This window comes from Lemur catta, chromosome 5 (genome assembly GCF_020740605.2).
Source record: "Lemur catta isolate mLemCat1 chromosome 5, mLemCat1.pri, whole genome shotgun sequence".
Taxonomy (NCBI): domain Eukaryota; kingdom Metazoa; phylum Chordata; class Mammalia; order Primates; family Lemuridae; genus Lemur; species Lemur catta.
In genome coordinates this window covers 27,367,124-27,437,706 of record NC_059132.1, presented here as the reverse complement: position 1 = coordinate 27,437,706, position 70,583 = coordinate 27,367,124, and the positions used below count along the sequence as shown (strand labels likewise).

General features: G+C 46.5%; 3 protein-coding genes and 2 long non-coding RNA genes across 6 annotated transcripts in view; 3 read left to right on the top strand and 2 right to left on the bottom strand.

Moving 5' to 3' along the window:
* Positions 1 to 1,519, bottom strand: part of LOC123638040 — a 2,030-nt gene extending 511 nt beyond the window's left edge. The window contains exons 1-2 of the long non-coding RNA XR_006735151.1: positions 1,493 to 1,519; positions 45 to 190 (exon numbers count right to left, since the gene is read on the bottom strand). This is a non-coding gene — a long non-coding RNA (uncharacterized LOC123638040). The remainder of the gene's footprint in view (positions 1 to 44; positions 191 to 1,492) is intronic.
* The window catches only part of GALNT10 (polypeptide N-acetylgalactosaminyltransferase 10), a 181,689-nt gene extending 173,555 nt beyond the window's left edge, over positions 1 to 8,134 (top strand). For both annotated transcript variants that reach the window (XM_045551311.1, XM_045551312.1), the window contains 3 exons: positions 90 to 206; positions 3,124 to 3,273; positions 4,099 to 8,134. In XM_045551311.1, the coding sequence (XP_045407267.1) occupies positions 90 to 206; positions 3,124 to 3,273; positions 4,099 to 4,257 (426 nt within the window). In that variant the 3' untranslated portion in view covers positions 4,258 to 8,134. The remainder of the gene's footprint in view (positions 1 to 89; positions 207 to 3,123; positions 3,274 to 4,098) is intronic.
* A 12,015-nt stretch (positions 8,135 to 20,149) lies between these two features.
* Positions 20,150 to 34,079, top strand: SAP30L (SAP30 like). The gene is made up of 4 exons (XM_045551310.1): positions 20,150 to 20,994; positions 24,901 to 25,023; positions 27,268 to 27,366; positions 28,914 to 34,079. Exons 1-4 carry the CDS (start codon positions 20,797 to 20,799, stop codon positions 29,040 to 29,042), a joined length of 549 nt encoding a protein of 182 aa, XP_045407266.1. The 5' UTR covers positions 20,150 to 20,796; the 3' UTR covers positions 29,043 to 34,079.
* A 695-nt stretch (positions 34,080 to 34,774) lies between these two features.
* Positions 34,775 to 39,957, top strand: LOC123638037. Its single transcript, XR_006735149.1, has 3 exons — positions 34,775 to 34,791; positions 35,658 to 35,747; positions 39,943 to 39,957. It is a non-coding gene; the product is annotated as an uncharacterized LOC123638037 (long non-coding RNA).
* Positions 39,958 to 46,208: 6,251 nt separating this feature from the next.
* Positions 46,209 to 49,609, bottom strand: HAND1 (heart and neural crest derivatives expressed 1). Its single transcript, XM_045551309.1, has 2 exons — positions 48,812 to 49,609; positions 46,209 to 47,184 (listed from the first exon to the last, which is right to left on the bottom strand). Exons 1-2 carry the CDS (start codon positions 49,352 to 49,354, stop codon positions 47,080 to 47,082), a joined length of 648 nt encoding a protein of 215 aa, XP_045407265.1. The 5' UTR covers positions 49,355 to 49,609; the 3' UTR covers positions 46,209 to 47,079.
* Between the last annotated feature and the right edge of the window lie 20,974 nt (positions 49,610 to 70,583).

The window sequence follows — 70,583 nt, the reverse complement described above, 5'->3', positions numbered from 1 at the left end:
GCCTTCGTTCCTCCCTCCCACCCTGCCAGGGGCCCAGTGGGTACCTCGAGATGCCTCACTGGTCCACTCCTTCTCTCTCTCCCTCCCAGATCCGCAACGTGGGCACCGGGCTGTGTGCAGACACGAAGCATGGGGCCCTGGGCTCCCCCCTGAGGCTGGAGAGCTGCGTCCGGGGCCGCGGGGAGGCTGCCTGGAACAACATGCAGGTAAGGGCCGCCCCTTAGGGACTGGCAGCAGGGTATCCAGGCCATCTGCAGCTTGGAGCGCTGGCAAAATCCAACATCCATTCCTGGCAAACCGGGCATAGAAGGGAACTTCCTCAACTAGATAAAGGGCATCTGTGAAAAACCCATAGCTAACATCATGCTTAATGGTAAAGGTCTGAATGCCTTCTCCCTAAGGTCAGCAATAGGACAGCGAAGTCTGAGCTCATCGTTTCTATTCGACACTGTACCAGAGGTTCTACCCTATTTAACAAGAGGAGAAGAAGAAATAAAAGTCATCCGTAGGAAAGGAAGAAGGAAAACTGTCCTTATTTGTAAACTACATGAGCATCTATGTAGAAAATTTAATTAAGTCTACAGAGAAGCTATTAGAACTAATAACTGAGTTGGGCAAAGTTACAAGATACAAAAAACAATTGTATTTCTGTATACTAATAATGAAGAATCAGAAATTAAAATTAAAAACAAGTATTTACTATAACAAAAAATATGAAATACTCAGATATATATAACAAAAGATGTGAAAGTCCTGTACACTGGAAACTACAAAACATTTTAATACAAGTTAAAGAGAAGATCCAAATAAATGAAGATATATACCATGTTCATAGGTTGGAAGACTCAATGTTGATATCAAGTCTTTCCAAACCAATATTTAAATTCAATGCTATTCTAATATCCTACCAGACTTTTTTGTAGAAATTGAAAAACTGATTCTAGCATTCGTGTGGAACTGCACAGGAACTAGAATAGCCAAAACAACTTTCAAAGAAGTACAAAGTTAAAGAACTAACACTGCCTGATTTCGAGATATATTATAAAGCAGCAGTCATCAAGACAGTGTGGTATTGACATAAAGAAAGATCAATGGAACAAAATAGAGAGTCCAGAAATAGACCCACATGTATAAGAACAAATGATTTTTGACAGAGGTATAAAGGAAGCTCAGTGGAGAAAAGAAAGTCTTTTCAACAAATAGTGCTGGAACAATTGGATCTCCATACGCCAAAAAAAAAATTCAATACATACCTTATACCATGTACAAAAATTAACTCAAAATGGATCATAAACCTAAACCTGAAACCTAAAATTAAAAAGCTTTTAGGCAGGTGCAATGGCTTACTCTTATAATCCTAGCACTTTGGGAGGCCAAGGCAGAGGATCACTTGAGCCCAGGAGTTTGAGGCTGCAGTGAGACCAGCTTGAGCAAGAGCAAGACCCCCTCTCTCCACAAAGTAGAAAAGTTAGCTGGGCATGCTGGCACTCACCTGTAGTCCCAGCTACTCAGGAGGCTGAGGCAGGAGGATCACTCAAGCCCAGGAGTTTGAGGTTGCAGTGAGCTATGATTATGCCACTGCACTGGGCAACAAAGTGAGACCCTGTCTCAAAAAAAAAAAAACCTTTTAGAAGAAAACATAGGCAAAGACATTTGTGACCTTGGATTAAACAATGATTTCTTAGATAAAACACCAAAAACCCAATCCATGAAAGAAAAATATTGATGAATTGGACTTCTTCAAAATGAAAAACTTCTGTTCTTTAAAAGATACTGTTGAGAAAATAAAAAGATAAGCCACAGACTGGGAGAAGCATATGTCTGATAAAGGATTTGTATCTAGACTATATTAAAACTCTCAAAACTCAATAATTTAAAAAAAATTTTTACGGGCAAAAGGTTTGTATAGATACTTTACCAAAGAAGGTATATATATTGATGGCAAATAAACATTCAAAATGCTTAACTTCGTGAGTTATTAGACAAATGGAAATTACAATTACAATGAAATAACCACCACACACTTGTTAAAAAGACTGACCAGACCAAAGACTGGCCAGATGTGGTGAACTGGAACTACACACTGCTGGTGGAAATGGAAATGGTGCAGCCACTTTGGAAAACAGTTCGGCAGTTGCGTAGTAAGGTAACCATGGATCTTTTATATGAGCCAGCCGTTCCACTCCTAGATATTTATCCAAGAGAAAAGAAAACATAGGTCCATACAAAGACTTGTCCACAAATGTCCGTAGCAGCTTTATTTGTAATAGCCCCAAACTAGAAACAACCCAAATGTCTAAGAGCAGGTAAATGGAGTCCCAATTCAGCAATAACAAGTGAACTCTTGGTAAATGCTGTTATAACATGGGTGAATCGCAACAAAATTATGTTGAGTGAAAGAAACCAGACAAAAGAGAATACTGCTGTATGATTCCTTTTATGTACAATTCTAGAAAATTGCAAATAATCTCTGGCAACAGAACGCAGATCAGTGGTAGCCTTGGGGTAGGGGGAAGAGGAGGAAGAGATTACAAAGGATCATGGAGATACTTTGGGGATGATGGGTATGTTCATTACCTTGATTGATGGTGTCACAGGTGTAAACATGCGCCAAAATGTATCAAATTGTACACTTTAAATGTGTGCAATTCATTATACACCAATTATTCTTCGGTAAAGCTGCTAGGAAGGAAAAAAAAAAGTTTTATCAACCAAATGCGACATGTAGACCCAGTTAGGATTCTGATTCAAACAGACAAACTGTGAAGAGAAATGGATAAGGCATTCCAAGAACACTTGAACTCTGGACATTTGATGACACGGGGAACTTTGTGGTAACTTCTAATTGTTATAGTGACACTGAAGTATTGATACCTGATATGATATGATATCTGGGATTTGCTTCAAAATAATGTCGGGGCGGGGATAGTGGTGGGGGTAGAGCTATTAAAAGATTGGCCATGAGTTGGTAACTTTTGAAGCCAAGTAATTAGAATAGGCAGCACAGTCAATACAGTTTTTTTTGGACCTCTGTGTTTAAAATTTTCCATAATTTAAAAAAAAAATGGAGGAAAAATGGGGGACAGCTTCCCTGTCCCTGTCATGATGTCTCTGTGTGCACAGGTATTCACCTTCACCTGGAGGGAGGACATCCGGCCTGGAGACCCCCAGCACACCAAGAAGTTCTGCTTTGACGCCGTCTCCCACACCAGCCCGGTCACACTCTACGACTGCCACAGCATGAAGGGCAACCAGCTATGGAAATACCGCAAGGTAAGATGGGACACATGGCGGGGGCAGGGAAACCCACTTGACTTTTGTTTTTTAAAGCGATGCGGTGCCTCACCCCCATTCCGACAGAGCCCACCCGCCCATGCATTTGCTCCACAGACGTGCGGTGCCCGATTTTCCCGTCATTCAAGGGAAGTCAGAAATCCAGACTTTCATGTGAAATCTCCAAATCTTTATTTTATTTTATTTTTTTTTTTTTGAGACAGAGTCTCACTTTGTTGCCTGGGCTAGAGTGCCGTGGCGTCAGCCTAGCTCACAGCAACCTCAAACTCCTGGGCTCAAGCAATCCTCCTGCCTCAGCCTCCCGAGTAGTTGGGACTACAGGCATGCGCCACCATGCCCGGCTAATTTTTTTCTATATTTTTAGTTGGCCCACTAATTTCTATTTTTTAGTAGAGACGGGGGTCTCCCTCTTGCTCAGGCTGGTCTCGAACTCCTGACCTCGAGCAATCCTCCCGCCTCGGCCTCCCAGAGTGCTAGGAATACAGCTGTGAGCCACCGCGCCTGGCCTGAAATCTCCAAATCTTAAATGTTGGCAACTGAGTCCATTTAAAAAGAAAAGAGCACACACACACACACCATAAAGACCAAGGAGATGTGACTCTAGGCGGGGAGTGTCTGGGTCCCAGGCCTGGGAGTGGCATGCGTCACTCCTGCCCACGTGCCAGCGGGCAGCCCCAGTCACACGGCAACATGGTTGGACAGTGTCTGGACAGTCCGGTGGCTGGACAGTCACTTCCTCGCTGCTGCCATGCTGCTGTTGTCTGACTGGTCCTGTCCCCAGTGACCACCTCCCTGTTTTTACAGGACAAGACCCTGTACCACCCCGTCAGTGGCAGCTGCGTGGACTGCAGTGAAAGCGACCACAGGGTCTTCATGAACGCCTGCAACCCCTCCTCTCGCACCCAGCAGTGGCTATTCGAACACACCAACTCAACAGTCCTGGAAAAATTCAATAGAAACTGAGCCTCCTGTCCCCTTCGCAGGCCCAGCGGGTCCCGTCTGGCACTCACTGCTGTTTCCTCTCCCGAGGGGGGCAAGGCCTGTGTGGGCAGCTTGTGTAAGAGGTGCCAGCCACATGGTGCAGGGTGAGCTGGAGCAAGGGGTCCGCCTGGTCCTCGAGCCCCCGAGTTGTGGGGATGGCGTGGCGAGCAGGCCCCACAAGAGGCCCCGCAGAGAGCAGAGCCTGCTTTAATCCCTGCTGGCAGCATGGGAAATCGGCAGGGCCTTTTCAACTTTGTCACCACGTCCCCTGGAGCATTATGCAGGAGACTAGCAAGGTAGCCATAGGCCACCCAAACATGAGTCCTGCAAGGTTGCCCAGCCGTCAGGTCACTCTGCTATGTGACGGTGCTTTAGAAAGAAAGGCAAAATTTGCCTCTTTGGGGCAGCTCTTAGCACCAATGCCACCCATCTGCAGCGGAAGGGAAAGAAGTCCCCTCAGGCCTTTAGTTTCTGTTGTCTTGGGGGTGACCGCAGTCACTGCCCAGCTTCTGTTCTCAGTCGCTGCCCCGGATGATTCAGTCAAAGGCAGTACCCGGGGCCCTCAGAGTGTTCGGTACGGAATGCTGCCAGCTGCCGGGTCAGAGAGGGATCCCTCTGACGTTCCTTTGCAGCCATGGGCATCCGGGATAGCTCTCCCTGCTCTCTGGGGATCTGAAATGCCCGTTTTAGTGCTCTCCAGGCACAAGGACGGCCCAGCCACCAGCTTTTCAGGGCTGTGTTTCAGATGGCCTCGAGTCCGTGGAAAAGCCCAAGTAGAAGACCTCCAAACTAGAAATGCCTGCTGAACTTCCCTCATCCATGCTTCCACTTCCCTCTCTCGCTCCCAAGCAATTACCTGCCTCGAGAGAAGGGAGGGGCCACGAGGTGCTGGCCCCACAGCGCCTGGAGGCCTCCAGGATCAACCCTGGGCAAGACGCCTGGCCTCTGACCTCATTGTGATTCTATTTCTCGCCCAGAACTCCAGCATTCTTGAAGGACTCTATAATTCAATCGTGAACTAGAATGCTACATAGGATTCTGGTATTCCTGCATCTGATATGGATTTCTAGAATGCTGTGATTAAAGCAGCCAGCCAGGTATGATACAGCCAAGGCAGCCCCCCGCCCCCAGCCTAGAGACAATCCGTGAAATCCAGAGTTGGTGGTGGTGTTGGGGGTGCGGGGAGCCCTGTGTCCGTCAGCTCATGCCAGAGGCTTTGGTACGGTGTGCTCCTCAGCAAAGACCTGAAGCCAGGGAACCTTCCCCCATCATCACAGCCGCAGTCCCGTTTGCCATAGAGAAAAGAACCTGACGTGCCATGGCCAGACACACACCCAGCTTCACGCCAGCCCTTCGTGTTTACCTTCTGCGTTGTTAATTACCCGGCAGGCTCCCAGAGGGCTTCCAGACTAACAGGAAGCATTTCTGTCACCAACCCGCCACCCACGGATTCAGAAATGGAAATCACATTCCACAACCTATGGCTCCCACCAGCTAGCCTAGGAAATACTTGAACTCAGCATTCCAATTAAAGTCGGGTCTCTTGATTGTGTCATTTACCAATTAAATAACTGAGACATACGTCTGGGAAGAGAGCCACAAATCTGCCTTTGAGATGCTGGCGGATCTCAAGGCCATCAATTATCGGGGGGGAGGAGGGAGGGATAAACACTCCCAGCCATCGCCACCCGGAGCGAACGTGCGCAGCTGGCAAAGGATCGCTTCCTCTTCTGCCCCAGCACAAGCCCTGCTCTGGCCACCTGTCCATGAGAGGGGCGGCCCCTGCGCTTGCAAAGCTTGCTTGCTAATCCCTGTTGTCCTTTTCCAAACGAGTGCTATATCTTTAGAAGTGGCCCTCTATAGAAAGGAGCCAAAAGATGAGGCCCCTTCTAGAATCTAGGATAACAAGAGTGTTGGCAGTTTGGGGAGTTAAAATTAAGATTTATCATCGGAGAGCAATGCAGCATCATTAAAATAAAAACTGTGCCTTTTAAAAAGAAAAAATGCAAATGTACAGCAAATCCCTAAACTTGAACCATTTCCTAGTGCCTTGCTAGACAAAGGGGCAGGGTTGGGGGGAGGGGAACATTTTTGGTGGTGTGTGCGGTTCCTATGGGTTGAGTGTGTGTTTCTTAATGTCTGATTTCAAGCAGGAGATGGTGGGCCTCTAGGCAAGACCTGAGACTGAGATGCCTCCGCGAGGCCAGAGTTGCTCCAGTCAGTGCAAGTCATGCTCCGAATTAAAAAGGCAGCTGGGCACCTAGTTTAGCCCGTGGCCTAGAAGGGCCTCTGCAGCCCCTGAGAGAAAGCCTTGCATTACCTCACTGGGCCCTGTTGGGGGCCCATGCCTGTGGTCCCCATCCCAACCCCCACACAGAGTGCTTGTCCTGGGATTCAGTGGGGCAGAGCACTGGCTGGGCTTCCAAATTGTCCCACTCTAGGTGGGTGGCCGTGTTCTTGGCATGGCCGGGATTCCTGCGGAAAGCAGGAGCAGCAGCAAGCCGTCCTCAGCCTTCCCTTTCCCACCCTCTGGCTCTCCTTGCCAGTCTGGTTTCACACCCTGAACAGGGACAACATGTCCCGTGAGCACCGTGTCCTGGGGACAGCACTTCCTCGGCTCAGTTTCACTGACCAACTGCCTAATTGCTCTTACTAAGCCACTCATTGTTTTGGCCTCGTTTCTTGAAAAGCACCTGTCTCCAGGATTCAGGTTTCGGCTCACATCCTCAGCGGATACTCAGTAAAACTGAGCCAGGAGCCTATGGGGATGCCGACAGCCAGGTGATGGGTCTTTATTCGAGGATGAGGTCACAAAAAAGGGTGTTGCTAGAAAGGATCATGACCCTGTGGCCCACCAGCAGCCTTTTAGAAGGGGACTGCAGAAACATTTCGGAGAGCAAAGAGTGTCTTTGCTGTAAGTTCGAGGCCCTTGGACGTGGCTAAATTTGCAGGCACGTGTGTGCAAAGCCATTCCATTTTCTGCTTCCAGTTGGAGCCTTCAACTTTACAAACAGTCCAGGAACTGTTGATTCTTCCCTTTAGGAAACAGATAGCTCAGAGGCAGAGGACGGTACATCTGCAAAGGGGATCTGATTGGGGGGGAGGGTGACATTAGGTCCAGGGGAGAAAGCAGTTTTTGTTGAAGATGTAGCATATGGATTTCCAAAGTCTATAGTACAGTCACTTTTCAAAACTCCAACCTATTGAATTTCTTTTTTTCCTTAAGAAATAGGTGATGTCTTTGAAAAAAGCTCCATATTTCTTTCTGAGCAGCTCCATTTTTCTAGTCTCTGGATTCTCAAAAGAGTGAGTGGCAAAGCACTTTACAGTAGTAACTGAGAAATCCAGATTCCTTGCTTCAACGATGCCTAGTTTGTACAGATTGGGTAATATTTTATAATTCCTAGGAGGCGATGCATTTTTAATGTTTTCTGAAGATTTGTAAGTGTGGGTAAGGGTCAAGTTCTGTCCTGGAAGTCTTTATTGCTTTCAACTAATAGAAAGAGCCAAGTAAGATTTTTAGTTCAAACTTGATCTTGAGCCAAGACCCACTGCCACCTCTGGGGCTGGACCTACATGCCAAGTGACAAGGCCGTCTTAACATCTGCTTCCAAAATGGCTTGATTCAGCTGTGCCAGACAACAGAGTCAGGCCCCTGCTCTGTTACTGGCTGGAAGACTGGGATCCCACAGGGGTTGCAGGCAGGGAATATTTGGGAAGTCAGACTGGGACTCTATAGCGAAAGCTCAAGACCACCAACCTCTTCTCCTGCCTGGAAAAGTGAGCCTTTGTGAAGAACTGACTTGCCTTGTACAATTGTGATTGTGATTGTTGAGTAAACCTCCAGAATTTCTCTAAAGTAGTCTCTGGCTTATTCCTTCTCATGTGTCATTCTCCTTCCTGTAATTCCCCACATATTCATAGAGCACCCACTCAGCACCCAGGCACTCTGCTGGGTACTAAACAAATTCCCAACAACCATCTTTCTAGATGGGAGAGACCTGAGACAACTTAGATGCTTTCAGATGCAAATAGGGCTATGATGGATATAAAATAATTATATTTCAGAGAGTGGGGTGGGGTCAACACTGGCCAGGAATGCATCTCTCTGAGAGCTGAAAGACATGAGGGAGTGTGAACTAAGAGGTGATTTCAGGGAAGAGTTCCAGGAAGAGTAACAGCTAGTGCAAAGGCCCTGTGGTAGGAAGGAGTCTGATGGAGAGGCAGGAGGTGAGCTCAAAGGGTTAGGGTGGGGCAGCTTGCAAAGGCTCTTAAAGAGGAATGGAGGAGTTTAGGCAGGCAGTGACCATATGAAATGAGTGGAATTCATTTCTGATGCTCACCCATCAGCCACAAGTACTTGCTTGCCAAAGCATTTTGATGCTGTTGGGTATCGGGTTTGTGTAATACCATGTTGTGGAAAGAGCACTGACTGGCTGAGCTTTGAAAAGAAAAAAAAGTCCTCAGTGAAATCTGTGCAAATGCTGCCTCCAGGTAAGCCTCAATCTTCCACGGTAAAATGGCAAGTTTTTGGATGACACTTCCAGCACCACCCATGCATGGTCCTATGGTTGAGCCTTGGTCAGGAGGCTGCAGGTGACCATTAGCAAAAGCTGCCCCCTGCTGCTGTCACTGAGGGCCCACCAGAGGGTGCTGTGGACCATGGCCCGGAGAAGGCTGAATCTGGGACATGTGGTAGGTTTGAGCCCTAGAATGAGAAAGTCTTAAAAGTCCTCAGTGCCTCAGAATAATGTTCCATATTCTTAATTTTGCATATAAAACTGAGGCCCAGAGAAGCCCCTGACCCAAAGTGACACAGTGGTCAGTGACACAGTGCAGGTGTTTAGTATCCCTACTCCCACACTATTCTCACAATATCAGTGTGTCACCTTACAGCTTTGTAGACATGTGGGGAGAGGAGATTCCATTTTTAAAGCCCTTTGTACCTGTTGTCCCCCAGACTCTCATAAGTATTCCACGAAGTAGGCAAGATAAAAATATTAGCTATTCATTCAGTAAAAATGTATCAAGCACCTACTATATTGCGGGCACTCTGCTAGAAATTAAAACATTGTGCAAGGATGAGCCAAAAGCCACACTCTCTGCCCTCATGGCACTTACGATCTAGTTGGAAAAGCACATTAATCAAATGATCATTAAAATGAGTGTATAGTTAGGATTGTGGTAAATTCTACAAAGGACGAGTGCATGTGAAATTATGTTATGAGAGCTTGCAGGGGGGTAATGGGGCAAGCTGAATCAGCCAAGGCCTTGGCATGAAATAGCCCACTCACTGGGTAACAGAAGAGAGTTTAATGAAGGAACTATTTAGGAAGATTTAAGGAACCAAGAGATGATGAAGCACCTAAGGACTAGCAAAATGGGAAGCTATTACCACTCCTAGGCCTGAGGAGGCAAGAAGCAATGTTGTTACTGGAATCCAGAGAAAGCTATCTATAGTCAGGGAGCAGGGCTTCCCAACAGGAGCTGCAGCTGCAGGTAGAAAACTGCAGTCACTGCCAAAACAAGGAGGAGATGGGAAGAATGCATACGCTGTGCTCTCTCCTTTTCTACCCTCCGGTCATCTGCCACTCACTGCCTCCCATTGGCTGAACAATAAACCCAGTAATTCAAATCTACACGAACAAATAAAAAGCACTGATCAAAAAAGGAAAAATTAAAAAAAATCCCACTCCAGCATCTGAAAAAATAAAAACAAAAAGCACTGATCAAAATAACTACATAGGTAAACATAGAAGATAGCATTCATGGGGTGTTTGTTTGTTGGTAACTCTTTTTTTCTCCTCACTGATATAAAAGAAAACTGCATAAATCAATAATTATAAATCTGTTGATGGGTACACAATGTATGAGGGTGTAATTTACATGACAATAACAAGACAAAGAAGGAGGGAGGAATAGAGCTATCTATATAGGAGCAAGGTTGCTGTATACTACTGAAATTAAGTTGGCATTAATCTGAACTAGAATTTTTAAATTAAGATGTTAATTGTAATCCCCAGGGCAATGACTAAGAAAACAAATCAAAAATATATACTTTAAAGAGAGAGAAAGAAGAGAATCAAAATGGTACACTAGAAAATATCTATTTAACATTAAAAAAAAACAGTAATGGAGGAACTGAGAAACAGAAAAAAAAAATAAGACATAAAAAACAAATAGCAAACTGGCAGAAGTCTTTCCTTATCAGTAATTACACAAAATGTAAATGGATTCAACTCTCCATATAAAAGGCATAGATTGGCAGAATAGATTTTAAAATGATCCAACTATAAACTGTCTACAAAAAGGTTTAGATTTAAAGATGCATATAAACTGGAAATTAAAGTGTATAAAGACATGCCATATAAACAGTAATCAAAAAAGAGCTGGAGTGGTTATAATAATATCAGACAAAATAGACTTTAAGATAAAATTTTTTGCTAGAGGTAAAGGACATTTTATAATGATAAAGGATTGATCCATCAAGCAAATATAACCACTATAAATATATATGCACCTAACAATAGAGCCCCAAAACACATGAAGCAAAAACTGACAGAACTAAAGGAAGAAATAAACAACAATTATTCAATAATAGCAGTTGGAGTCTTCAACACCCCACTTTCAATAATGGATAGAACAAGTAGACAGAAGATCAACAGGAAATAGAAAACTTGAACAACACTATAAACCAAATAGAACTAACAGACATCTATAGAACACCTCACCCATCAACAGCAGGATACAATAACACAAAGGAGAAGGAAAGAAACACAGCAACAGCACAGTTTAAGTGTACATGAAACATTTTCCAGGATAGATCATATATGAAGCAGTAAAACAAGACTCAATAAATCTTAAAGGAATGAAATAATACAAAATATGTTCTTTAATAACAATAAAATGAAATTAGAAATCAATAGCAGGAAAATTTTTGGAAAACTCACAAATATATGGAAATTAAATGCTACTAATGATCAGTGAGTCAAAAAAGAAATCACGGAGAAATTAGAAAACACTTTAAGGCACAAAAAATGAAAACCAACATATCAAAATTTATGGGATGCAGCAAAAGCAGTGCTCAGAGGGAAATTTATAGCTGTAAATGTCTACATTAAAAAAGAAGAAAGATTTAAGTCAATAAAATTCAACCTCCTACCTTAAGAATAGAAAAAGAAGAGCAAACTAGACCCAAAGCAAACAGAAGGAAGGCAATAATAAAGATTAGAGTAGAAATCAATTAAAGAGGTCAGAAAAAAATCAGTGAAACCAAGAGTTTGTTCTTTGAAAAGATCTACAAAACGGACAAACTTTCAGCTAGACTGTGACCAAGAAAAAATAAATTGTATTTTTATACACTGGCAATGAACAATCCAAAAATGAAATGAAGAAAATTCATTTATAACATCAAAAAGAATAAAATATTTAGAAATAAATTTAGCCAAATATGTGCAAGACTGAAAACTACAAAACATTGTTAAAAGAAGTTAAAGAGGACCTAAATAAATAACATTTTTCCATGGATTGGAAGACAATATTAAGATGACAATACGTGCCAAACTGATCTACAGATTCAATGCAATCTCTATCAAAATTCCAACCCCCCTTTTTGCAGAAACGGACAAGCTGATCCTAGAATTCATAGGGAAATGCAAATGATCCAGAATAGCCACAACAGTCTTGAAAAAGAATAACAAAGTTAGAAGACTCACATGTTTTGATTCCTAAATTTACAACAGAAGACACAGTAATCCAGACGATGTGGTATAAGCATAAGGGTAGACATATAGATCAATGGAATAGAATTGAGAGTCCAGAAGTAAACCCATACATCTATGGTTGATTGATTTTTGACAATGTTATCAAGACAATTCAATGGGGAAAGAATAGTCCCTTCAAAAAATGGCACTGGGACAACTGGATATCCACATAAAAAGAATGAATTTGAACCCCTACCTCATACTATTAATATATACAAAAATTAAAATGGATCAAAGACTTATTAATAAAGGTAACAGTTAAAACTAAAAAATTCATAGAAGAAAACATAGGTGTTAATCTTCGTGACCCTCAATTAGACAATGGTTTCTTAGATATGATACCAAAAGCAAAAGAAACCAAAGAATAAATAAATTGTGCTTCATCAAAATTAAAAACTATTGTGCCACGAAGGACACTGTCGAGAAAGTGAAAAGATAACCTGGGCAGAAAGCTGCAGGGAGCACTGCTGGAATGCACTGGGAAGCTGATGGGGGCTTTAAGGAGGAGGTAGCATGGTCTGGTTTGTGTAGAGCTCACTGGGTAGAGTGGTTTAGGGACCAACTTGGAGGCCTATGTGCTGTAGGCAAAAGATGGTGGTGGCCTAGGCTGCACTGCTGGCTGTGGGAAATGAAGCAAAAGGGACAGATTCCACCTATCTTTTGGACATAGAAGAAAGTGGCTGCAATGATGGGTCAGCTCAGAGTGCGGTGAGAGGAAGGGAGAATCAAGAGTGGTGCAGGAGGCACAGTTTATAGAGCATGGATTCAGAGTCAGGGAAAGTTTCAACATGAACATCTCAGTCTGGAGCATCCCAAGCAAAGAGCTGAAATGTTGCATTCTGGAGTTCAGAGAAGTCTCAACTTGAACTATATAGTTGGACCTTTTGCCCCTTTACCTTCTGCCATGCAAAAATACAGCATTAGTCCCCTTTGAAGGATGCTAGTCCCCTCTGAAGGACACAGCAACAAGACATCACCTTGGAAGTAGAGAGACCGGGCCCTCACCAGACACCAAACCTGCCAGAGCCTTGATCCTAGACTTCCAGCCTCCAGAACTATGAGAAATAAATTTCTGTTCTCTATAAATTAAAAAACAAAAGGTAAAGTCGGGAGTAATTGACCTATGATTTTAAATATTTGAGGGTACATTTATTTGGGTATCAAAAGGAATATTATAGTCACTGACTCAGGTTGCCCATTTTCGGCTGGGTGCAGTGGCTCATGCCTGTAATCCTAGCACTTTGGGAGGCCAGGAGTTCAAGACCAGCCTGGGCCATCTAGAGAGACCCTGTCTCTACCAAAAATACAAAAATTAGCCAGGCATGGTGGCATGTACCTGTAGTCCTAACTACTGCCTAGGCTGAGGCCAAAGGATCACTTGAACCCAGGAGTTCCAGGCTACAGTGAGCTATGATGACACCACTGTACTCTAGCTTGGGTGACAAAGAAAGATCCTGTCTCAAAAAAAAAAAAATGTTGCCCATTCTAAAACCAAGCTTTTCTTAAAGGCTTTAAGTTCAGTTTATAAATCTTTGTTATTCCATTTTAAATCTAGCAATTTTTCATATAACGATAAGAACAATCACTTTCACTTATGCTTTGATTACTGTTGCATTAATTCTTAAGTTTAGTAGATTCAATCCTCCTTAACATTTAATAGACTTACCACCTTAATCAAATTTCCTTGGACATTTCAAACTACAATGATGATTTAATATGCCTGATTTTCTCAAACACTTTAAATGCCCAACAAGGCAGACTTACAAATCTAGAAAGCAAAATCTTTCTAAGCACTTAAGCAACTGTTGTAAATTAATTACCTAAACTTATAAATGTAGCAAATCAGATTCTCTTGGCTATTTCAAGAACCTTAAATCTTACATAAAACAGAACAAGGATCGCAGAAGCATCTATGCTGTACTCATTTCTTTGTTATATTTCCTTTCTGGAGTTACAGATTTACTCCCCCAACAAAGAGTTCAGAATTTTTTTCCCAAATATTGCTAATGGCAACCAATCTATTTCACTTTCAGATCTGTCATGTTGCCCACGAGTTTTCAGATATTTACTGACAGGGGACATTAGCATATGATGGTTGTGAAGACACGTAATACATCTGGAGAGTGGGTATGGAGTGAACAGAGGTGTGTTCAGCACCAGGCCCTGAAGGCCAATACTTAGACTTGGGGTAGTGCGTGTGCAGCCAGAGGGAACTGCCTTAACTCTGCCAAATAAAACGCATGTAGAAGGAAGGGGCAGAGCAAGATGGCCCAGTAGAAACCTCCCACAATCGTCACTCTGCTCAAACACCAAATTCAACAACTATCCACGTAAGAAAGAAAGCACCTTCAAAAGAATCGAAAATCAGCTTTGTAAATTGGTTAAATGAAACATTTAAAAAAGTGTGTAATCCCTTATTGGTCTCTTAATTTGGGGGAAGGGAGATTTTACAGATAATCCCAGCAAATTCTGCCTCCGTATACCTGTCCAGGCCTACTAGCCACTAATCACTCTGTGTGCTTGGGCTTGTTGCTCAACCTTGCTGAAATCCCATAGGCTTAAATAAGGATTGGATTCCTAGGTCTCTTTCTACGTCAGGGAGCATTGGAAGCAAAAGAATGGATATAAGAAGATACCTGTGTTTGGAAGAAAGTGAGTTGGGCAATTAGATTAGAAGGGATAATTGCTTCCAATGAAGATCTGTTACATGCTTTAACCTTTAAAGTAGGATGTCTTAATCTTTAGGGTACGTTAAGAATCATCTATAGATTAAAATGTAGATTTCTGAGCCTTATACTCTTCCAACCAAGATTTTATTTAGTAGGTCTGGAATGGGGCCCAGAAATTTGTAAAAAAAAAAAAAAAAATTTTTTTTTGAAGTTCCTACATGATTGTGATGTGGAGCTAGGTTTGACCATAGGAACCTGGACATCTTAACTTTCAAGACTTGGGTGATACACTTTCTGTTGGAGACAGTTGGGGTTCCTGCAATGCAAACTACAGAGAACATTGTTAAGATTCAGAAACTTGACAAATGGCAAAATGCAAAGGCTGCGGTGGTCCGCAGATCAAAAACTGCAGGTCTTTGCAGCCTAGATTAGTCAGGGTTCTCCAGAGAAACAGAACCAAAATTCACTAACACACATCCCCAGAATTCAGGAAATGGGGAAATTCTAAAAAAAGCTGTGGCAGAGATGCCAGAGTTGTGTCCCGAATACACATCCCGCCCAGTCCCCTGAGGAACAGAACCTTTTGTTTTTTACTTGCACATACAGCCAACAGGAATAAAGACTACATTTCCCAGCCCCTCTTGCCAAATTCTGGCCAAAGAGATACAAGCGGGAGGTTCACATACAACTTCTGGGCAGAGTCCTTAAAGAGCAAGGGTGAGCCCTCCCTCTCCCCTTCCTCCTTCCTCCTGCCTAGCATGACCCCAGTAGATGGAGCCCAGTAGCCATCTTGGCCAATGAGGCAATCTTGGGGATGGAAGCCATTCGGGGCAGAGCAACAGAAGAGAAACCATGGTCCCAGATACTGTGGAAAACTATGCGATCACCTCTAGGATTCCTGAAGGTGAGAGAAATTTTAAGCTTATTTTGGGGTTTTCTGTTACTTGCCAAACCTAACTGTGACCAATTTAGCCAATCATTATATCTAATACTTATTGAGCACCTAATACGTGCCAGGCACTGTTAGGTAGGGGTAAGGGTATGCAGGTGGCACGGACCAATGAGGATAAAGAGTAGAAACCACAACAGCAGGAAATGGTGGTTTAGGGACTGTCCCTCAGCCGGGGCATGCGCAGAGGAACGGAGAACATTCTGTGGGTAACCTTTCTTTATTAGTATAATAAAACTCACAACCCCTAATGCCATGACAGTTCCGGAGACAGCCCAGCCATACAAGGACAGAAAATGGGAGGGTACAGGATTCTGGGAATCTCCACCCACTTCCCCCCAAAAGACATGAATATTCCATCCCCAGTTTAGCATATTATTAGGGATTAACATAAAGAACAGACTAACCCTGGGGTGAAGCCGTTCCTTATTGGGGCAGTCTGCTCTCTACTGACTTCGGGAGTGTACTATACTTACTATACTCTGTCTTTAAACTCAGAGTTTTTTCCACTCACAGGGACAGACCTATTTCTCTCTCTGGAACTTACTTTAGCTTTGCAATAAAAGCTGCTTGGGTGGAAGTTCTTCGTGTCTGTCATCACTCCATAGCACAAGCCCTGCTTGTGATACTTCCATGCAAGGAGCCAAAGAACCAGGACATCTCTCTCTCTCTCTCAAAGAACCAACCCTGACAGCACTGTTACAAATGGTTTGTATCTATTAACTCAGATAATCTTCACAACAATCCTAAGAAAGAGGTCACTATCATTCCCATTTTACAGATGAGGAAACTGAGGCACAGTAAGGCTATGTAATCTTCCCAAGGTCCCCAGGCTAGTAAGTGGCAGAGCCAGGATTCAAACACAGGCTGACTAGGTCTAGAGTCAGAGCTCCCATCCATTATGCTGTACTGCCTCTTGATTCCAGAGGTCAAGTCATCCATCATCCATCTATCCATCCATTTAACAAGTACTAATCAAGAGCCTGGGCACTGAAAACTTTATGATGAGCCACATAGACAATTCCCTGTCCTTACGGAGCTTCCAGTCACAGAACAAGCAAGGTATTTACAACTACCTCACAGAACCCAAGGACAACAAGCTCAACCACCAGATCCTGGGGAGCACTGGAGGCAGGACCCACCATTAGTGCCTCGGCTCTAACCACTCCCAGCATCCATCTCTCAATACCAGCCAGGACATTTGCTGAAGAGAAACTGACCAGTGCAGTTTAGGCCATATGCCTAACCCAACATCTGTCTACTACAATCAGCGGATGCTCATGGATTAGAGACCCAGTTACTGTCACCTGTCCCAGAGAAGGGCGGTCATTGGAAATCACTCTCAGAGCCATCTGCCACATCCTCCAAAAAGGGCAAAGAGGAGAGCAGAGGGGCAGGAAGAGCTTTTCTAGGACTGTGACTGCTCGGCAGAGGGGTCCAACCCTGATTCTTTAAGGCTTCTTGGGGTATAACTTCTCAATTTGGGCCTGATTGGATGGAAGGAGTGAATCAGAGAGGGGGGAGGGCAGAGTAGTCAGGAGTGAGAATAAGAAAGGGTCAGGGAGCCTGGTCAAGAGATCATGAAAAACCTTATAGTTAGGACCGCAATTCTACTTCTGTACTCTGATAAGGTAATAATCCTAAATAATGAAAAGAGTTTTATGTTTTAAAATATTTATACAGAACCACAAAAAAATATATCCAACTCTTGAGGAGCAAATGTAACTATGGTAGTACTAATACCAGCTAACACATATAAACCACTTACGATGTGGTTATGCACAGGTATTGTGTTAAGCATTTGTCACCATTCATTTCATCCACCTTAAGAAGTGAAATAATTTGCTAATATAACAAGTAAGGAGTGGAGCCCAGATCTGTACCCAGTTCTGACAGCAAAGCCAACTGTCTTAAGGGCTACAGCACTTGGAGTGTGATGGAGACAATAAAAATGGCAACTGTGAAGGCTACATAATAACATGAGGAAAGTTCACCACAAAGCATTCCTTGAAGAAAGACACAAAATTATACACAAAGTATGGTAAAAGGCATGAATCTTCTGTCTCTCTCTCTCACACACACACGAACACACACACATAGTACATAGAGGCTGAGGGTATCAGTCGGGGTGTAATCAGGAAAGAGAAACATACAATAATTTGAACAGGAAAATATTAATAAAATATTTATTGATTATAACAGGGGAGGGACTGCCTCGTAAAAAGAAAAGAGAACTCTAAAGAATACAGGAATAGCAGATATAAGAAGCGGTCACTGCCTCAATGGCTAAGATAGAGCACCCAAAGAAAAGGACCCAGTTCCCTTCCAGCTTGGGGAAGCTGGAACTGAAGAAGCTGCGTGCACCACAGTAGCCTAGCACTGAGTGCAAATGCTGTTTTGAAAAATATCTAAGTGCAACATATACGTGGGAAATGTAGAGCTTTCATCCATACCAATCAGCTTTGGAACCAGTATCACACACTCCTTTATACAGAGGCCCAACTGTTTTCTGTATATACTTCTGAGCTCCCCAGTTAGAAGATATTCTTTTAGGGCAAGGATTATGTTTCATTCTCCTCCTATAGCCAACCCTACACTGACTATACACAATGAGCTCAATAATTGACTTCTGAATATATGAACTTGGAGGGAAGACTCCTATTAAATTGTGCCTTTTTTTCCATTAATTTTTTTTCTATTTTTTTCCTACTGTAAAAGCAAAAATTTTTATTAAGGAAAATGCAAAGGTGGAACAAAAGGAGAAAAATATCAACCATATTCCTGCTACCCAGATATAATCACTATTAGTATTCTGGTGTAGTTCTTGTAGACAAATAGTTGGGTTTTTCTTTCTTTTTTTTTATTTTTAACATAGATGTACACACATCGTATCCCATATGCAATTTTATATCCTGCCATTTTTACTTAACATAAAAAAGCATTTCTCCAACTCCTCGTCAAATTTTGTGGAAGAATTCTTGGTGGTGAATTATTCTGTATACTAACAGAAAATGTTTACATTGATGTTGAAACTACCTTAAATGTTGACTATACAATATGCCATTCTGAAGGTACTAGGTAGTTTACTTAACTTCCCTTTTGGAACTTTTAGGTTCTATTTTATTTTTCCTATTATAAATAATCCCATAATGAACATCTTATGCTTAAAATTATCTCTGGTAGGGCTATTTCCTAAGATGGCTGTCTCACATATAAAATTACTAGGTTAGACGGTACAACTACCTTTACAGCCACTGAGGAAAATTTAAGATCACAGGGCATCTCTTTCTAAACATGGAAACTGTTAGCTTTCTCTTTTTCAACAGGACACTAACCCAAAGCTCTTTCTATGCCCTCTAGTACTAGCAACCTTACTCACCTATCACCTCTTCCTTCCCCCCAAAACACTACCCAGCCCTAAATGACTGCATGACCCTCGGCGAGTCCCATCGTCGGCCCTTTGGGCCTCATTTGTCCCCAGGCTACCCAGCTTGTGGGTGGCCTGAATAGAGGCGCTAAAAGATCCCCTACGGCCTTTCCGGGAGGGGGTGGGGTGCCCTCGGCGCCAAATCCCACGCGCAGGGGCTTGGAAGGGCGCGGTCACCTAGCCAGTAGACGGGGAGGCTTAAAGCACTAGAACTACAGGGAGGGCCCAAGCCACTGCAGCCCTTTCTCATCCCGATCCTGAGAGTGGTCCTTGATTTTCCCATCCCCAGTCTTTTCTCCACTTCCCCTGCAGCCCCTCCTCTTCCCCGCGGTTAACCCAGTCCACCCTCCAGACCTTGTCCGGATTTCCGAATTTTCCCAGTTGTGAGATCGCCCAAGTCCCTGGGGGGTCTCGTTTTCCGGCCTCCCCTTTTCTTTCCGCGCCGTCCAAGCCGGTCCTAGTCTCCACAGTATGGGGTCTCCGCCACCCCCAAGATTCTGACAACCTTGCAGACTACCCCCCATCAGCCCACCATCATCTCCGTATCTTTCTACGTAACCATAAGGAATTGTCCCTCTGTCTTTCCCGCCATGACTGGCTTTCTGTCCTGTTTCACCCACCCTACCTCCCATCGGTCTGCGAGTCCTAAGGCCCTGGCCCTTCTGTTTTACCCAGTTTTGTCCCTCTCTCATGACAGTCTCTCTATCCCCTTTACGTGCCCCCTCATATGCCCCTCCTCCAAGTCTGTCCTTCTGCGCCTCCGCTCCTGTCTATACTTCTGTCTGCCCCCGAACGTGTTCCTCTATTCTTGGAATCTGGCCCTCCGTCCAGCCAGGCCCCTGCTCACCATCCCTCCCCGGAGCCGGTGAGTCTGCGGCCCGGTTCCCCTCCCTCGCTGGGACAACTCTTCCTTCTTCCACTTTCTCTACTTTGAACCCATCCCAGCAGAGTCCAGGAAGTAGCTTGGCGCCGGAGACTGGCGGCGGTGGCGCCCAATGGGGTGCACCAGCGGCGGCAGCGGCCCCGCCCAGAGAGCAAATGCGGCCAATGGCTGCACGAAGGCGGGACTTCCGCTGTCCCGCGGAGGGCGGGGGGAGCGAACTGTTGTGGTGCGGCGCGTTGGGCGGGCGGCGGCCGGGCGGCCCAGGGGCTGCCGCGGGACTCGGGGCGCAGCCGAGTGGCTGCAGGGGTGGGGCGGGCCGGACGCTCCGCGGGGCCCGGACGCCGCGGGTTCGAGGCCGGGCCCCGCGCGGGGAGGCCGCGCCACCCCGGGGGAGCTGCCCGGCAGCGAGTTTGCCCCACAGGCGAAAGAAGGCGGGAGCCGGCGAGGGCCTTCAAAACCCCCTGGCAACCTGGGCCCGGAGTCCCTGGGGAGCGGCTGCTTCCCGGGACGCCCTCCCGGACGCCCCTGCCGCAGGGTAGCTGTTCTGGGCCCCCGGCAGAAGGCGTCACCGGGTGACCCCCGGCGGGGCCCTGCGAGCCGCGGGAGTCGACCCCGGGGCTTCGAGCGGGGAGGAAGGGGTTTCCGGAGACGCGGGGCCGGGGGCTGAAGGAGCCGGGCCTCTCGGACGCGGGGCAGGGCAGCGCCCGGTCAGAAGACCGACTCTGGGACTCTCGGGTGCGGGAGTCTCGGCGACCTGCCCCGCGGCGAGCGCGGCCGCGGAGTGGCCTACAGGGGACCCTCCCCCAGAGGGGCCCGCCCGGGGCGGGGAGATGAACGGCTTCAGCACCGAGGAGGACAGCCGCGAAGGGCCCCCCGCCGCCCCCGCCGCCGCCCCGGGTTACGGCCAGAGCTGCTGCCTCATCGAGGACGGCGAGCGCTGCGTCCGGCCCGCGGGCAACGCCTCCTTCAGCAAGAGGGTGCAGAAGAGCATCTCGCAGAAGAAACTCAAGCTGGACATCGACAAGAGCGTGAGTCTTGCCCGCCCGGGTCTGGGCCCCGCCGCCCCGGCGTGGGTCGGGGCTCCCCGGGCGTTCTCCGCCGTGGGCCCCGCCGCCCCTTAGCTGCAAGACTGGGGGGTTGGACTCGGGATTTCAAAGGCCGCTCCGGCGCCGACAGCCTCTGACCGTGATTCTGCCCAGATCCGGGAGGTTGGGGGCGGGGGGCTTCAGGGACTCTTCCTGCCTGGGTAGATGTGACAGCAGTTTCTAACTTGTTTTATTGGCTTCGATGTTAGAGCAGTGAGAGGTGGGTTAATTTCGGTGGCCCGTGAAGGAGCAAGAATCGGGGAGGCAGTGACGAAGGGACCCGGCTCTTCTCCAACTTCGTCCTCCTTCTAGGAACCCCATTACTCCTTCAGACTGGGGAAGGTGGCAGCCGCTTCCCTATCTCCCGCGTCCTCAGTTTCTGCAGAGGGTCACCGTGCTAGCTGCTCCTCAGGCAGCTGTGGCAATGGGTTTTTCTAGGATGTGGCAGAAATCAGGCCAAGGCCAGGTCTTGGGAGATGGCTGTTGCAGTCGACGTGACTAGAAGGGGGAAAAAAATCCATTTTCTTAGGGGTAGCTTCTTTTGAAATGCGTGGGTGGATATTTAAATATGAATAGGATTGCCCTGCTCTTTGTACCTTATTACAGGAACCTTTTCGTGTGTGATTTCACCACTTCAAGTTAACAATTCTAAAGATGTGCCTATTGTCAACCAATTAAGAACTTTTTAATTTGACATCTGTTGCTGCAAGCCTTAAGTGACTGCTTCCTGATTAGGAATTGGAAATAAGTTCAGGGGATATTTACTATTCAGGTAGAATAGCTGAGAGCTTAGGTGGGTAACATCCGTTCTCTTTTAGGACCACAATTTCTCCACAGTTGGGGGAAATCAGAGATTGCTTGTTAAACCGAAAGCTCCACTTTTCCACTCTGATTTTACAGTTGAAACTGAGGCCCAAAGATAGGAAGTGATGGTGCCAAATACACACAGCACCTAAGAGGCAGGTTAATCTCTTAAATGCATCACTGATTTACTCTCAAGCCCTATTCATAAGTCTTCATTAAATCTTTAATAAATAAAAAATCTTCCCTGTCCTTCATTTAGGCTCTTCCATCCCACCCCCAATTTTTAAAAATTAATGATTATAATACATTTGTAGCTCTTACATGGACAGGTGCTATTTTTAAATGGCTGCGGGTGAGCTAATAGCTTTCTTACTACAAATCTCTGTCAATGTATGCATGAATGGAATTCACTGAGAGCAAACAACTGGCTAGACACCAAGGTGGTCCCGATTAGGTCACATGTTGAAGTGAAATGCTTAATTCTAGGACAGCAACGAGTCCATCCACTTGGAAATACTGCCTACCTTCTGTGTAGGTTGTTAGAAGCCTTCACTTGAGCAGCTTATAATAATATCCAGTCTATAAAAAATGGAAACTTCCAGTCCTTTTAAACCTTGGATGTCTTCACATCAGAATGATTTTGCTGCTGCAACCTGAGGCTCCATTTACCCACTGACCCCACTGGATAACCTATGTTGAGCTGCGTTGATCATTTCACACACGCTGTTTAGAAGAGTGGAAGCGTTAAGTGTAGCACTAGCGTTCTCAAAAGGTAATGTTTCTGAAGGAGTAGGGTTTTGGTGTGGAATCATTCGCAGTTTGTTCAAGGTGGTGTTGTGGAGTCATTATTTCTGAAAGGGATTCTATTTCATTCTCATAGGCTTGGGCAGGAATTCAATTCCAAGTAACTGCTGTGTTACAAGAATTTTTAGCTGTTGCAGAAAGTGAAGCAGGGGAAAAAAATAACACTAGAGCCTTTGCTACTCACCCTCCTGCACTCACCCCACCCCCAAAGGCCACTGAGCTCAGAAGTTTTCTGAAAACCAGTATGTACTTGAAAATGGTTAAGAAGAAAATGATTATTTGTCTTGTAAAAGAGTCTAGCAGAGAACTTTTTAAAATAACAACCCAGAAAATCCAACCCAGGCTGTTTAACTCATTTTATGTAGATATTGTCAATGTTCTGTGATTTATTAAGACATAATGTACTTGCAGACATTCCTCCAGTTGACATATTTCTACTTTTTTTCTGAAGAAAATTAGAAGTTGAGAATAGCATAAGGGAAAATGTTGAGGTAGGAAAGGACATGTACCAAGGGTCAGAAGACCTAAATGACCTTGGCCAAGTCATTTCCCCACTCTGGGTGGCTTCATTTTACCCCTCTAGAAAATGGGATTGGGGCCAGTGGGGTTGCACTAGTCGTTGCTAAATTCTTTTCCAGCTAGTATTCCATTATTTTAGTGTGCTGGCCCGAAATCTCCCAGACAGAGCTTCAGAAAATCACCTATTCTGCCTATTGTTCTCCTATCAAGCTTGTCACTCTGTGAACTTGAGGAGCAGCTTAATCTCTGACTTTACATGCCAGCCTAGCTAATAACGGAGGGCCAGCTACCTCTCAGAGATGCAGAGAGTGCGCTTTCTTCCTGGCGAGAAGCATGTCCAATGTAGTGTATACATCAGCTAGGTACGATTCTTTGGGACAGTGGCACATGCTGTGTTTGAAAGTCCTCTGGCAGAATTGAATCTGGCGAAGCTGTCCCAATTTGTAACCATGTAAGTGGTGGCTTTTACTGGCTTGAGCTGTATTTAGATGTAGGGGACTGCCTATATTGATTCATCAGCATTTATTGAGTACCTGCTGTCTGCAAAACACCATCACAGTATAAACTTAAAGCTACTCATGACTCACTAATCCAGCCACATGAAAGTGATAATTCATCTGAATAAACAGGCAGTTTTCATTATTTTCTCCATGAAAAGGTCTGAATTGGTGCTGATTTCTTGCCAGCTTACTTTTATCTTTAAGGATTTAAGGAATAAACTCAAATTTAAAAGTCTCTCCAGAACATTTGTGCAACATCTGTTTCAATATCAACAACCCCAAGCCATTTACACAGGCATTCAATTTCTGTAAGGTTTTTACATTGTTCCTCCAGCCAACTCTGGAGGATTCTTCACATCTTAGCTACTGTTGCCACCTTTACTTACTAGAATGCCTCTAGCCTGTATTAGAAAATTAGCAGTAGTGTCCACCTTCTTTTATGTTGGGAGAATTTCCACATCTCTTTCCACTTCTCTTTGTGGATCACATGGGAGGTAGTACAAGAATTATAAATTGACACATGGAAGTGAAGTTTTTCAGAGAGTTATCTTACAGTGGTAGCTATTGTCTATGTAAAAATAGGATGTCCCATATGCCGATACCACAGTCCCTTCTTTCCTGCTTTCCTCCTCTCCAGGGCGATGCTTTACAGCCCACTGTAAGTTCATAACTCCTGCAGGTCTTCTGAAAATGTCGCATCACTCCCTGTCTTGTTTGAAGGAAAATCTAAGCTGTTCACATGCCCCCCGACCCCCGAATTTCCCATTATGCTCCTATAGGCAGTCACTGCCACCCAGCTGACACCGCATGCCCTGGACCTTCTCACTTGCTGTTTCTGTCATCCTCTTTGGAAACTCTCAATCTTAGCTCTCCTTCCCATCTGAAATGCTTCCTACAAATCCTCCCTTCTAGTCAGGGCCCTTCACTGAAACCATCTCATTTGCCAGTATCTCTTCCTTTGCTGAATCTGTACCAATTATTGTCTTTACCCTTCCATGGAGACTTGGTTTATAGTACACTGCCAATTTGTGGTGTTAGTGTTCCCTTTACGTGTTTCTTGTTCTGCAACTTAGTAGTAAGCTTCTGGAACTTGTGGCCTACACCTTGTTCTTCCTTCTGTCTCTCCAGTGCTTTGCAATGGAGAGAAGCCCCAGAATGTGATAGATACCCATTGCTGCTTCCAAGCAATTGGCAACTCTGACTTTGATTTCCTTCCTATCAGGTAAGGCACCTTTATATCTGCGATTTCCACAAAAATTTCATCCAGAGTGTCCGAAATAAAAGGAAGAGGAAGACAAGCGATGATGGTGGAGATTCTCCTGAGCACGACACTGACATTCCTGAGGTAAAGGTCAAACAAATCAGCTTGAGAAAGCTGAAAGAACGGATTTTAATCTGATCCTTACCTCTGGCCTGGTCTGCCTTTTGTGCTAAGAAGTAATTTTAGTCCCCTTTGTTCTGCTGTTGTTTATTTGAAAAGTGAATCGTAGAATCATAGTAATATTGAATCTGAGAGCTAAAAGCTTAGAAATCAACTGGTCTGACAGCCCTGTCATTTTATAGACAGGCACAGAGACTCAAGATCACGTACATAGTTTGGAAGCTGCAGTCTCGTGCCCTTTCCGGCGGACCACACTGCCTTTCCTTAAGAGGCCCCTGGTAAATGCTTACATACAACCACAGTGTCACATTTTTTAAAACCTTAATTTTTTCCTTTAAAGTTAGAGGCTGAGTATGTATGGTTTGGGGGAAATCTCTTCCCCTATTTTTTCTGGGCTATAAAATGAACGTGTAAGTTGTCAGTTCTTACCGGCTCTAATTTTCTGTCACTCTGATTCCTTGGTTCCGGGTCCAGGTTTGTTCCCAAGGCTCCATTTCAAAGCTAGCTAGTTTTACTGGACCAGAGTTTCTCAACCCTGCCACTGTTGACATTTGGGACCACATAATTCTTTGTCGTGGGGGCTGTCCTGTGCGTCGTAGGGTATTTAGCAGCATCCCTGGGTTCTAACCACTAGATGCCAGTCACACCACCCCCTAAGTTGTGATAATCAAAAATTATCTCCAGATAGTGCCAGACATCTTTTAGGGGGCAAAATCATCCCATGTTGGAAACCACTGCACTAGACTGTGAGACGCAGGCTTCTCAAACCGGAAGGCTGTCTTCCCTTCAGGGTGCCGTGTCTATTAAGTGAGACTTCAGGAAGGAATATTGGATTTTCTTTCTACCTAAATTGTTTTCACTTAAGACTCAGCAAAAGAAGAACCGTTTATAGTGTACATTGAATATTTGATACATGAATATTTCATAAGGCAAACTCCTCTTAGCACTGAGAGTGAAAATGACTGTGTAGGAATAGAAAGCGTAGGTGGGCCTTTATCTGCAGATGTGGAGGAAACCTTTGAAAATCTGGCCCTTTCCCTCTGCCCCTCCCTGTGTCCCGTTTTTCAACATTAGTTTACAGTATTTTGCTGTTGCCTTTAGCATTATTATTATTTTATAAAGAAATGGATGTATTTGATTTCTAAATGCTCATCACCAAAAAAAAAAAAAGGTTTTGAGGAATGTTTTAAAAAGAATGAAGGACTTTGGTCCCTCATATTGATCATTCATTTTGTTTTTAAGTGCTCTCCACCTGCCTGAAGCAAGAACATCTCTTTTAGAGGCAGGTAAAGGCAGCCCAACTTTCTGGGCCTTCGATATTTCATGACTGTGCAGCTTTCCTCTCTTCCTGTATTAGAAAAAAAGGGGGGGGTCCCTTCCCCTCTGTTCTCCAGTCATCTGCAGAGACCCTGACCCTTACCTGCTGGTTTGTACATTCACTACAGTAGCTTTTGAGCTTTCTCTGGAGGGTTGTTAAGGATTCTAATACCTGAAGGCTGAGCCTAGGGAAGAACTATTTGAGAGTAACAGTTCTTCCCGCTGTCCTCCTTCATGCCCCTCTGTCCAGCCTGCTGCCTAGTTCTGGCATGTCTTCCTCCAGATGTCTCTCTGGTTGTTGCCTTTGCTTTGCATCCTTGGTATCCCCCTCTAGCGTCACCATCCCTCCAAAGCTCAACTTCATCATCTCATTTCTGGGTCATTGCTATAGCATCTCCCGCTGTACCCCTCCTCCCGTCAGTCTTCCCTACATCCCCCACCAAATCTGTCTTTCTGCAGCATCACCCTCCACCACCTGGATGATGACTCCTGCTTTTCTTGACATGCTACCATACATTCTCACTTCTCGAAACCCACCGTGACTGCCTGTGACCACCCCCAACCCATCTAGTCATCTCCCACTTTCCATGCTCATGATCTCTCTCACCCCCTGCTCTGTTCCTCACTGCCTTTCCAGACCCTGCCCCTCCTTAGCTAAGCCTCACCTCCACCAGCCTTCTGGGATCAGTCTACCCAAGCTAGAATTCTTTTTCCACTGTTGTTTTTATCCTCCCAGCCAGCTACTAGTTCTCAATGGACCATTTCTAAGACCTCTTTTGTAGCCCTCCCTACCCTCACCCCCTACCTAGTATAATGCTAGGCACATAGTGGGCTCTCATTGAGTCCTGGCTGATCGGGTGATGGATAACATGTTTCTCCTTTTCTTTCTAGGTCGATCTGTTCCAGCTGCAGGTGAACACTCTACGACGTTATAAACGACACTACAAGTTGCAGACCAGACCAGGCTTCAATAAGGCCCAGTTAGCAGAAGTAGGTAGACAAAATTGCCCTCTAAAAAGAGAGGGCCAGCACTGTGCTTGTTTTCATTGTGACCCGGATTCTCCTCTACTGCTATGTAGCTATGTGTATCTGCTGATTGTAATCTATCCTCCACAATTCTGGAAGCAACTCTCTGTTTCTCTTTTGCATAACTTAGAATCCCACAGCTGTAGACCTAGAAAGGCCCCAGTTCCAGAAAGAAACGATGGCACAGAGAGAGGAAAGGGCTTGCTTAAAGTCACATAGCAAGTTGGAGTAGTAAAGTTGAGTCTAGAATCTCAGGACTCCTAATTCTAAGTCCTTAGTATTCTTTTATTTGTTCATTTGTTTGAATCTTTTTTGTAAGATTCTGTGTAGATATTATCCTTTCTGCACATCAGGTATGTCACATTAATCATCCGAAAACCTTTGCTGATGTTCTGGAGGAGCTATTTTGCTTTCTTTCTTTTTTTTTTTTCTTGATTTCTTCTACTCTGGTATTGATAATGGAAGTATTTACTATAGTGAACGGCACCCAAGAAAGTTTTCTCCTGCCGAGTTCTTAACACAGTTTGGAGGGGGAAAGGTGCTCCAGTGGCTATTTTTTTAATAAACTGACAGCCCGGCCTGATACTTCTGTCCTTGGCATTCATGTGGGTATTCTCTCATCCCTCTTTTCGTAATATGTTTTTCTGCCTATTGTTGTAGAAAATTTGAAAAATGGAAAAAGAAAAATACAGTTCTACCATCCAGAGATAACCACTCTTTTATTCTAGTTCTGTCTTTTTATCTATTCCAACCACCTTGCTCCATTCAGAGCTTTCCTTAAAGGCTCACAGCCTGGTTGGTTTTTGGTCTTTCCTTTAGCGGTTTCTTGCCAATCCTTCATTTTTTCACCAGTGTCCTGATAAAATATAGCAGCACACGAGCCTCTCATATTTATAGGAGCCTTGTGACAGACATTACCCCTTTGCTGCTCTTCACCACTGGTGGAAGAGATAGGATGAGGTGGGGCAAGAGGAGACCTACATTCTCAGAACTTACGAAGTGCCAGGAATATGCAATAAATGATGAGTTTTCCTTCAGATCTGATGTATCTTTTAGGATGCAGTTATGTACTGTTTAAAGGAATTCTTGGGTTCAGATACTTACATCTGTTCAATTGGCTGTTCATTTGACACAATTTTAAAAAGAGACATTTCTGCTTAGTTCCAAAGGCCTGAGAGGTTTGGTGGCAGCTGGCCAACCAGAGCAGTCCCAGTCTCTTCCTTCACAGGGGATGACCATGAAATTATGCCATCAATGGTTGGTTGGCTGCCACTGAAATAGAACTGTACCTTGGTAGTGTTGTAGGTTAAAGGGCCACTTTTGGAAGTCTGGAATCCAAACCACCTACACTCCTGGGGAAGAAGGGCATTCTGAGTTCTGTAGTACTGCAGGAAGTTCTGCAGTAGTCATAATTCCTTTTATAGCACTGGAAGCAACACTCTGTTCCCTCTTTTGCACAATTTAGAATTTGTGGCCTGATTTAGGGGAGTTTGTTTTTCTCTCCCACATAGACTGTCAGCCGACACTTCAGGAACATACCTGTGAATGAAAAAGAGACCCTCGCCTACTTTATCTACATGGTGAAGAGTAACAAGAGCAGATTGGATCAGAAATCAGAGGGCGGCAAGCAGCTGGAGTGAGGATGAAGCACATCTTAAAGGAATGAAGTATAATGCTTAATGCACAGGTGATGTCTGCTACATTTAAGCCCATAAAGACTGTTAAATTTTATTGTAAATAAAAAAGTTTGAATGATGAATACTGTAAATCTTTTTGGTCAGGAGGATTATATTCTCATTCAGCATGTGTATAGAAAGACTTTCTTTTAAGATAACTTCTGGACTAAAAAACAGGATCATAAAAAGAATTAAAGAAAAACTATGTATTACAGCATTCAGCAAAGCATTAAGTCAGTCCTACTGGAAATGTGGAATAAGAAATGTTTTGGTCGTCACCTTATAACACCAGGCTGCCACATGTGAGACGTGGCCCTGGAACGGCAGCAAGGTGCAATTGGCAGTGGAGGTGCATGAGCAGACCTGAGTCTGGACTTGCATGCTGCCCACTGGGGATGTAGATTTCCCACCTGCTTTGTTGCCAGCTTTGTTGTTTATCAGCAGATCAGTTTGATGCTGGTCCCCTTCGCTCGCGCTGTGCCTTGTAACCCAGTAGGCACTTAATCAGTATTTATTGGCTAATTGAGCTGTCACTAACAGTGCCAGCCTTGTAACATCTGTTTCACACCTCTTGTTACTGAGACCTCTGCCATGACTGTTGCTTGCCCTTAACTGCTAGAATGTGGAGGAAATCCTGGTGCACCAACAAGGAAGTTTCAAATCAAACAGGGATTGCAGGATATTTGTATGCGCAAAGCTCCATTTGTCAAGGTGCCAGAAACACTGATACCAAGACCCTCACAGAAGACCAGTCCTCTGTACACCCCTCCATGCTTCACTCTTTGGGGTGAAGTTATATATTATGACTTCAGCCAAGCTCCTGGGCAATAAATGCTTTGACAAGCAGAGATATTTAGTGGCTTGGGGCTAATGTTTTCAGAAGTATTAATCCTTAGTTCACAACCACCACAAAATCTGCCCAGGACCATATGATTCGTGCTCAGAAGTCCAGCTGTGGGACTGGAAATCTGGCTGGCCTTGACTCGCTGGGCTCTGGTCAGCAGCAAATCATGAGTTTGAGCAACAAAGGTCAGTGCCATCTCATGCTCATTTTTGTGAGCAATTCACCTCCCTCTTAGGGAGAAAGATTGCTAAAATAATTTTTTTTAAGTATTGATAATTACCTGATTATTTTTATTCAAAAAAGTGGATTCATCAATCTATCAGAGCCAAAGTATCCTGTGAAAACAAAGCTTTATATCCAAAAATATACTTTTGCAAAATTCTCTAATCAAAGTGATGGGGGCAAAGAGTGTGGGTAGGAGGGCAGGAGAAAAAGAAGAAAAGGATTAGCATTCTAATTTATGACCATCTTGATATATATTATAGTCAAAGGTGTCATTTTCCCACTCAGTTTCAATTCTGAGTTATTTCTTAAGCCTTAAATATAAAAGGAGCAATGGACAGCCTGGCCTGGCAGAGAGTTTCATAGACGGCTTAATCTGAGCACCATCACAGAGAAGTCAGAATTAACCCCCCACTGATCGGGGCGGCAGAGTATCCACAGGTGTCAGTTCTGTGAAGCAGAGTACCATGCTTTCTGTGGAATGGGGACAGGGCCACCACTCTCACTAAAATGCAGTGTGTTCCATCACAGCAAAGCTTTCGCCCGTATTCAATGCATGTCTAGCAGATTGCAGCCTTTTTAATTAAATATGTGTAAATGAATGTACATAGAATATGCTCTGGACTACAAGGGGATCCTATTTTGATACGCCTCCTGGCTGGGATGGTATGTCAAGGTGCTCTGTGAGTGTTCTCAGTCATTCAGATGCCGTGTGTAGTTAGAGAATATCTACTTACAGCTGAAGGGTGTTGATACGGGCATCAAGAAGGCTCATCAGGTGCTGGAGTTTGGGGGCAGATGGGGCCTGCAGGTTAAGGCATCCTTAACCTGCTACATGGAAATGTCCATCTCTTTTTGAGAAAGAAAGTGTATCTTTTTGATATTTAAACCAAAATTGTGGTATGTAGGTCATGTCACTGTTTCCTTAACAGCAAATCTGTTTTCCCAGTTGAGAGAGACAGCAGTACATTTCTGCACAAGAATATGTGGTGTTAGGATCCATCTGTTCCAATGTGTCTGTAAGAATGCTTTGTTCCAAAGTGAAACCTGGGGAAACTTTTTACCTTCACTTAGATGCCATGCGCACTTGGGTCCCATGTCATCTTTCCTCCAAAGAGAAGTGCTTTTGCAAAGTGGAGGTTGTGGATATCTTTTCAACCTTAAAACAGGTCAGGTGAGAGAAAAGACAAAGCTATTTAACTTATGTCTTTCTCGTGTCCAGAAATCTGTTCTTTCATCAAACTAAACCACTTGCCTTAGCGTCTTCTGCAGATTCTGATGGCTTATCTGTGGGCAAGAGACTTCTGCTGTGAGAAATGGCCAAGTTCTCCAAAGCAACAGGGTCTGGCTTCAGGGAGCAGTGGGGTTTGGGAAAGCAGTGTTCATCTTGGCTGCCTGCATTTTTATACCACCTGTCAAGGACTCTTGCACTTCTTTCCACCTGTGACGTTGCAGCATTGCCTTCTTTGCTCTTGGTGCTCCTGGGAAAAACTGGAATTTAAAATTCAGAGTTGGCATTGTCTTCTTAAAGAGTGTGTTTCCTGCCTCAGTTCCAGCCTGCTATGGTTCTTTCATATGCCCTGAAGTTTGTCACATGAAAACATCAATATCCTACCATTCGTGTTACTTCGTTTTAAGATTTTTCAAAAACGGACAAACTTCTTATTTCAAGGAACAAACTCTTAGGTTGGCAACAGCATGTGAAAAAGATCATAGCTGAATCTCCTGAAAGATTGAAAACCAAAGGATTCAAGACCAGTGTTGTAAAATGAAGAGGAATTGTACTTATGTGTTTCAGCTGCCAAGTTGTTAGATGTTCCTATCTTAGCAAAATAGTCACGCTAGCCTTTCAGAGAACAGATAGTAACAATTGTTTGCAACTGGAATGTTGTATCTAACCTTGGTTTCTGGCTCTTTATTTTGTGGGAACTTTTTTGTTAATATCGCACAGGGCAACTGCCAAATGGAAGGGAGAGGGTGGGAGAAGGAACTTACCCTGGGGCCTTTGCCTGTTGACGTAGGCTGTCGCAGGTGTGGATCCCAGAGTAGCTGCTTCGTGGAAATCACCTGAGGGCTCTCAGTACTTAAAATGACAAGATCCAAAACTTGGGAAAGGGCCTTTAAGTCATGCAGTCTAGTCTCCGCACAGGTGCTGACATTCTGCCTACAACCGTCCCACCAAGGGGTTGAGCACTCTGGGCATAAACACCTCTGAGGACAGAGAACTCACTACCTCCTGGGGAAGCCGTTCTATCTTTGTAAACCTCTGGCTTTTCCATGTTCTCTATAATTTCCATTTTAGTCTCTGCCCCATGGGGGCCACGTGGGATGAGTTATTCTCTTGGCAAAGAACCTAATTGCTGGCACTGTTCCGGAAGCATAGCATTTGTCTTTTGGAAAGGAGCAGCTAGGAAACAGACACCTTGGTGTCCTGACTGTCCTCATGCTTGGGTATTGGTCCATTTAGTTCCTTACTGGAGAATGTTGAGAAAACCCCATCAGCCAACTTAACACTTACTGGTTCTTGCTGGTGGAGAGGAGAAGGTGATCTCATCAGCCTGCGAAAAAAATAACCTCAGACAGATGAGGCCTTGGTTCTGTGCTTGTCCCACAAAAACTGTTGTTCACAGCATCACTTAGGACAAACTTCAGCTAGAAGATTTTAAAATAATCTCATCGCTTTGCATGGAGTTTAAAGGTTCCATGGCCTGTACCTTAAGATTCCTATAACGACTTCACACATTGTTTCTACTGAGAAAGCAAAGCTTAGGAACTTGGGGATGGGGGCTGCGTGTGTCGGTAGAAGTGCCACACTTTCAAGCTGGAAAGTCCTTAAAGGTGGCTGTTGTCCAGTCATCCATTTTTAGAGATGAGGAAGCTAAAATTCAAGAAGACTTGCGTAAGGTCACATGGCACTCTCAGAACCAGCCTCTAGTCCTCTTGACCTGTCCAGCATTCTTCTCACTCTCTGACTTGCAGAATGACTAATCCAGTCTAAAAGAAGATGCCCTAAGATTCTTGAGACCTTGTAATGGAGCAGAAGTTCCCAGGGCCAACCTGGCTCTCAGGGACTGTGACCCAACCTGCAGAACTCAAGGTTGAGTGAAATGATTAGGCCAGATGAGTTTTGCAAAACAAATCTAGCCTACAATTTATTAAGACCAGGAAAAGCCTAGTGGGAGACATAGTATTGTCCTAGAACTTAAATTCTCATGAAATGGGCTTGTTCTGCAATCTCTTGGTCAGACTTCTACCTTCCAGGCAATCCTTTGAGCTTGCATAATTCAGTTGGCCCGGACTCCCGGGCCCTGATTCTGAGCTAGGCTGTCAAACTGAAGGACAGGTGAAATCAAGATCGTGCCCTGGGAAACACAGTGCTTTAGGGTGCCTTTTTATTCCTCTCATTGTACTACAGAGTGTTTCTAAGTTTAAGGTTAGGAAGGGAAAGGTTGGTCTGATGTTTTAAGGTGGAATCCAGCCTGGGGTGCAAGGTATGACTGTTCTTGACGTAGAAATGTCCACAATCGTTTATTTCATCTAGCTTGCATCTTAAAACACAAACCCTTCAGTTGCTTTCACTTAATGAACATATTTGCCAATGACAGAGGGTTGTATAGGATCCCTGTTTTACATTTCGGTTGTCTCTTATGCTCATCGGAGTGTATCTGGGGTGTGGGTTTGTCCCCATTTCGTAACTGCCTTATTGAAAAGTAAGTGCCCTTCCATTCCAGGCCTCCTCATATTGTACTTGTTTCCTGCCAAATTTGGGGGATCATTTGTATTTTAATTTTGTAATCTATGGCTCTGTACTGTTGAAAGGCTCTCAATTCTATGGGGTCTCCTTAGTATGTATGTGACTTTTCATGTTGCAAGATCACATAGATGGGATGGCCCAACTTTCGCTCTTAATAAAGAATCTGAATGAGTAAGAAACACACTCTGCTGTCCCCTTTGAATTTCTGTATAGAATGCAGATGCTTTCACCTCCGCATTTGGACTGGCTGTGTATTACAGTGATTAATGACGAAGATCTTTCCTCCCAGCTCCAAGTACTAGCACCCACACTCCCAGTGCACACGAAGTGCATTTAGATCCCAGGAGGTCGGGTCCCAGTTTAAGTCCTGCTCTCCCACTCACTCACCTGGCAAGAGACTGACTGGGCCCAACAGCCTGAGTCTGGGGCTTGACTTCGGTGTAATGTATCACCCTCTGGGTCTTCAGTTATCTGTCTATAACATGAGAGTCCTAAATAAACTGAATGAAGAGCTGCAAATTAAAATGCCTTCGGGGGCAAGCTACAAACTGAAAAACTCAGGTGCCTTCTAAGGGCAGCCACTACTCAGCTCCCACTTATTGTTGTCACGTGGGAATGCTAGCCCTGTGTGGCCAGGTCTTGTGATTTGACCAGAGGAACTGAAAATGCAAACCTTCATATAAATATCCTGATGTCTAAATGTCTCAAAAACTTATTTTTAACAGCATATGGATTGGTGTTACTTCTCAGGCAATTCACTGCTCATTACAGCTCGAGAAGCCTGGGCTATGGAACTGAGCCTCACTGATGGAGGTCCCTGAGGCCTATCGAGATGAAGCCCCTTGTCCAGCCTCACACTGCTGGGAAAGAGCAAAGGCAAGCCTCAGGCTCAGGTCTGTCCTTTCAAATTGTCATTAGTGCCACTCTACCACACTTTTGTCCTCAGCAGAATGAAAAGGAAGAAATGCAATAAATATTTCCCTTTGTCATATTAGTTAAATAGATGTAATACATCCTAGCTCTAAAATTTTAAACCTCACAGAAATTTAAAAAGTACAGAACCTCCCCTCACCACATTCTCATCTTCTGCCATCCCACTCCCCTGTAAATGGCGTGGAGAGTGATTTTTCATGAGGTATTTGTAGGAGCAAGGAGTCCTGGCTCTCACCAACAGCCCGCAAGATGAGTGTTGCATTGTTGCTGAAGGACACTGTCATTTGTGGGGTCTTTGAGTTGATTTCCTTTAGAAAGCAAAGGAAGTTCCAATGTTCATGTCATATGGTCTCTTCATTTGAGGCACAGCATAAGAAGTCGTTTCCCCACCGGTCAGCTGCCTTCCCATTCTTTTACACGGCATCTAACCCTGAGGCCTGCCTGCTGTCCTCGAACCCCTCCCACACTGCTGTGTCCCCAACCTTCCCCAAAACTGGCTGACCCTCTGCTGGAGGAAATACTCCTTGAGGATCCACAGGCATCAGTTTGAATGGACTGTTGAAGCCACATTGTAATGTACCATTAGAACAGAAGTTTCACTAGGAATGAGACACCTTTTTAAAAGAAAAAACAGAACTTTAGAATATTGACTATCAGATCATCTGAGCCCCAGCCTTTTTGAAAGTGACACTTGCTATGCCACACCCCCATCAGAACCCCCTAAGAACTCTGTTGCAATGCCAAGTCCTGGGCTCTCATCCCAGATCTTCAGATGGAAAAGTACAGGGGCTAAAACCCAGGAATATGATTTTTTTAATTTCCCCAGGTCACATTTAAGCTCAATAAAGTTGTGAAGCACTAATCTGGTCCAGAGGTTTCCCAATCCCAGTCCAGAGATGAACAGCTTCAGCCTCAGGTAAATACTGGTTAAAACTTCCCCCTGATCAGTCTTCTCAAGTGGAGCCCAGGAAACTATGTTTTCACAAAATCCCCTTGGGAATTTATTTACAGATCCAGGTTTAGGAACCACTGAGTGCACTCCCCCTAAGGCCCAGGTCAGGAATGTAGATGTTCAACATCAAACAGCTCAGAAGCATCAGAGCCTGAGCACACACAGTGACACGCACACAGAGACATTATTAAGACAAATCATTTGAATGGATGATCTTTAGTCTGGATAAAACCAGAATGAAAATAACCCACAGTTCACAGCACAATGCCTGGCATGTAGGAGGACACTATAAATGTCTGGGAGTGAGTCTTCTGTTGACTAAACAGTTTTTTAGTCTGCAAGGATCTTCCACATCCAGAAATAATAGCTAAGTACAGAGTGCATACCAGACAAAGTGCTAATAGTTTTACATGCATTAATTCATTTAATCTCACTACAATCATATAAAGTAGGAACTGTTATTAAGTCCAATTTATAGAGGTGTAAATACAGACTCGGAGAGGTTGAGGAATTTGCCGAAGTAACAATGAGAGCTAAACGCACTCCCAGGATTGGATCCAAGGTCTGTCTGGCTCTAGGGACACTGCTGTCAACTTCACTGTCAACTCAGAATGCCAAGTTTTGAAGCAGTGCAGCCACAACAGTTACCCTTGTCCTGATCAACTGGATTTGCTAAACTTTAATGAGGGATTCTGAGAAGTCCCTAAGACTCTAGTTAGGAAATTTAATAGGGTTTAATGGAGGTTAACAAGGTACATCCAACCTTCTAGCCAGGTTTTAACTTACTGGAGCTGAACAGAGATTAACAAGCCCAGGAGGTGTAAAGACACCTGCATGATTTAATGGGGTTAATGAAACTGTCAGAGGTTGGCTGAGAGGGACAGAGCTGGAGCATGTCGCTCTTAACAGTCAATCTGGTTGAGGTCAACAGACGTTTATTAAACAGCTGAAGCCTGCCCTGTCCTGCCCTGAGCACCCCAAGGGTAGCAAGTAAAACAGGGCCACAACCAACATGCCAACCGTAGTTAGTCCTGGTTGCTGGGCTTTGGAGTGAGTTTGACTTTCTCCTTTGTGCTTTCTTGGTCTCATCTAAACTGTTTATAACGGGCATGAATCATTTTCACCATAACTGTAAAATAGCAAAGCAGTTTTTTTTTAAGCACCCTCATAGCACTTACTGTCTGCTTGCATAGTTTAAGCTACATATTCCGGAAACATGTGGAAAAGAGTAAGAGAAATAAAAGCAACAACAATAGTACAATCTTAAATCTGGGTGGTGCTTAAGTGTTGCAAAGGGCTGTCACCCATTCTCTCCGTGGGTTTTCGTCACATGCTATGAAAAAGTGATATATACGGTCACACTGGTAGTAGAGAAGCCAAAGCAAATCCTCATCTTCTGCCTCCCAAATTGGTACCATTTTTTCGTTGAGTACTTACTATATGACAGGCCCAATGCTAAGCACTTTCCATGCCTTGGCAACTCTGCAAGATGGGAACTATTATTATCCCTATTTTACAGATGAGGAAATAGAAGTTTAGAAAGGCGAAACGGCTGGCCCAAGGTCACCAGAAGGTGGTGGGGATGAGAGTCAAACACAGGGACCAGCATCTACCGTGCCATGCTCCCTACTAATTGGGGAAGATGATATTTCACCGGAGCATGGTTTAGAACAGTGAAGAACTAGGAACAGCCCATGTATCACACAATAGATGCCTGGTTTTAAAAGTACTACATGTACATCATAATTTTAAAATAATATTTAATGACATAGAAAGACATGCATATCAGCTTAGAAATGCATCTATGTGTAGACTGTATATGTATCTGTATAGCTACTGTATGTAATATGTGTGTATGGATGTAGGTATATGTACATACTATATATGTATAGCTTGTACATTTATACACATGTATATATAAACACACTTGTATCTGTGATTATGGCCATATTTATAGGTATATCAAAGCTTCTATTTACCAACTACATGTATGCCATACTGTAGCTATGAATATATGATTCAGAGTAAGGGGGAAATAGGAAGGAAAAGGCATTCTGAAAACCAAGGGAGCTTTCTGGAAGAAGAGGCTCCTAAGCAGGCCCTTGAAGGAAATAGGTTTGATGAGATGAGAGAGGGGGGAGTCCAGGCCAATGTGACGGTGAACGAGGAGCAGAAAGCCTCATGCCAGAAAGAGGGGCTTGAACTTTGTAGTCACTCAACCTGCTATTATTAAAAACCAGGCCACACAATGAAATATGGCCATGAGAATGTCTGAGTGCCTGCCGTGGGCCTGGTGCCTAAAGGAATGGCCTCTGTCCTCCAGGAGCGGGGAATGTCAGAGGAGTTAAGGTTCAGACAGGAGTGGAAAGTAGTCCTTCCACTGCTGCAATCACAGGATCTGTGCAGAAGGCTCAGAGCGCTGCGCTAACCCTACTTCTGAGGAAAGAGCGGTGCATAATGGCCTCTTGAAGTCTTAGAGAAGCCAATGAGGCTTAGCAAATGTAATGAGCTTAATTAAGCTAAGACGGCTAATGAGACTTCCTGAGGGCTCACGACCACCAGCAAGACTGGCCCCTGCTAAGTGAGCAGTGGGAGGGCAGCTGTGCCCAGCTAGACCCTCTCCTGCCTAAGTGACCTGCGGGATGCAGGAGTGGACCGTCAGGGGAAGCTGCCATCCCGTCAGCTGGGCTGGGACTGGTTCAGCTCGGCCCAAACTCAGCCAAGGCCACGAGCAACTGCCAGAAAGTGAAACTGTATCTCATGAAGCTTAGTGAAGCCCGAAGAATGAGGACTGCAGGAAGCAATTACTGATAAGACCCTGCCTACTGGGCTTTATCTAAACTAGATGAAGTTGAACTTGGCTGAGTCAATTTAAATAGTTTCAAGGAGGTTCCTTCATCTTCAGCTAACAGTATTTTATCTCTGGTTGCTAATATCGTTGTTCAAATGCATACTATTCATATTTCCGTCAAGGAATATTTCCAAAGCTGGATATGAAAAGATGGTCCGGATGGCAAAGCTGCAGAAATGTAGCTATTATTTGTTAAGCATCTACCAAGAAATAGACACTGTGCTAGGATATAGGGTCATAGTCCTCACACAAACCTGCAAAGAAGCTTTTTTTTTTTTTTTTTGAGAAGGAGTCTCGCTCTGTCACCCGGGCTAGAGTGCCATGGCATCACCCAAGCTCACAGCAACCTCACAGCCTGGCTAATGTTTCTCTTTTTAGTAGAGATGGGGTCTCGCTCTTGCTCAGGCTGGTCTCAAATTCCTGATCTCAAGTGATCCTCCCGCCTTGGCCTCCCGGAGAGCTAGGATTACAGGCATGAGCCACGACTCCCGGCCAAGAAGCTGTTATCATCCGTGATTTTCAGATGGGAAAACTGAGGCTCAGATAAGTCAGGTGACTTGCCCAGGGTCTCGTGGTGAACCAGGATTTGAACCCATGTCAGTCTGACTCCACTACGCGCCAGGCAACCTCCACCACAGAGAGAAGTGGAATGTGGACTGTGCTGGGCGATGGAAGAGTACTAAAAGCTGTCGGAAGAACTTGGGATCCCACAACCTGGGGTGTTTAGTGCAGTGGGGAAACTGCCTTCCGTGTTCCTTTAGCCCAGTACAGTAGTGACAGAAGGATTTTAAGCTACCAAGAGAAGATTATGTTTTATTCGGTGCCTTCTATTTAAAGGGACAGGAAAAACAACGCGTGACGCATCTTAGACTTTACATACTAGAGTAAGGAAACACAGACCCCTGCCCCTAAGGTGCCTTTAGGGAAGAAGGCCTCAGAGATCTTGGATTGCAAAACCCTAATGTCCCTCCGGAGTTAGACTCTCATCCAGGACTCCTGGTTCTGTGAACTTGCTGGGTCCCTTCACTGCACCCCCGAACTGCCAGAGGAAGTTAGAGAATGGGAACCCTGGGGCTCTGGGGCTCTGGGCTCACCTTGCATGAGGGACTCCCCACTGGTTTCTCTGCACTCAGTGTGCAAGGGAGGGAGTGTGGCCACCAGGTGGCGCCCTCCCCTCAGTCGGTGGCAGACCCAGGCCACACGGGAACGATCCAGGGGTATTTCCTGTCCCTTTCAGAGATGCTGTATTTGGGGAATGCTTTGATTTATACCAGTGTAAATCTCTGGTCCCACCCCCTTGATTTGCAGATGACATCGAGGTCCAGTGGGGATGAGGAAGTGCCCAAAGTCACTCAGCAAACTTAACCCCCTTTTCTTGGTTTCTGGGTCCAGTGCTTTTTCCACCTTGCTAACAGTTCTCACACTCCCACACACACCTCCCATACCCCACAATCGGACCACCAGAATTCCACTTTCAGACAAGAGCCTGGTATCAGGGGCCAGGAAAGGCCATCCTCCCTTCCCTTTCCCTGCCACGCACGGTCCTGTTGTTTCTCAAGCCGTCTCTGCAGCCCAACCCCAACTACAACAGAAGCAGTAATAATAACTCACCAGCCTACTCTGGGCCAGGCTAAGAGCTTTCCAATCATTATCTAATCATTATGGGATCTTCACAACATCTCTGAGGGCTGTAAGGGAAAGCAGTTTCCCTTTTACAGAAGATAGTTCTGGGGCTCAGAGAGGTTAAAAACCTGCCCAATGCCACACAGCTCAAGTAACCAGCCCACGTGGTTGTAAGTACAGCCCCAGGGGCCAGGCTAGACCTCCCTCTTGATCTTGGCCAGGCCTCTTGCGCTATATTCTCTATGTTTCAAAACACTTTCAAAGACCCTTTCCCATTTTAGCCTGACAAGAGTTCTGTGGGGGTGAGCAAGGCACTGTTCAGTGAATCTCAGAGATTAGAAAACTGGGGCCCAAAGGGGTGATTGGCCCAAGGTCACCTGACTCATAGTAGACTTGGATCCTGACCTGGGTGGGATATCCAAAGGACACTCCACGTCTCACTGCCCAACGATAGCCCCTCTAATGCCTCTGGGAGTCATGGAACTCTGCAGCTAACACTGCAGGTTTGGGGGTCAGGTGGGTCCGGATCTGCACCCCTGCCCTGCCGCTCAATAGTTACATGACTGAATAAATGACTTACTCTCTGTATGTCAGGAAAAGTAAATAAGCCCCTGTATGTTGAGCACTGCTGCCTAACACACAGTAAATACTCAGTAAAAAATAATTGTGGCTCTTTATTGATATGATTAACTGAAGCTCTGTGTTTCATATTCCTGCTACATGGGCCTTTAGACCCGCATTGTCCAATGTGGCAGCCACTAGCCATGCATGGCTATTAAATACTTGAAATGTGGTCCAAACTGAGATATGCTTTAAGGGTCAAATAGACTCCCCAATTTTGAAGGCTTTAGTATGAAAAAAAGAATGTAAAATATCTCACTAATAATTTTTACATTGATTCATGTTGAGATTCTATTTGTGATATATTGAGTTAAATAAAATATATTAAAAATAGTTTCACCTGTTTCTCTTTACATTTTTATTGTGGCTACTAGAAAACTTTGAAATGCGTACACGACTCCCATTTGTAGCTCACACCATACCGTGCAGTGCTGCCTTAAACAGTTTCAGAAACTCAACTGCTGCAAGCCTGCCTACCCCTTTGGTTACCTTAATGATGTGGAATATAAGAGCTTTGAACCTGCAGTGTACTCACTGGCTGCATGCCCTTGGAAAAGTTACTGAAATTTTCTGTGCCTGTTGTAAATACTTCCTGCTTTTCCAAAACAAGCCAACAAACCAACATAAGTCCTCAATGCCTCACATGGCTGTTGTGAGGATTAAATAAAATAATAAAAATAGCTTTACCGCAGACACCACGCTAAGTGCTTTGTGCGCCTTATCTCACTCGATCCTGGCAAACCCCAGGAAGTTGGGGCAATGATCTCTCTCATTTTGTAGATAAGGAAACTGAGGTTCAGAAGTGTTCTGCAAAGTGTGCAGGGTCTCTTGGCCACTGGACTGTATACCCTGCTCTAGGAGGAGAAGGTGTTAAATGAACAAAGGGGAAAGAAGAGTACAATGCCCCATGTGACCTTGGGCAAGTCCTTCTTTGTGAGCCTCAGTTTCCCCTTCTGTAAAATGAGGGAAATGTCTGGATAGTCACCAAAGATCTTTGCTATCTCGATGTTATGGGGTGCTTTGAACATTTCAGTGAACATAAGACTTCCGGGACTCCTCTAAAGTCCGATGCCTTCCGTTGTCCATTCTGTGGGGATAAATGTGCATTTCTGTTTGTTTTAATAACATTTGTAGGAGCTTTATATAGTGTCTATCTCTGCTTACATTAGACGCTGTGTATTATAGTTAAGAGTCTCACTATTTCCCATATAAACCTTGTTTTTTATGGGTTTGGGAGAGCTCAGCTGTAAAAACTCTCAGCTGAAAAAAAAAATTTTTCAAACAAATTGGGTCTAAATCAGGAGGCTGGGGTTTTAGACACTTTAGAATGTGCATATTTTTTTCTTCCCAGTCACTTTTCATTTAAAAATGAGACTGGCTGATCTCTTAGTTTCGTTTCTTTTACGAAGATTTAGCAAGACTATAAGTTTAACTGCTGGTTGCATAGAGAGAAGGTATCCAGTGCTTTTTCCAAGAGAGCCCTGGGCCTGAAGCCTGCAGACCTGCCTTCTAGTTCCGGCTCAATTTTTGACTGGCTATGTGACCCCGAGCTGGTCACATCAGCTTTCTGGGTCTTCCTTTCCCCATCTGCCCATGGGGAACAGCATTTGTGCCCTGGCTCCCTTCTAGATCATGGGGAGGAAAATGTGCTTGTGGAAGTAAAAATACTGAGGTAATGTACCATGCAAACGCCAGAGGCTGCAGCAAAGAATCACTAATGCCGGGTTTTTCACCCAGAGAAAGTATATTGCTGGAAGCAGAATGTTACAGACAGGAAAAAACTAGAGATCTTGGAGCCCACGCTCTTCCTCATTTTATAGATGGGATCCACTCAGAGCTCTGACAGGGGAGAAGGGTTCAGGAGAAGGCTGGAGTTAGAATCCCAGACCTTTTCACAGAACTCCTTCCTTCTTTTATTCTCTACCTTATTTTGGGGACCAAGGGAGATCAGACTGAGAGAAGCTCTGTTTGGCTGCACATGTATGTACATACACACATACACACACACACACACACACACACACCCCTTGGCAGTGCTCTGAGATACAGGGAAAAACCAGATCCCTGGAGGCAGCCAGACCTGCACTTTAATCCGAATCCAACCTGCCTTTTACCATCTATGTGACCTTGAACAAAGTCCTTCACCTCTCTGAGCCTCGGCTGCCTCAACATTACCCTCACAGAACCCTGTGAGGCTTATATGAAATAACACATGCTAAGGTTTAAATGGTTTGCTTTATAAATGTAAGCTATTATTATTTCATTCACCAATACATTTTTTAAATGTAAGAAAAAGACGATGTTTGCTGGGTGGAAGGAATAATAAACTCTTCAGGACACAGATTTAGTATTGTATGTGAATTGATCATCCTTAGTAGGATCCTTTCTAATTCATTGTCTTTATATCCACAGCGCCTAGCCCATGGTAGGCTCTCAATAAGTGTGTGTTGAATAGTGTATTGAAAGTACACTGGCAACAGAAGAAATTAGAAGGAAACCACAGCTTAATTTTTATTGCAAAAGTAATACTTATTCAGTATTTTTAAAATTTAGAAAAATATAGCTAAGCAAGAGGAAAAGTAAAAGTTACCCTTACTCCCACAAGTCAGAGGAAGAGGTGTGAATGCTTTGATGTATATTCTTCCAGTTTTTATACAGGAATGATATTTATTTGTTTATTTTTACATAATGGGAGTTACGATGGACAGTGGAGAGGGGGTTTTCTTACTCTATCCTGAACAATTTCCATGTCAACTGCCAGATTTTTTTTCTCTGATGGCTGACTAGTAACCTACTGTACTGATGGATTTATTTAGGGAGTTCTGTAATTATAGCACATCAGAGTTCTTTCCTGTTTTTTCATTCTTTAGTAGAACAGTCCTGTCGTTAAACTTATGTAACATCAGTGAGTATTTCCTAATGATAAACTCCTGGAATTTACTTTTAAGTTCGTGACCATTCCATTTTTCCCTCTATTAAAAAAAGATGATGTATTTAATGCAACAAATAAATAACTAATAACACTTTCTGCCACCGGCCGGTTTGAGGTGTCTGCCAAGCCGCGTTGAAACCTGGGTGGAGAATAAGAAAGTAAACGTCAGGCTCTGAAGATATTCTGGAAGGAGGGAGGGCTAAAGAGGGGCGGTAGCCCCGGGAGCCAGGTGGCAATGAGGAGAGCTGGATCCCGAGTCTGGAGCCTGGCCCAGACGGGTTTGTGAAATCTGGAGCGACTCTTGTCCCTCCCTCCGGGTTGGGCTTTTCTTTTCCAGCTGTGCAGTGAGAGCTGGGCTTGGGGAGAGTGGAATGACATCCGGTGACCCCTCCACGGGCACCGGCTCCCTGTCTCAGCTCCCAGGTTCGGGTCTGGGATTCGGACCGGACATCACCGGGACTGGATTTAGGGCTCCACTGCTCTCTTCTCACAGAGGGTTTGGGGCCGGCCTGATGGGGTTTTTCCAAAGAGGTTACACCCAGACTTGGCGCTGGCCGCCGGGGCCGGTGCCCCTCGGTACCCCTCTCCTTTCTCTGGCTCTAAGAAAGCAGGACCCGGGTGCGCATTCTTCCCGTGCCTAGGATACTTCACGGCGCTAAAAATAGTTGCGGGAGCCGGGACCGGTGTGTGGCCAGAGGCTTGTCTGGGAGCTAAACTGAGGTTCTGGGTTCGAGTCTAGATAAGCCTTCCCTCCGTGCTGTGGGAACTCGATCGGCTCGCTCCCTGCCTCTGTTTCTCCATGCGTGCCAGAATTTCTAAAGGGATTCCCAACTCCTGGAAAGGAAAAAAAAAAAAATGAAACTCTGGTTTTTCTTTTCTTTCTGCTCCTCCCGGAGGGGCCGTGGGGCCTCGGGCCGGGTACAGAGGCCGGGACAGGGGTGCGTCGGGCCGGCTCATTACCGCGAGGTGTTGCCCTAGTTAAAACACGGGTCTGTTTGATCTGGCGGCGGGTGGCGAGAGGGAAAAAAGAAAAAAGAAGGGGGGGCCGAGAGTAAAGAGAAGCTCACACCTCCCCCACCGTTTCCTCGCGCCCATAAAACACCTTTTATTAACTCCTTCGCGTCCGGAAAGGCCCGCGTGGCCCCTCGGCCCCTGCCACGGTGTTTACAGCCGAGACTAATGGGGTCCCATATTCACCCCGATGCTGGGACGAGGCGCCTGGGGCACGCCTGGTGCCCCACGAGGCCCTGCCCCGGAGCTGCCAGGTTCCTCCTTTCGCATCTCCAAGCCGAGAGCTCCGGCTCCAGGTGCGGAGCGCGAAAGCGCCAAGGGACCCGCGCGCGTCTGCCCGCCTCCTTCGCAGTGAGCGCTGGGGACCGTGCCAGCCCTGCAGAGCGTGCGTCCCCTCGGGCAGTCGCGGGAGCTGTTAGGAGACCCAGAAGTGCTTAGCACTATGCTTAGCACACAGCTACACGCAAAACAAAACTAATTGTACATTAATATTATTCATGGACACACAAACGCCTGCGTTTGCCTGTTCCAGTTTAGCCCAACACGGTCTGAGCCCCTTGACAAATTTTATTTATTCACACCCACATTTTGCCATACGTGCGCATGTGAGGACACAAAGACCTACCGACTGCCTTGCACAAGTACTCAAATTAACGCACACATACACACACACCCCATCCTTTTGCAAAAATCCATATGCCCTCACGAACGTTTGTTGAGTGCTTTGTTGCAGGAGAGAAACCTAAGTGCCTTACTTAAACCATAAGCACTCACAAGCTTATTTTACTCACGTATAAAAATAATAATACCTGCTACAGCAATTTGTGGAATCCTTACTGCCTGCTTAGGGCTGTGCTAAGCAGACCCTCTTTGGCCCCCTGCACAGTCATGGAGCTCCGTATGAGTTGCTGCATTGTCACATGTGCACCTATAAGTTCAGAATTTCACACACATGAACACATTCCCAAGTAAATCCCCCCTCTTCTGAGCTACGCTGCCCTGGGGATGCCATTCATCTGTGTGGTAGGCTCCTTTGTCTCCCAATAACCCCATGAAACCATTGTCCGCTGACATCAGTGTGCATGCTAACCTCCACACAAACGCAAATACTGACCCACATACATCTGAGCCTGGCCTCTCAAAGTCTAATTCCTTTCCAGTTTTGGTTTCTCCTGGTTCCCTTAAGTTATCCTGTCCCGCCGTGATATTCTAAGCAGAATGCTGCTCTTTGCTCTAGAAAGAAATCCTTTATCTGTCCCCTTCCCTTGACTTGATTTAGAGTTTGGTTTTCATCAAGACAGGAGAAGCAGGAACCCGAGGTTTTCCACCTAGTAGGAATATGAAGTGGGCAGGGGATCTGAGCTGAGATATCATACAAGCTTCAGACGATTTCAGAAAACTTTTTATTAGTCAAGAGCATAGATACTGCTTTGGCACAGGGAGGGGGCTGTGAGTGGTCATAGATTTGAGGTAGAAAAGGGGTGGGGATGGGAGGATAAACAAACACCTGAGCACAACAGGCACGGTAGGTAGTTTAAATACATAAAAACTTTCCAACATAGGGAAAAGCTTTTATTAAGTTTTTAACGAAGGAAGGAAGGAAAGAAGGAAGGAAGAGGAGGAAAGAAAAAGGAAGAGAAAGAGAGAAAAAGTGTTTCCCTTGAAACTAAATAGGAAGTGCAATAACAAAAAGAAAAATAAAATAAAAAAACAGCACTATTTGAAGGAGAACAACAACAAAGAGCAGCCCTTCATCTTCCTGCTTTAGGTTCTCTTTCCCGGGCAGAAAACTATTGATTCCTTATTGCATTTTATTAGAGAACCCGGGCGTGGCGTCGGAGGCTTTGACACGAAGCGACGGGAGGGACAAGAGAGAAAGAGAGCCAGATAGCAGAAGGCGGAAGGCGTCGGGGGTTTGAAATTCGCCCCAGAAGGGTTGGAAGGGTGTGTCTTTGCGCGCTTGGGTTCATTAGTCCCTCCCTCTTGCACCATGTCGCCAAGAGCCGCCCTCGGTTAGGAGAGGTGGCTATATATATATTTCTTTCTCTTAATGTATTAAAAACTATTTCAAATGACATTGCACGTGCGATCCAAGTGTGTGGTTGCAGCCGACGACCTGCCAGCGCTCAGCAGAGGCTCGGCGGGATTCGCTCGCGCAAGCCCCAGAAACCCAGAGCCTGGCTTTCTTTCGCCCCGTCCTCTCCTCTCGGGGTTCCGGGGTTGGCCGGCCGCGGCCAGGTCCTCGGCGCGGCCTCGGCTCACTGGTTTAATTCCAGCGCCCAGACTTGCTGCGGCCAGCCGGTGCGTCCCTTAATCCTCTTCTCGCCTGGGCCCAGGGCAGGAGGAAAGCCTTCGTGCTGCTGCTGCCAAAGGACACACACAAGGAAAGAGGCGAGAGAGACAGGTTTTAATATTTCCGCTACAATCGCCCGGCGAGAAGTGGGATGGGGGGAAAGGTGTCGGGAGCAGTAACTGGGAGTCTTTAAATAAGTGACGGATTTCTGTTTGCGAAATAGGCAAACAGGCTCGTAAATTTGCCTTTATGCGCCAAGTTCCTGGGACCCGGGATGGGCTGGGTAGCTTCGAGGGGTTTAGTAATGAGAATTTTCTGGTGAAACTGATGCGCGCTGGTTTTGCTTTATGGCACCAAAGGGAGACCACGGGGCGGCGGGGGGGGGATGGAAGAGTTGGGAATCTAGTTTTCCCGCTCGAGGACCTGATACCCCCCCAAACCCCCCCACACAACCTACTGGCTTTCCAACCTGGTTTAACATAGGTTAGGGGTTTGGATACAGGGCTGGGTCCTTTCGACCTGGCGCTGGGGGCTCAGACGGTTAGGCAAAAGAGTGGGGAGTCCCCTGGCCTAGCGAGCTCCTTCCCTGCTCTCCTAGCAGCCACCAAGCTGTGCTACTTGAAGAAGGCGGCGACGTGTGGGGGATCGGGATCCGCCCAGTAACTACTTCGATCCTGGCGCCGCCCGGGCCTGCATCTCCCCCAGCCCAGGGCGGCGGTTTGGAGCCTCGATGCCTATCTGTCTTTCCTCGTGTCCCTGGGTGAGCTCTCCCTACTTTACCAGAGGCCCCGCGGGTCAGGAAAAAACCGGCAAGGCTTTTCAGGCGGCTCCACAGCGCTGCGGGCCTGAGCGCATCAACCTAGAGAAACTAGTTCGCCAGCCTGGAAATCACCGCGCTCAGAGGTCCCCAAGCCCTGGGCAGAGAAACCTAGCGCCAGAAAATGTCGCCCTCACTGGAGAGGATCAAGAAAGGCCAAGAAGGAATTTCGATCTCCAAAGCCGAAAGAGGTGGCTCTTGCTTATTTTCACGAAAAGCCATCGAGGTCGTCCTCAGAACCAGCCTACGAGGATGGAGCGGTGGAACGCACTCTGGACTTAGAGGAGGAGACCTGAGCTCTTTTACCCCAGCTCCACCTCTGACTCCTCCGGTAGGTGCCCTTCATGTCCCCGCCGACTCTGGGCCTCAGTTTCCCTCTCTGTACAATGACAGAAGTAGACTAGCCTCTCTAGCAAAAGCTCTTTGAAAACAATAACTGAGCGCATGTGCATAAATTCACTCTCAAAAAAATTAAACTAACAAATTTCCACATTTATTCTTAACCTGGCTTCCAGGAGAGCCCTGGGCTGGATCAGGACTCCTGCAAATTGGAAGCAAAATATGTGTGCATTTTCTTGGGATCAGAGGCTTCCAACAGATTCTTAAAGGGTGCCCTAAGGCTGCATCCGAAAGAGTTAAGATTCTGTGTTCACGCAGTTTTACAAACAATATCCCACATTACAAATGAATTCAGTTACGAATCTGCCTCCCTCCATGCACGCAGTCACACACTGCGACCGTCTCAGAACTTCCAAAATTCTCATCTCAGCCTTCCAAAATTGTACACCCGGCAACACAGCCTCCTTCCACTGCTTGCACCGCCTGCGAGTGCTCATCGCGCCTGCACCCTTGGCTGGAGCGTGCAAGCCCCGGGACTCACCAGCTCCCTTTTCCTCTTGCTCTCGCGGCCGCCATCCGCCTTCTTGAGTTCAGCCTTGAAGGCCTCGGGGTCGCCAGCCTGTGCATCCTTGGCCAGCACGTCCATCAGGTAGGCTATGTAGCTAGTGGCCAGGCGCAGAGTTTTGATCTTGGAGAGTTTGGTGTCGGCTGGCACGTTGGGGATGCACTCGCGCAGCTCGGCGAACGCGCTGTTGATGCTCTCTGTGCGTCTCCGCTCCTTCTTGGGTCCTGAGCCTTTCCGCCGGCCCAGGCGGCCGCTGAGCGCCTCCAGCCGCCCCGGGCTCTGGCCAGGCCTGGCGTCCGGACCGTAGGCGGCGGCAGCCGCAGCGGCTGTGGGCGGTGGCCCGCCGGCAGGGAAGTCCGGGGCAGCGTCAGCCGGGCTCAGCAGCCAGCTCTGGAAGTAGGGCCGCTCCTGGTGACAGCGCGAGGCAGGGCCGAAAAGGAAGGGCTCGTGGAGCATGGGGTGCGCGGGATGAGGGTGGTGATGGTGGTGATGGTGCGCGTAGCTGCCCACGAGGTTCATGTTGGAGCGGCTCCTGGCCTGTGCCAACAGCCCTATTAATGCCGCTCCATGCGCCCCAGAGACTGCTGGGGGCCACCTGCTCTGGGGCCGCGCACTGCTAGCGCCGGCTTTGGGGGAGTCCGGGGCAAGGCTGACGATGAAACCGCAGCCCCACCGCCTTCTTCCTAGTTTCTGCCGCGGGCGAGGACGCCGATGCCCAAGACCTGTTTAACCCTTCTGCAGACTCCCCTTCAGGATCTGGCTTATATAAGGCCGTGGCTTTGATGTCAACCTCTCCTTGGAGCCAATGGCAGGGGCATGGGGAGGAGGAAAGGGGGTGGCCGTCCCAGGTTTTACACTCAGCCAGCGCCACTCGACTCTAGGCCGCCGGCGGGGACAGGGAACAGACTCCGGCTCCGCCTCCGCCCCTCCCCCCTAGTTCCCGGCTTGGGCGGGGGCAGGGGCTACGTAATTGAGGCACAGGCCTGCCAACGCCATGGACTATTGCTGCCACCTCCTCCCCGCAGCACCAAGGAAAGAAATCTAAAATCATCGAACGAAAAGAAGGCCTTCACCTAGACCCCGCCCTTGATTGTACAGATAGGGAAACTGAGGCCCGGAGAAAGACAGGTTCTTGTGTCTAGACTCCACAGAATTCAAAACAGGAATTCCAGCAGTTCCCAGTCCCGAGTTCCATCTGCTCCGCTAGGCGTCGGAGCCAGAAGATGAGAGGGCGCCGCTGGAGGCAGGATAGGCCTCTAACGTTATTCCTAACACCTCCCCACTTACCCACCCCCGCCTCTTAGTCTCCGGCCCTTTCTGGCGAGCCTGGAAGCCGCCGGTGCACGGGGTCTTTACCCACCAGCCAATTCTGGCCAAGTCGCGGGCAGACTGGCACAAGGCGACTGACCAGCGAAGTAGCCTTTCAGAGCCCGGAGTGGGGATGGAGAGGGAAGGGGGAAGCGGACTCCAAGCCCACGGTCATTTACCGGTTTGTTCCGGGCTCTAGGGCCTGAGTTTCTCTCTCGCCTCCCGGGCGCCTGATCCCGGCCAAAGGCCCGCCAGGCTGACGCAGAGGGAGCCCGGCGTCCGCCTTGGCCCCGGGGCATCTAGCCCGCGGGACTCGCTGCGGGTCTCGCACTGAGGGCCAGGAGCGCAGCTAGGTTGGGCCACTCCACCCAGATCACCACTCCTTGAGAATCTTTGATTCTCTAAAGACACTGGAGTTGAAGATCACACCGCGAGAAACTGGCGTAGGGCGGTAAACACATGCAGAGGGGACCACGACTTGCACAGCATCGGCGAGGCTCACGCCGACGGAGAAACGAAACCCAACTCCTGGCGTCTCACACCCACCCGCGCAGAGGCACGGTCCCGGCTGTGCGGCCCTCGGGGCTGGGGCCCTTGATGATCGGATTCTCTCCCCGGGGGGCTTTCCCCAGGCTCGAGTTGGAATCTTGGGCATCCGGGGGTGGCGACGCTTGAAGCTGGGGACTCTCGGTCTTACCTCCCGTTACGGCAGCGTCCCAGCTGGTGGCCACATGCCTGGGTCCCTCCATCCTCCCCGGCCTCTCCCAGCCCATCCGGTCCTTCCCTAGGTGGGGTAGCTACAGGAGCGCTCTTTTAAGAAGGCAAATCGTTATTCATTCATTCATTCAACAATCATTTATTGACGCCTGCTATGTGCCTGGCAGTTCCTGGTCCAAAGGCAGAGGGAGAAAGGCCAACTCTCTCCTTGTATAGCTAGGGAAAGTGAGGCCCAGAGAGGCTGAGCGATGTCCTCGAGGTCCGATAGCGAATGGATAAGTGGCATTACAGTCCCGTACAAGGAAGTGAATAAAGAGGCGGGGAGCGTAGGGGACAGAAGGGGATGATAAACGCTCAGTCCTGAGCTGGCTGGTTCCACCTGTGGGAGTCCGGCCCGGCTGTGGGCCCTGGAGGTGCATGGGGGGTGGGGGCTGCGGAGGGAGGTCCTGGTTTCCTGCCCGAGGCGTGCTGGAAGCCCGCCGCTCTCCCCGGCGCCTGGCGCCAGCAGCGCTGGGGTTGGGCAGAGCGCGGAGCCGCGGCTCGCGGGGAGGGAGCGCCGGGCGCCCGACTCGGCTGCGGCTCCGCGGGGTCCCGCGCCTCCGGGACCTGGAGGCGCTCTTGAGTGAGGGCGTGCGGGTAGAGAGAGTAATTACTCTGTGGAGAAGGACCTCAATCCTCAGCACACGCCCAGCCTTTGTCCTAGTCCGCGAACGAGCTTCACCCTCAGCCTCTCCCAGTGGCACAGTAGGCCCTCCGATTACAAATAAACTTGTGCATGCACGCAGGCTCACCCAACACTGCCGGCATATGCAAAAGCCCATGGGTTCACACAGATGCCCCAAAGTATTAATATGTATATTCTAACAGCAATACCGTTTACACCCAGGGTGCACACAGCATCTCAATATTCATGCATTCCTAGGATTTTGCACGTTATCTCTATGTCACCCACAGGGTACATACACATCAGGCTTCAAATGTGTTACAGCTAGGAGCCACTCCCAATCCTACACTCAGGCATGACAAAGACCTCAGTCATGTAGTAGAAACTCATAAATTCCAACTGCCACACAGATGCAGGGGTTGCACATATTACTGCCACAATTACACGCAGGTACAAACAGTTTGTATTTTCTTACAATTCCCCACAACTGTATTCACAGCAAAACTTCCAAAAACCCCATCATACGTTCCAAGTATTCTCAGTGTCCCAGCTAAGCCTCCAGTACACAAATACACAGCCACAATTTGTACTATGTGTGCACAGGTGCTCACAAATAGACGTTCTCACATGTTCCCACATTACACAGAGACACACAATTTTAAACACTCAATCTGACATATATTCTCAGCCTCACCTCTATGGTCACATCCACAAGCCCTGGCAGTGAAGTTGTACAGTAGCATGCATGCGGTCAAGGCCCCCTCAATGACAAGTACTCACATAGGTAAGCACAATTACCCACATACAAATGCATTGCTTGTGCACCCACCCACGTGAGTTCCAGTTGCTTTCCCATCATTGCACAGGTCACTGGCCGTGTTAGTCTGATGTGACGGATGCATTATCAGTACTGGGTGACAAGTCCCGGTCCTGTGAAACCCTCTGAGGGCTCTGAGACCCGCCTGGCAGCTCCCCATGGGTGTTACTAAGCAGGATGCTACAGCCGCCAATAAGGCAGAAAACACAGTTCCCTAACCTGAAAAGAATTCAAATGTCATTTGTTGAGCTGTGCCCCAATGGGGGACTTGGCCCTAAGGGATTCTAGATTTCTTTCCTTGGATCCGCAGGGAGGTGTGGCAGCAATAGTCCATGGCGTTGGCAGGCCTGTGTCTCAATTATGTAGCCCCTGCCCCTAGCCCCTAGCAGGGTGAATGGTGGGGAGACTAGACTCCAGACTTCAGCTTTCTAGGAGACGCCAAAGTGTTTTTAACTCCAGCTCAGGTACCAGAGAAGAGTGCCAGAACTTTCAGAACAATGGGAACCCGGTGAGGGTGTTCTCTCCTTCGGCCTCAGGCTATGCTACAGATGAAAGTCTGGGACCTAAGAGTTTGGCTGAAATTACTTTAGGCTAACAAACGAGAGATGTGACTTCAAGTTTTGGCTCTGCCTAGCTAGCACTTCACTTTTTTCCTTTCCAGCTCTGAGCCCCAGTTTCCCCATTTGCAGAAGAAGGGAATAGAACTGATAGTCCCGAGTTTTGTAATTCCCAGCTCCCCACTGTTACATGGACCCCTCCCTGGTCATTCTCAGGACTGAGTGCCTGGCTCATGGGTCCCCATGGGAGGACTCCACTCTCCTCCAGCCCACCTCTACAGCACAAAGACTAGGACCCCCAAGGTCCTACCAGCCAGTCCCACACTACCCACCCCCAACCACCCACCCCGAAGCCTTGCTCACCTAGAGAGTGCCTTCAGGAGTTTGGCGTCCTTAGCATTTTCAAATGCAGGCTTCTCAGTTCTCCCAATTGTGCTAGTGGTGACAGGAACTCTTGCCCGTTTTACTGAGTAGAGGGCTTAAGTACATAAAGGTTAAAAACAATTGTATCAAAGGAGTGCTTATAAGAGCCTTCCTGTGGAATTGGGCCCACCAAGTTTGAAACTGGGCACTGGCATTCCTCCCTCTGTGAACCTTCAGAGCCTCAGTTTTCTTTTCTGTATATTGGGGGACAGTAATACCCACTGTAGACGACTGGCATAAGATTAAGCAAAAAAATATAGGTGAAGCTCTTAGCACGGTAACAGTAAACCTGGATAAATGGTGGCTCTGTTTTTAGGAATATTCATTTCACAGGGGAAGAAACGGAGGCGTATCCGTTCACACTGACCATAATGCCCTGGACAGGGAGAAGAGACCAGGACACTGGATTCTCTCTGCAGGGCTCTGTTCTGACCTGACCGCCCTGTTTCTGACTGCCTTAGGATTCTTCCCTTTCCCCACTGACCCTACAAAACCCAGCTGTCCTAGGCTGGAGGTGGGGGAGACCCAGCATCGCTAGGTGCGAGAGGGATTATGGTGCCAGAGACCCAAATTCCCGTTCCAGATCCCAACCTCCACCCCCATTTCTCTCGCTAAATGACTTTGGAGGGGGGCGATGGGCTCCTGCCACCTCCAGGACTTAGTTCCCCCATCTGTACAGTGGATATGCTGTTCCCGTGATTTGAAGGTCCCTCAGGCGTCCGACGACGTTCCGCAGCGGTGGGTACTCTCTCCAGCCTTTGCCCCTCTCCTTCCCTCACCCTCGCCCCGGACTGCCAGGCCCCCGAGCGCCCGCGCCGCGGCGCCTACCGCAAAACCTTCTCCCGCCACGTCCCGTGACCTTGACGCCACGGGCAATTCCCGCACCGGACCCCTTATCTAAATAGGGCAGTAAATCAAGGACCTGTCAGGGCCCGGGTAATTACAGGAACTCCATGAAAAGGACCCGGCCGGCCGCCTGTTTATATTAGCGCGGTGTAAAATATTCTCGCTGTCTTGGGGAATCGCGTCGCGCAGTAACGCGCCATAAATCAGCCCGCGGACCATTTACCCCGCAGCTTGAGCGCGCAAATCCCTTAAACATTTCTCTGCCATATCTGTAGAGGGTCTAAGACTTTCCAATCTGGCCCAGGCTGCTCCCTGGGGCTGAGGGACAGTTGGCGCAGGGACGTGATAGGCAGGGAGTCGATTTCTGGAAGCTCCTAGGTTCTGTATGCAGACAGGGAAACCGGCCCAGAGAGGGTAAGAAACTTCCCTAAGGGCGAACAGCCAATGAACGGCAGAGACCTGACTAGAGCCCGGACCTCTAAGAGGGATCTGGGGCTGCTAGCGGCCTCTGTCCCCCCATTAGTACCCATTTTATTGGGATGAGGAGTGGTCAAGCCAGAGAGGGTCCAAGCCGGAAGTGACGTTCTTTACCTTTTGGCTTGGGGGTTCCTTAGCTTCCTGCAATTGTGCACAGGCTTATGTGTGAATGCTCTTTCGTGCAATGGGAGACTCTGCTTCCTCGTCTGGTTCTCTTGTTTCAAAGGTGGCGAAACACAGGCCCAGAGGACGGGAAGGGACTTGCCCACGAGCACACAGCTAGAAATCCTCCGCTGCTAAAATTATCCATTCTGGTTTATCTCCGCCACACTCTTTCCTAAAGAAAAACTCAGGGCGAGAGAATGCCTGTGTAGGTACGTGTGAGAGAGCGGGTGGGGGGCAACCCTCTCCATTCTTAGGTTTGTAACAGCCTCAAAAATACAAAATCTATTTAAGGCAAGCTTGCTGCCGCCACCCATTGTCTAATGAGTAACATAAATCAAGCTTATGGAAAAAGAATATTAAATTTTCCGTGTCTTCCCTCCGGGCTGGGACCTGAGGATTCAAGGGAGAATTAAACATGGATGTGTTTTCCCTCACTTTTTCTGTCTTCCTCCCCCCATCCCCTTTCTCTTCCTAAGTCCGTAAATGACAATGTGTTTACACAAGTTTTTATGTCGTCTGAGTTTCGTCCCGGCTCCGTTTCCTCCTGTGTATTTTCCGCGCAGAGAGATGTCTGCTTCGGGACGCGTTCAACCTAAACAGAGCCCCATCTGATTGGAAAGTGTATTTATTTGAAAAATCGTAACTCACGGTTTTGGTGAAAACGGCCCCCAAATTTATGGGATGGCTCGGGGCGCGGCAGTCATAAATCAAAAAGCGCTGGACACGCCCCTCCCCCGCCGCGTCCCCGAAGCAGCCCTGGCCGGGTTCTCCCCGGCACCGGGGGACCAGTCACCTCCCCAGTCCACCCTGCGGCCCTCGGAGGCCCTCCCTGCCCCAATTCCTTGCAGAAGTCAGTTGCGTGCCGGCAGGCAGGTGGATTTCACTCTGCTTTGTCTCACTCAGTCGCGTTGCTTTCAGGGCAATTTCCTTCTGGTCAGCGATCAGTTTCAGGTGGTCAGTTAGCCGAGTTCTGTTGTGCACCAGTCTGTTCTAGGCCTATCGGGATTCTGCTGTTGTTGTTAGTTGTTCCCTCCCCGGGGGGCTTGTAGCAGGTCCTTAACCCACTGATCAATTGCGTGCCGACCTGTTTTACGCCAAGAGGCTTATCTCTGGTCGGTGTCTGGAAGGTCATTTTCACTGCCTGATCATTGCTTTCCAGGTCGGGGAAATTTTTTCCTTTCTCAGTCTAGTCTGAATTCTGCCGCGAGGACGGAGTCAACCCATTTCGCCTATCGCCTGGATCCTGCTGCCAGCCAAACCCGGCCGAGCACCAGGGAAAGGCTGGAGCTGGGAGCGCCTCCAAGGACAGAGGCCGCTGGCCACGTAGGCTGGGAGTCCTCGCCAATGGTGCGTCCACGGGGACTTCAGGAGCAATCATCGAGTCTACTTTCTCCTGGAGATACCGGGCCGAGCCACATCTCTGTCTTTCCTGCTGAGGATCACGCACAACACTGGCAGGGTCCCCACGGGGCACAGGGCAAGCGGTCTGCTCCAGGCTTGTCCGTCTAAGCGCTGCTATCTCAGGGAGAGGGTTTGGGCATTCATTCAAAACTTTTGTGCTCTCTTCTCCATAGTAGGCAAAAGAGCTTGCGCGGAGTGACACGGTTCTGAGCGACAGCGGCACAAGGTAGTGTGGGGACCTGAGCTTGTGCAGCAAATCTTATCCCAACCCTCCAGCTCCATCCTGGGCAGCCTGCCTCGAAAGCCCATCCGCTTGCCGGAGCCCCCAGCCACTACCTGCCAGGAGTGAGCTATATGCAGTAGCATTTGCTTTAAAGAAATGCAATACATTTCAGAGAGAAAACCCAGTCTGATCAACTTGGTCCGTGCTGAGGGATGAAGAACTGATTTAAGGTAGAATGTGTTAGAAATGGTGAGGGGACAGAAGGCTCTTCTTCCACTATCCTCCCCCCTTAAAACTCGGGGCGGGAGTACAGGAAGGAATAGCCCCACCTTCCTTGGGCCTTAGTTCTCCCAATCTAAAATGGCCTTGGTCTCACTGACGATGGGACCCGCACATTCTCCAGCGCTGCTGACAAGACCAGATCGAAATATGGGCTTTTCATGTTGCTTGGAGGCAGAGGTATTAATCTTGGGAAATCGGCACTTGTCTATTTGTCTGACGATGGCCAATGTCTGTGGGAGCCTAAGTGGTTCCAGCCATGGGTTGGGCCGCTGAGGGGATAGATCAACGGCTGGCTACACTTAAGGTGAAAGTTCTGGGCTCTTCAGCCCTTTCCTTCTGCTTACAGGCTTTCAGAAAGAGTCTGAGGGCAAGAAACTGTATCATTATTAGTCTTATTATTTTAAACGGGGCCAGGCCACATCCGTCATCTTTCCCATAACGGTCAATCGTAAACACACTTTAAAAGAGAAAAACAAAAAAGGGATTTAATGTTGACACTGGGAAAATGCTTAGCTCTGGCATTGCTGGGGAATTGGCAGGCTCTCTTGTCCTTTGGGAAAGAAGTTAAGTGCTCAGTGTTTTTTTGCTTTTTCCATTGAGTTTCTAAACTCTCAGGGGTCTTCTTTGTCTCTTTAGTCTAGCAAGGGAAGGCCTTCATCAAAAAGTCAAGAATGGAAAGCAGGTCTTGGCTCCGGAAAGGAGAAGGGAGGGGAGTAGGAACTCCGCACACGGCAAACTGTCTCCATCCTCTTCATTGTCAGGGTCAACCTTCTTCCCAGCGGCACCTTTCTGGGTTTCAGCCTCTTTCTGCCATGCCATTCCCTTGCTGCAGCCGAATTTTGCTCTAGAGGGGGGAGATGAGAAGAGAAGTGAATCCTAGGAAAAAAACAGAAATCAGAAAAGAAAGGGGAGAGGCATGAAGGATGATTGAAAAAAAGGGAAGCCCACTTTGTTCTTTACTTCATTATAAATATTAGAGCGGGTTCCCTTCCAGAAAGCCTGGGTTGGAGCACCTCTTCCTAGTGTGAACATTGCTCCTTAGCCACGTGGACACCCTCATTGCCTCACCCCGCACACACCAGAGGACTCAAGATTGTCCTCATTAGCTTCCCCAAACCCGCCCAGAACATGATGCAAAGAACAAGAAGTGGCAGTGGAACCCAGCCCCAAACTCAAACCAACTGTTGGTGGTTATTAAATTCATTTTCATCCATGCAAGCAAGGCCCCAAAAAAGTCTATTTTAAAAAAAAAAAAGGTGGCAGGAGAAGAGAGAACAGAAAGGAAAGCCCCAGAAACCAGACCAGAAATTAATTTAATTACCTCTTCTCTCCTGCCATAAATTCCGCAGAGGAAATCAAATCTTTCTGTGCATGTGTATAAAAACCAATCAGTCTATTGAGCTCGCCAAAACCCATTATGTCTCAAACTGGGTATTCTAATTGAATGAATCTGAATGTACCAGGCGATCAGGCATCAATGGAGCCAGGTTTTTCCAAGGGTGTTTGCCACGGAGCCAGAGAGGATAAACATCGGTTGGAACCACACACTAATCAGTTTGCTCGAGGAGAAAGGACCCTTTCTGAGCCTGGAGGAGATCTGGGGAGCCTGGGCGCTGGCAGATGCATCCTAACATTTTGCGTCAGATTGTAATGGAATATTTCTCATAAACAACCAAGTGTCTCTCCCAGCCACTCACCTGACATGTTTTTTATTGTTTAACTTCAGATCTGACAGATGATGATAACCTGGAAAAGAAAGAGGTTACAAATGCTGAGGGCTGTGGGGCTGGGCAGTGTAAAGGGCCTCTGCTCAAGAATTAGGACAGGGCTGTGATTTGTAGGGCCCGGAAAAGGCTGTTATGCAACCCACAGCAAGAAGGGCAGCTGGGAGCGGGGCCTGGAAACCCAGAGGGGAGAATAGCTCAGGCTGGAGAGCTCAGGGCTGCCGGCTTCAAGGAAATATGCCATAGCTTTGTATTTCATTTTGTGAGATGGAGAATGCCCCCTCCCCCTCACCTCTCCCCCTCCCTCTCCAAAGCGCTCTCTTCTCTCAAAGGCACACTGATTTATAGCACCTGTTAAAAACACATAATGGATGCAATTAGCTGTGGCACTAGAGAGAAAAAAGGTAGGACTTGACTTTATTCTAATAAAAGATAAATGTGTTTGTTTTCATTAACTTAGTTCATTAATTTAAATTTCTACGGCCAATGTTAAATCATTGCTACTTTTTTTTTTTTTCCACCTGGGCATTATCCTAATAGGGTGTCACAATGCCTCTGGAGAACATGTTTCAAATGCAGAGACCCCTAAGATGAGGAATGGTCGTGGGATCTGCATTTTCAAGAAAGCTCACTAACCCAATTCTGATGCAGGAACCATGCTCTGAGAATACAACTTATATGGTTACTTAAGAGCAACCTGTTTACCAAGGAAAATTCTTTTTCTTGTTAGCTGTGGGATTCTATCCTATCAAAGTCAATATATGTATACATAGTTAGGTGTTATACATATCTATTGTGGAAGAATTAGAAAAATATAGAAACAGAAAGAAAATTAAAATTGTCTTGATCTTCACAAGATATTTATGCTCCCTGGGCTGTAGTTGTCTCTGCTAAAGCCCACAGATTCCTAGAAGGAGCAGCTCTGACTTCACCATCCTACCTCTAGCACCCAGCACATATCTGGCACGTAGTAGAGCCTCCAAAAAATATTTAATGAAAGAAACAATTGGTTAAATGAAACCATGGGATTAGATGATCTCTAAAGTCATTGCCAACCCGCTATTTTTCATTCTCTGCTTTAGGGGGGAAAAATGTAATTGCACTAACAGATATATTTGTCACTTGGACTCTTGACATTCAAACATGTGTATGTTTTTTCTCCATGTCTTGTCACTTGATCTGACAGCTTTCTGCTTGCTTTATCTGATATTAGTTTAGGGTTGTCCTTGCCTGAGGCAGCCCAGCCATCAGCCTGGGTTGGAACTGAGTGGGGCAGGCAGTCCCCACCTTGTACCAAACAGAACAATCAAAGTCAATTTTTTAAGACTGCAGCAAAATTGCACAGACAGCGCCAGACACAGGATAGTTAGGCATTTTCAGTTCACAAATGTGTAATTCTTCCCTGAAACCTTGAAGTGGACCCTCTGCATCATGATGCACTAAAAACCACAGCTGGTTGAGTTCTTACTATGTGCTGTACACTTTATACACATTTCTCACTTAATCTCCAGAGCAACACTATCAACCCTGTTTTATAGATACAGAGTTAATACTCAAGGTTCCTGAACTAGGACATTGGAGAACTAGGAGGCAAACCCAGGTCTCTCTGACTTCAAAGTCCTTGATTTTAACCACTACAATTATGTGCATGTGTGTGTGTGGGGGGGGGTGTAAATAAAATACTAAAAATATTTTAAATTCTCCAACAATATCATAATGACAATAAATATTACAATAAATAACAATTATTTATTGTATTATTATATTTTTTCACAATTTATTTTAAATATATTACAATAAATAACAAAAAAAATTAAAGAAGAATATGAATCTGCCACCCAAACAACGTACTCTGTTTCATACTCAGCCCCAAATATCGTATCCTAAGAATCCTTTCTGCTACACGGAGTTCGTGTTCATCACGTTTAACAGCAGCATCAAGTGCTTGTCAGGTTGCACGCATTTGACTTGTCATAACGTGGTTATGAACTCCATGAAGAGAGGAGCTGAATCTGTTCTATTCACCATTGTATCCCCAGCACCTAGCATAGTATGTGCACATAGAAATTACTCAATAAACGTTTGCTGAATGAATGAATGAATGGTAACTTGCTTATTACAGACAATTCTGAGGAGATGCCACTGGCAACATGATCATTCAGGAATCGATCAGACAATACAGCCCCACCACTAGGAAGATGTGGTAGAAGAAATAACCTTCAAGAAAGATGGCACATACCAGATGTCCAATATATATATATATGTATATATATATATATATATATATATATACACACACATATATATACTCACTGTTGGAATCATTGTAAATGCATTTTTTAGTAATAGCTTAATGGAGATACAATTCACATCAAATGCATACAGTTTCAGTAAACCTTTTACTTTGGGATAATTCTAGACAGAAAAGTTGCCAAGATAACACAGACAGTGTCTATATACCCTTCACCTTTCAGTTTCCCCTAATGTTACCATTTTATATAACTATGGTACATATATCAAAACTGAGATACTAACATTGATACATTACTATTAAACTAAACTCCAGGCTTCATTCAGATGTCACCAGGTTTTTTGTTTGTTTGTTTGTTTTTCATTTATATCCTTTTTCTGTGCCAGGAACCACTCTAGGAGACCACTTTGCATTTAGAACAATTGTGTTGGACAAATTGTTTCTAGCACAATTTTCCCTTGACCAACTGATTTTTTTAAAAATTACAAGCTTCATGAATTTTTAAAATAAAGTCTCACCCAAATTGGTAAAATGGAACCAAAACAGATTCTCCACCTTAATTAAGTTCCTTGCTGCCTCCTTCATAAGGAAGACCACGCTTTCTAGTCTCAGCTCTGTGCCCACCAATTATGTGACCCAGTGTCCCAGTTCCTCCCCAGGGACTGCCCAGCCAGATGTTCTATGTGTTTGTATGATCCTAAGTTTTTTGCATGGCCCTAAGTTGTGTGTCTACCGCCAGGGCTAACACTCTGTGGAGTCAGACCTCAGCCAAGTTCGATGGAATGATTCAAAGTTTGCATCCAGTCTTAGATTCCAGAAGTCATGCTTTGTACCTACTTCTATTTATACCTTAAGAATGAATTGCTAGGGAGAAATTGAACATGATCTAATGTTAAGGATACAAAATTAAACACACTAGGCTATTACAGCTCTGTCAAAATATGCGTATGAAGAAGGCACCCAAAGCATTCGCTGTCATCTTAGGGTGGGTGATATTTTTACCTTTCCTAAGTTTCTCAAAGTTACTTGAATATTGCATTTTGCTTTTATAAGGGCAATTTTTATAACCAAAAAATAAATTTGTACTCACAAACTAAATATATAACCTAAAATACAATTCCTATGATAGGAGATCGTCAATAAGAAAAAGCACCTAGGACAGGGCAATTTTGGCAATAACAACATTTATTTGGCATTCATAATGTGGTAGGCAATGTAGGAAGTAATTTACAGGGATTACCTCATTCAACCTTCAAAAGCACTTCAGCAAAAACGCACAGTTATCATCCCCGTTTTGAAGGTAAAAAAAACTTAGGCACAGAGAATTTAGGTAACTTGTTCAAGTTTCCCCAGGTGGTAAGTGACAGGGCTGCGACTTGAGCCCAAAGATTCTCCAGACACATTTATGGAAGGATGGAAAAAAGAGGGAGGAAGAGAGGAAGAAAAGACTTTCTTCAATGAGAAAAAGATTTGTCCCATTGGTGAGAATAGTTTGACCCATGAAATGGATATCTGAGATATCTGTTGTCCAACCTGATATTCTCATCACCTAGGGGGTCTACTTAGAAATGCAGAATCTTGGTCCCATCTCAGACCTACTGAATCAGAATCTGCATTTTTAAAATATTCCAAGTGAGTTGTATTCACATTAAAGTTTGAGAAGCCAAGGCAGTTAAAATAGAATCTACTTGGAATATGTGTGTGTGTGTGTCTGTGTATACACACATAATTATTTGTATTTGTCTGGGCTCAAGAATCCTGGTCAAGAATAAGGACAGAGCTGCATGAATCAGTGTTTATCAAAGTACAAATGATGGCTGTTTTATGGATTGTGAAAACATCTTAATGGATTGCAATCAGAAAATGTTTTTAAAAGAATAAAATATATCAGAGTACATCACAGGAAGAAAGAATATGTTATTGCATGAAACTTTTATTTTACTTTGATTTTATATATAGAATAGAGATGGGGGTTCTCACTATGTTGCTCAGGCTGGTCTTGAACTCCTGGCTTCAAGTGATCCTCCTACCTCAGCCTCCCAAAAGTGTTGGGATTATAGATGTGAGGCACAGTGCTGGGTGGCACATGAAACATTTCTTTCAAGTGTGTGTGTGTGAGTGTGTGTGTGTGTGTGTGTGTGTGTGTGTGTACTGGGTCGTGAGGTAAAATGTCTATCTCATGTACTCTCTGTCAAAAAAAAATTTTAACTGGCCTTCACCCCGTGGCCTGAGGCAGTCATGAGATTCCGGGTTGGATCTGCTTCCTATTTCTGATAAGTTTAGGAACCCTGAATGAAATCAGAGTTGGTTTGGGGAGGAGGATGGATGTCTCAGAAACCAGCTAGCCCAGCCACCTCCCCAGCCAGGTGCAGAAACACAGGCCCAGAGAGGGTGGGTTCCTGCCCAAGGTCACACAGCAAAACTGGGACTTTGGAAAGAGTAGCATAACAATGTCAGGTCTTTCATTCCCCTTTTGTCAAGACCATTAAAGTCCTGGGGTGGGGGTAGGGGCTGGGGGTGGGGGATCTGGCCTGGAGGCCAGGCAGCCTGGGGGACATGACTCTGGAATGTGTTGGGGAAACAAGACGCCTTCTCTTCCAGGCCCGACAAGCCAACAGGACTACGTGTGGCAAGAAGGGGCTCTGGTTATCTGCCACCCGCCTCTGTTTCGTTTGGTCTGTCAACTCCGGCAGCAAAGTGCCCCAAACGTGTGAGGCTTGATAAAGGTGGGAAGGTAAGAGGTGGAGGTGGCAGGACATCAGGGACCAGAACTTGAGAGATGTCCCAGAACCTCCTCCCCCCCGAGTCTGGGAAGCAAGCAGGATCCTCCTCTCTCCCTTCACAGCCTCCCCTTCCTGGGGGATTGTGGCTGAGACCCCTAATTCCCCAGTGGCTGAGTCTTCTTCATCTCAAGAGGGAACAGAATAAACTCTTGAAACTTGGATGCTGAATCACAAGATTGTCATTTTTAAAAAGAAGTCTACCATCCGATTCCTTTTTTATGTTATTTTTTAATTCAAACAATAATACAGAGAACTTGGGAAAGAGAAAAAAACATTTATAATCCCACTCACCCCAAATAACTGTTACCATTATGGCATGTATGTTGCCAAAACAGAGTCATAGTCCATTCTGTTTCCCTTTTCTGGTGTAGCCACAGGTTGTGAGCTTTTTTCTGGGGGGAGTGGAGGGGTGTCAATGAATATTATTTACTTTAGATTACCTAGACATTTGGTGATAATTATTGATTATTGTTAGGGGTTTTTTTTAGGTGTAATAATGACATTGTGCCTATGCTTTAAAAGAGAGTCCTTCCAGGGTTATATTTTGCAGTGTTTCTAAGTAAAATGCTACCTGAGGTTCCCTTCAAAATAACATGGCAAGGGGAATTGGTGGGAGGAGAGACAGGGTTGGCCATAAGCTGGTAATTGTTGAGACTCTTCTACCTACCTTTCTAAATAAAAGGATTTTTTTCAGGTATTCTTCTCAGTAATATTTTTTAGCCTATTTTGGTCACAGATCCCTTTGAAAATCTTAAGTAAGCTATAGATCCACTTGCCTAAAAAACTCACATTCCCATATCACACCCACAATTTCAGGAGTTTTATAATCTCATGAAACACATTGTTGTATCCCAGGTTAAGAACTCCTGGACTAGGCCAGGTGTGGTGGCTCTTGCCTGTAATCCCAGCACTTTGAGAGGCCGAGTTGGGAGGATCCCTTGAGGCCAGGAGTTTGAGACTAGCCTGGGCAATATAGTGAGACCCTGTCTCTACAAAAAATTTTTTTAAATTAGCCTGAACTAGGCTAGGCATGGTGGCACCTGTCTGTAGTCCCAGGTACTTGGGAGGCTCCAAGGAGGATCCCTTGAGCCCAGGAGTTGCAGGCTGCAGTGAGCTGTGATCGTGCCACTGCACTCCAGCCTGAGCAACAGAGTGAGAACTTGTCTCAAAAACAAAACAAAACAAACAAATAAACAAAAAAACCTCCTGAACTGCAATGTGATTTTTTAATTAAAGATAGCATAGCATTCTTCAAGTAGCTATATCAGAATTCACGTAACTAATCCCGATTGTTGGAATTTTTTATTAAATTATTATTAATAAAACATCATATTAATATGTCTTTGCATGCATATTCTTTAGGGCAAATTTCTAATAGTACCAAAAGATATGCTTATTTTAAGGGACTTTTTATTTTTTTAGAGATGGGGGCGTCCCTATATGTTGTCCAGGCAGGACTCAGACTCCTGGGCTCAGGAGATCCTCCTGCCTCAGTCTTCCAAGTAGCTGGGACTCCAAGCAGCTTACAAGCTTTTTTTTTTTTTTTCTTTTTTAACAGAATATCACACTGTCCCCAGAAAGTATTGTTAACACATTTTAAAATCAATGCTCCTCCTTGGATTCCTGCCATCTGGATTCATGCCTGGACAAGCAGCTTGCCCCTGGGGGCAATTCATCTTGCCTCTCTGAGTCTCCGTGGTTAAACGAACTGACTGATTCTGTGACGCTTCCAACCCAGGAAATCCTGGCAAACTCTTGGGGTCCTCATCAACTGTAGTTCTGCCTTTGTTCTCGGAGGAGATTCTACAGGCTTCTAACCGTTCTCCCTGCCCCAGGTCTCCACCCCCATGCGACACCTCTGACTGCCAGGCTGCTCTTCCTCTAGCATTCTCCGGAGGTGGGGCTCTGGAGTCCTTCAGGGTTGGAATCCTGACTCCAACCAAGAGGCAACTTTGGGCAAATGATTTAATCTCTCTCTGCCTCAGTTATCTGTTAAATGGATGTTTAAGATCAGGACCCACTTCGCAGGCTTGAGTAAAGATTAATTGAGATAATACACATGGAAGTGCTTACCATGGTGCCTATCCTAGCATAGTGTAAACACTCATCAAATACTTGCTGTTATTATTCTGTCTCTTGCTCACTCAGCCCCTTCTGAGCACTTTCCTTTGCCTGCACATGAAACACAGGCTCCTCAGCATGGAAGGCAACCTTCTCCATCATAATGTTCACAGCCACCTTCCTCGGAGCCTTATCTGCCCTTCATATACCCCACTGTTAAAGCCAAATGGAACAATTCCTATTCTCACCCCTACTCATGCCTGAGCCCAGACTGAGTACCTGGAAGTCACTGGCTGCATGTGCACCTTGGTTTCCCTGTAAAACACGGTGGGGTGACCGGATGGTCTGTAAGGACAGCTCTGGACAGCTCACTGGTTCCAGAATGAGATTCTCATTTCATTCGTGCAAACTTTGTGTCCATCCTTGGGAAGCCCTGTGTGTCCCCTGATGCCCGACACCAGCTGTCAGAAGCCCACAGACCTCACTCCTAGCCTACGACATCAGAGCAGCGCCACTGGGAGCCATCACGTCACAGCCAGAATCACAGAGTCCAGATTCAGGAGCCGAGGGAGCCAGAAAACCTCTGCCACCCAACCTGGAGACCTTGGATACATCATTTGCCTGTGTGGACACCTTCCCTCCTCTCACCTGGGGGTGTGACATGTGTCAAATGCACTAAAGCCTCTGGAGAGGCCATTATGCAGATCTGGGGCTGTTTGGCCCAAGTTGGAGCCTAAGTCTCAACACAGTGTGACTGTGGGCTCAGGCTCATCAAACCCCAAAATGATGGGGCTTATTTTCCTAAGAGACCTGCAGGCCTATCATACAGGCCCCAATCTGCCAAGGCTGCATACTTGAAATGCGGTTTCAAATGTCTCTCCTCAAGTACCCATTGTTTGAACACACAAAACATCTAGACTTCAACGTGAAAGGAACTTGACTTTTGCCTCCCTTTGCTCCTTTTCGTATATCCTATGGGGCTAGTTATCCTGCCCATGGATGAAAACTAGGGCAGAGCCATGAGTTTTCTGGTCACTTTAGATGATAAAAAGTCTTACAACCACTTCACATCACTAAATATAGTCTTACTTCAATCCCCCAAATCATCTAACCTTCAAACTTGACTTATAGTTGAGTCTTCTCCCCGCTGAAACCCGGTTCCCCAGTTTGAATTAGTTGCAGGTCAGCGAAGCCTGTAGTCAGGGAGGGCACGCTGGGCTTCTCTCTGGGCCTGCGCCCTTCCCCAAAGGATTTTCCAGCCTTGATCTCTGACCCTCCGGGAACTCTGGAGTGAGAGAAGAGTACGGGAAGCTCATCACCTGCAGGTCCTTTGCAAGGTGCATATGTTGATATCTCTATTCTGGCTGGTGGCTTGGGGGGTTGGGGGGCTAGGTAACAACTCAGCCTGTGTACACATTTGTGTATTACTGTTTTACTTGTTTCCGTAAGCTTGCAGTACTGTTGTAATCTGAAAGCCATACGATTAAGACAATTGAAATGCATACTACATGAGCGTATGTACCCCAGAAGGCTGTCATCCAAACCGTAGAGCCATCTCCTTTTTCCCCACAATTATTTTTGTCCATTCCACTGCTCTATATGTTCCCTGTAGAAAAATCAGCAAGTGCTCACAAGTAAAAAAAGAAAAAGAAAAAAGGAAAAAAATTCGGAAGAAAGTTAGAGTGGCAAAAATAAATAAATATAAATAAATGTTAAAAATAGAAAAAAAGAAAAAACTTAATCCACCAGAATTATACCACCCATGAGCGTTCTGGTGCGAAGTCTTTTGACTCTCAGGTCCCAGCCAACAACTAACTAACACTCGCTGTGGGCCAGACCTGTGCTGAGCACCGGGCAATGGCAGGGCCAACTGTCACTCCACGAGGCAGGTCTTGCCAAGTCACACTCAGGACGTGGCAGCAGATTCTCGGGCCTCTTCCCCAGGAGATCTATCTGGGTCAGCGGAGCTGGGAGGGGCCTGGGAATCTGCATTTCACAAGCTCCCTGGGAAATTGTGATGCAGATGCTTTTCGGACCACACTCGGAGTTAGCTAGCTGTATGTCCAGCCCGCTCACTGCCAGGTGGCGAGACTGAGCCCACAGAGGAGAAGGGAGCTGCCCAGGGTTACCTGGCCCGGCCTGGCCCGTGTGGCAGAGCCGGGGTCTACAGACTCCCCCACCCTCCCTTCCTCACTAAGAGCTCTCCCTGCTGTGCTCCTGCCGCTCTCCTCATGCCGACAGATGTTATTGTTTTCTTATGCCTCCAATTAAACAAAAAATCCTGTCAACGGGCGACAGGCCTAATGCACGGAGGCATTAACCAGACTCGCAACCCGACCCGGGCCTGCTCCTGTGGGCACATTCCCGTCGCGGCTGCTGCGGCGGGCTCCCTCCCGAGAACGGCCCCACTGAGGCACCGTCGCCCTGTTAGGTGGGCACTTCAACCCTGCAGAGGCCCCCAGGAGCAGGAGCTGGTCAGCCTGTCACTATAGCAACCCTGCTGCATCTTTGAGGCCCACTGAGGTAGACTTTCCTAGCCACCAGGAAGGTCAGAGGTGGGGAAACTGAGGCCCAGGGAGGGGAAGGGCCCGTCTGAAGTTACCCATCAGGCCAGGGGCAGAACCTCCCACCAGCTGCCTCTCAGCTTCGTGCTGCTACAGGACGCAGGAGAGGACTGGCAACCCTGGGAAAGGTTCTCCAGGAACAGGGCCTGCAGGACACAGGGCCATTGCTCGCGTCAAGGCCAAGTCCTGCCTGCATCCCTGCTTCTGGTCCCAGGGGCAGCAGTACTGGGACAGCGCAGCAGCAGTGACTTCCTCAGTCCTCCTGTCTCCTGCCTCCAAGAGTCTTGCTGGGGGGCCAGGCCCCTGACAGGGGAAGCATGGATGTGCATTTCAGGCCTGGGAAACCTTCGGGGAGCCAGTTCCAACTATTTTGCAGGTGGGGAAACTGAGGCCCTCAGAGCATGAAGTGCCCATCCAAGGTCACATAGAGTCACACCCTCATCCTCTGAGTCTCTGACAAGTGCTCCTTCCCCAAGGAAACCACGGAGCTCAGACTCCAGCTTGGGAAGCCATTTCTCTAGCACTGCCCAGCCATTCCCCAGGCAGACCCTGAACCCAGTGACAGCTGCTCTGCAGGTGAGCAGAAAGCAGGGCTGGGGGCCTCTGGAAGTGCAGATGTTCCAGAAGACACCTTTTGGAGAGCTGCCTTCAGGTAGCTGGTGGGCCTACATTGAGGGAGGGGCAGGCTTGTTCTATGAGGTCCGTGGCGAAAAAGCAAGAACCCTCAGGAGTGAAGATTCAGGCTCCACATGCAGAAGTCAATTCTGTCATTCTGGCCCAGACAGCCTGACAGGGTCTGGCCACCTGCTTGCCCCTCACTCTTTATTTGGCACAGCGCTTCCCTCCCCCGCACACCCGAGTTTTGATTTCTTGGTTCCCCAAACACACCGTGCTCATTCTACCTCAGGGCCTTTGCACTTGCTGTTCCCTCTGCCTGGAGTGCTTTTCCCCACATCCAATCTGGCTTTTTCTTGTTATGTACATGTCAGCTAAAATATCATCTCTTTAGAGAGGCCTTCCCAGCTCACCCCATCTCAAGGTGCTACCCTGTCCTCCTATCAGATCAGCCTGTTTTAATTCTACTGTCATCTTTACTTGTCATTGGCCCCTGTCTGCCCCTGCTCTCTAGAACATAAGCTCCATGAGACCAGATATCTTGTGCATCCCTTATCTCCAGTGACAAACACAGGTGCCTTCATATAATGGTGCTCAATAAATATTCATTAATTGAATGCATGACTGTCATTATGGTGGGAGTGGGCCAGTTATCTCAGTTATCCCACCTCTTACTCTGCCTCACACATGCTATCTTGCCACTCCCTCTTCCATTGTGGTATGACACAGCAAGAAGGCCCTCACCGCATGCTGGCACCATGCCGTTGGCCTTCCCAGCCTCCACAACTGTGAGCCAAATAAATTTCTTTTCTTTATAAATTAGCCAGTCTGTGGCATTCTGTTATAGCAGCAGAAAACTACGATGGCACCTCATATACGCCAGGCACTGGCTGGGCCCTGTGCTGGACAAGACGCCGGCTCACAGCAGGGAGCATTTGGCCTGCTGGGAGGACACACCAGCAAGCAGACAAACACAGCACAAAAGGACAAATGGGGGTGCACAGGGGGTCAGGGAAAGTTTCCTAGAGGAAGCAACCCTTAAGCTGAGCCTGAAGGCAGAAGAGGCAGGACAAGTGTTCCAGGCAGAGGGAACAGAGTATGCAGAGAGCAGCAGCAAGGGAGGCAGCTTTGAGTTCAAAGACTTACAAGGCGCTCACTGTGGCTGGAGTGCAGTAGACCAGAGGAACGCTTAGGGGAAGGGTGGCAGGAGCCAAGTCACAAGGGGCTTTGAACCTCCGGGTGAGGCATTAGCCTTTACCCTGAGAGCAGCGGGAAGTCACTGAAGGGCCTGTGCATTTGCAGAAAGGCCACTCTGTCTGCCATGTGGAGAGAGGAGGCGGCCAGGTGTGGAGGAGGCAGGAAAGAGACAGGTCGGCTACTGCAGTAGCTGAGGTGAGAGGCGTGGTGGGCGGGTGCAGAGAGGGGAGGAAGGAGACTTTCCTTGATGGAACCAGGCTGGTTGAGGCGGGTGGTGAGGAATGAGAGGGAGGGGGACAGACAGATTAGGAAGGGAGATTTGCTATAAAATTTTGGTTAAGAGATGTTTAAAAGGCATCATTTCTCAGGGACACCCAGGTAGGATACAACTGCTGGGGACGTTCATAAACGATCAGAATGGGGGATGATTTCGATGAGTATTTGTTGATACTTACTGGGAGTCAAGCATTGTTCTAGGTCCTGGGGATACAGCGGTGAGCAAGACAGACAATGTCCCTGCTTATATGCCAATGGAGGAAAGAGACAAACAAAACCACAGGTAACATGGCACGTGGTGACAAACGGGACAGAGCACAATAAGGCAGAATGAAGGTAAGTGTGAGGGACAGAGATTACAGTTTCAACCGGGAAAGCTTCCTTAATAAGGCCATTT

Excerpts from the sequence above, each read along its gene's own strand:
- SAP30L (XM_045551310.1), top strand. The coding sequence starts at position 20,797 with ATGAACGGCTTCAGCACCGAGGAGGACAGCCGCGAAGGGCCCCCCGCC. Across the intron at positions 20,995-24,900 it reads AGCTGGACATCGACAAGAGC|GTAAGGCACCTTTATATCTG; the intron begins GTGAGTCTTGCC and ends CCTTCCTATCAG. Across the intron at positions 25,024-27,267 it reads ACGACACTGACATTCCTGAG|GTCGATCTGTTCCAGCTGCA; the intron begins GTAAAGGTCAAA and ends TTTTCTTTCTAG.
- HAND1 (XM_045551309.1), bottom strand. The coding sequence starts at position 49,354 with ATGAACCTCGTGGGCAGCTACGCGCACCATCACCACCATCACCACCCT. Across the intron at positions 47,185-48,811 it reads GCAAGAGGAAAAGGGAGCTG|CAGCAGCACGAAGGCTTTCC; the intron begins GTGAGTCCCGGG and ends GTCCTTTGGCAG.